Source organism: Neomonachus schauinslandi, chromosome 11 (assembly GCF_002201575.2).
Source record: "Neomonachus schauinslandi chromosome 11, ASM220157v2, whole genome shotgun sequence".
Taxonomy (NCBI): Eukaryota; Metazoa; Chordata; class Mammalia; order Carnivora; family Phocidae; genus Neomonachus; species Neomonachus schauinslandi.
This window is the reverse complement of record NC_058413.1, coordinates 11,443,091-11,513,252: the sequence shown is the minus strand read 5'-3', so window position 1 is coordinate 11,513,252 and position 70,162 is coordinate 11,443,091. Positions and strand designations below refer to the sequence as shown.

At 42.8% G+C, this 70,162-nt stretch overlaps 3 protein-coding genes and 1 non-coding gene across 4 annotated transcripts in view; 1 reads left to right on the top strand and 3 right to left on the bottom strand.

The window, feature by feature from the left end:
• LOC110576158 (oxysterol binding protein) overlaps nt 1-151 on the bottom strand; it is a 34,376-nt gene extending 34,225 nt beyond the window's left edge. The window contains 1 exon segment of the mRNA XM_021685232.1: nt 5-151. Within this exon segment, the coding sequence (XP_021540907.1) occupies nt 5-151 (147 nt within the window).
• An 18,013-nt stretch (nt 152-18,164) lies between these two features.
• Nucleotides 18,165-49,712, bottom strand: PATL1 (PAT1 homolog 1, processing body mRNA decay factor). The gene is made up of 19 exons (XM_021684879.2): nt 49,522-49,712; nt 47,522-47,633; nt 39,864-40,078; nt 39,483-39,563; nt 38,687-38,881; nt 37,646-37,747; nt 37,093-37,182; nt 36,656-36,876; nt 35,308-35,397; nt 32,066-32,243; nt 31,461-31,584; nt 30,917-31,014; nt 29,893-29,952; nt 28,715-28,863; nt 26,617-26,776; nt 22,545-22,700; nt 20,363-20,454; nt 20,114-20,263; nt 18,165-19,808 (listed from the first exon to the last, which is right to left on the bottom strand). Exons 1-19 carry the CDS (start codon nt 49,534-49,536, stop codon nt 19,787-19,789), a joined length of 2,310 nt encoding a protein of 769 aa, XP_021540554.1. The 5' UTR covers nt 49,537-49,712; the 3' UTR covers nt 18,165-19,786.
• LOC123326309 lies at nt 34,450-34,528 on the top strand. Its single transcript, XR_006541013.1, has one exon. It is a non-coding gene; the product is annotated as a small nucleolar RNA SNORD49 (small nucleolar RNA).
• Nucleotides 49,713-59,292: 9,580 nt separating the features above from the next.
• On the bottom strand, nt 59,293-60,231 carry LOC110576159 (olfactory receptor 10V1-like). The gene has a single exon (XM_021685233.1). The coding sequence runs from the start codon at nt 60,229-60,231 to the stop codon at nt 59,293-59,295; it is 939 nt and encodes a 312-aa protein (XP_021540908.1).
• Between the last annotated feature and the right edge of the window lie 9,931 nt (nt 60,232-70,162).

Below are 70,162 nucleotides of genomic sequence, written 5' to 3'. Positions count from 1 at the left end.
CCACCGTGCCAAGCGCGGCCCCGGAGCCTGGCCCCGAGTCTCCGCGGCCGCCGCCGCCTCCCACCACTGGGGGACCGGTGCCGCCGCCGCCCGGAGCTGCGATGGCCGCCGGGCCCGGCCCCACCACCCCTCTCAGCTCCGTCGCCGCCATGAGCCGCCGCCGCCCCGAGATACAGGACCGGAACCGCCTACGAGAGCCGCCGTCGCAGCCCGGAGCGCCCCACACGGCTAGCGCATCAGCCGCGGCCGCGCAGCGTCCCCGCCCCGCCAGGTCCGCCGCGGGAGGAGGGCTCGGCCGCCGGGAAGGAGGCAGTCGATTGGTGCCGCTGAGCGTCACTTGCGGAGGACCCCTAGGACATTGGCATTTCTCTCGGGCCTGTCATCCCACACCACCCAGTGAGAGTCCGGGGTGGGATGCGTCCTGCAGGCACGCCGCTGATTGGCTCAGGTGAAGGCCAATCAGACTCATGTACAAGCCCATTGGTGCTTTCCCGAAGTCTTCGGCGCTCAGGGAGGACTCGAGAATGCAGCGTGCCCGGCCAATTCGATCACCGATTGGCCAGGGTTTCCGCCACTCCTTTCAGTTTATGACCCCGTCACTGCCACGTCACCCCCTCCCATCTCTCTTCTCTTCGTCCCGGTTCCGCCCTTACGGATTGGTGGTTGGTGTCAGCTGCTCAGCCTTTTCTACCATTTGCTGAAGGAGATGAAGAACAAGGGAAGGAGTCTCGTTTTCACATCCTCACTTTCCTATCTTATTGGTTCGCGTGCGTGTCACTCACATGTTGGAGGCGAGACGGAATGGGGATTAGAGATGATTGGTTCCGGATATTGTCTGTGACAGCTGACGCTTGGCAGTGCTGACCAATAACAGAGACCTATTGAGAGAGGGGCTGACTGGAGGTAACCAATAAAATCATGGAAGCCCGCCTTGGGGGCGTGCCTGCTTGCTTCCAGCTTTTCGCGGTAGGCGAAGAGTCTTCTTCCCAAAAGCGTTTTTTCACAAAAGCGTTGGAGTCCCTCTTCCTGAGTTAAAAACATCCGTATGGTTTCCTGTTGGGAAGAGTGACTCTCAGCAGGTTGCCACTGCCTGTGAGAAGCCCCCTTTTAGGGCCTCCTCCTAGCGGCTGGCTCTGAGCTGGAGGCCCGGATTGCTGCGGAGTCCACAAACAGCTTCCCCAGTTCCTTCCTGGGTCCAAGATCCTCCCGATTCCCTTCCCCGGTTTGCTCGTCATCGCACCACACCCCGTAACCCTTGATTCCAGACTGTCGTATGCTCTTGTTAGAGTGGGCAGCTAGTTAGGCTTTAACAGAATACCTGGAGTCCAGAAACGGGGAAATCGCGGCCAGCGCAGTTGTAAGAAAGTCAGAGGCCTGTCCTGGCAGAACTCCCGAAACAAAGCCACGGGAAACCGGATCAAACCAGACCCGCCCAAGCTGGCTGACAAAGAAGGCTGGAAACCCCCGACAGAATAAGGAAGAAAAGGCGGGAAACCCTGCTTTCAAGAAATCCCCGCCTCAGGTAATAAATATTCCACCCCCTAGTTAACAACTGTCAATAAAAGGTAGAAACCCAAGCCCCCAGTGTGCAGCTCTCCCTCGAGCCGGCCTGCTCTCACATCTGCAGAGCGTACTTGCACTTTAATAAACTTTCCTGCTTGCACCGATCATCCACTGTGTCTGGTCTGTCTTTGAATTCTTTCTTTTGATGAGACCAAGAGCGTCCAGGGACATCCTTGAATGGGCTGAGCAGAGGCCAGGGGCCCGAGTCTCCCCAGTCCACGGGCAGCACCTTTTTGGCAAGCCAGCCAGAAGGAGGTAACAGCCGTTGAGCGACCCTCTCCACCACTGGTGAGTCTCCAACTCTCGCCTGTCTTTGTGCTGGAGAGTTGCTTAGTGAAGTCACCATTCCTCCTTTGCCCTACTCTCTCTGGTCTACCTGGGAACCGATGTCTGGTAGCATTTATGAGAGACTGATTTTCAGCTCCAAAGAGTAAAGGGACACTTGCGCCTTCCAGCTGAAAGGCACTCTTAGGTGACTAAGAGTTTTATGGAAGTGTCGGAGATTATTTCTCAGGATGTGCAGCAGTCCCATGGGGCTTTGCATCTCCCTCATAATTAAAACTTTGGCTCATCTGGGTTTGCACACATAGGACTGATCCTCCAGTGCTCCGAGCCCCTCTGGTTGTCTTAGACTTCTGGCGCGAGAAACCGAGACACGTAAGAGAGTGATCCATGGTCACTCGTGCAGGTGACACAGCAGCACACAGAGATCCTCTCCACCGGCCCCCAGGTGACTGTCTGAGATTCCCAGGCTGACTCTGTCTGCAGGAATCTGCCTCTTGGTCATGGGACACTGACCCACCTTGTCTGCCTTCAACTGCTTCTTCTCCTACCTGCTTCTGCACTCTCCTCTGTTGGTGGTGGGGCACGGAGACCTGCGAGACGTCCTGACCCCTATGGCAGAGGTCCGGCACAACTGCCAACTCAGACTGTGATCACCATAAAGTAGCTATAAACCATTCTACTCCTTGGCAAAGGACCCCACTCCTCGAGATCTCTCCCTGTGGGTATGCCTTATCCACCACTTAATTAGATGTGACTCAACCCAAATAATTCAGGGATGCAAAGAGAACTGGAAAATAGAGGTTAGTTTCACCAGAACTGACCACAAAGTGGGGGGAGATCAATAGGTCAGACGAGAAATATTTAGACCGTCAAAGGGACCCCTGTCCCTGGTGGCTGTTGTTTGCCACCAACTGTTAAGAGGCCTATCAGAACAAGGGAGGTGGGATATTCAGAGATCTTGAATCATGATGATGCCCGTTCCCAAGGGATTCATCCTGGGACATCAGGGTTAATTATCGGGCATTGTTTCTATCGGGTCTTCAGGAAGGCCATCACTCCTGGGACAGCAGGTGCCAGAAAAATGCTTGGGCCCTGGGATGCCAGTGCTGCTGGGTCATCACACGGCATGCTGGCCACAGCCGTGATTTCAGGGTGAATGGACAGCAGGCTCGGGACACCCACAGTCCACTCGCCATTGGAACTCTCTAGAAGAGTACCCAGTTGAGATCCTATCAGATTTCGGAGAGAGAGCTAACTCTCCTCAGGGAAATAGGGCTCCAGGCTTCTGGTAGTGGGAACCCTGGTTTAGTTGCTCCTTTTCTTTTTAAGGGAGTCAACTCTCTCCCTGAAGACAATGGGAAATTCCACCTCCATCCCCAAAGACTCCCCTCTGGGATGTATTTTGAGACACTGGGATCAGCTCCTATTAGAAAGCCTAAATAAGAAAATGCTTATTTTCTTTTGTAACATTGCTTGGCCACCATATAAGCTAGAGGGGAGGTCTGGTCAGAAAGTGATAGTCTTAACTATAAAACCATATTGCAAGTCAATTTCTTCCATACGATACAAGAAAAATGGGTAGAGATCCCTTCTGTCCAGGCCTTTATGGCCCTCAGGGATGCCCCTGACACATATAAAACATGCACAGTGGGAGGGAGTCATTTAGATTTTGGCCCCAAGAAAGGAATTCTTGCAGTAGCTCCCCTCGGAAACACCCCAACACTGTTGGCTCCAGCCTAAGCAACCAGTCCCCCACCCTAGCAACCAACCTACCCTCCTTGACCAGACTCAGGCCCAAAGAAAAAGTTCCTCTGCCCCCTCCAGGAGGTGGTCGGTGGACCTCAGGGGACCACAAAGACTCTCTGTCCCCTTTTTGATGTCAGATCTCAGGCAGTGCCATGAGTGTTAAGCCAGTTTTCTCAGGATCCCAGCAAATCTACTGAGGAATTCAGGAGCCTGACTCCAGTCTTTGGCTCTAACCTGGAAGGACCTTCTGGTCATTCTGTCCCATTGCTGCCATCCGGAGGAACGATTCCGCATCTGGGCAGAAGAGGAATACTTCATGCTACCCAGCCTAACAGATATCCTGGTTGGAATGACCTTCGTACCTCAGACAGACCCTAATTGGAATTATCAGCCTGGGCAGCAGGGACTAGCCCACATGGTACTATGCCTCTGGAGAGCATAAAGAGGTGTATCATCAAACTAGTAAACTATGATAAGGTGAGGGAGATCACCCAAGGACCCAATGGCAATCCCGCTCTTTTTCAGTCCCATCTAGTAGAAGGGCCACAAAAGTTCACCAATGTAGATCCAGATACCCCAGAGGGAAGGTTGGTCCTGGGAACTCATTTTATAAGTGAGGCAGGTCCAGATATTCATAGAAAGCTCCAAAAGATGGCTTTAGGGTTCCAAACTCCCAACATAGGCAACTTTACTCCTTCATGGGCCAATCCTCCAACAAAGGTCCCAATATACGAAAAGGGACATAAACTGAACTCAGCAGAAAGACTACCTACTCCATCCTGAGGGATGGTGGATGCAAGACCAAAAGGTGATGCTTCCCTAGGCATCCCAATGGAAAATCATCAAGGGACTACATGACTTTTCTCATTTGGGAAGAGACATATTAGCCTCCTTAGTTAATAGGGTCTTTTCAGGAATTATCCTGTCGTGGGAAGGAATCAAGGAAATCACCAGGGCTGGGACCTGTCACAGCCTGTCACAAGAACACCACTGGGGGAGGGCTTAAACCACCGCCACTTCTCTAGCCCATCCAAAGACAAGGCACATACCCTAGAAAGGACTGGCAGATGGACTTCACTCAGATGCCCCCATCTCAGGGACCTAAATACCTCCTGGTCTTTGGGGACACTTTCACTGGCTGGATAGAGGCTCATCCTGCTAGAACGGAAAAAGCTCAAGAGGTAGCAAAAGCTCTACTAAAGGAAATTATCCTGTGCTTTGGGCTTCCAAAGTCTCGGCAAAGTGATAACAGCCCATCCTTTATCCCAAGGGTGACTCAACAAGTGTCTTCTGCCTGGGAATTCATTACCACCTTCACGCTGCCTGGAGACCCCAATCCTTGGGAAAGGTCAAGAGCGCTAATCAAATCTTGGCCAAACTTTGTCAGGTAACCTTAGAATCCTGGATAAAACTCATGCCCATAGACCTCCTGAGAATGAGAATGGCCCCCAAAAGGAACCTCCAACTCAGCCCCTTTGAAATGCTGTATAAGAGGCCTTTCTTCACAGCATATCTGCTGTTTGATTCGGAAGCTCACGAATTTATAAAACATTTCATCAGTCTAAGACAGGTACAGCAGGCTATCATGGACTATGGCAATAAAAATTTACCTGTGCCCAAGAAAGAGCCTGTACCTGCCCAGATCAAGCTAGGGGACATGGTTTTATTAAAGACCTGGAAGGAGGGTTTACCTTCAGATCAATTAGATCCCAAATGGTAGAGACCCTACCAGGTTCTTCTTGGCACCCCAATGGCAGCTAAGCTCTAAGGTATAACTAGCTGGGTTCATTTGTCTAGAATAGACATACCCAGCTCCAGACTACGCATAGTTGAAGACTGAGACATTCCATCCTAATCCCTGTGAGCCAGTGGAAAATCTACGCTATATCTTCAAAAAGATAAGTGATTGACATCCTACTATGAGTATTTGCTTCGTACTTTTAGCTATTGCCTGGATTTTTTTTAAGGGTTGTTAATTTGAATTTTATTGGTTTTGTAGTTTTTTTCCTTGTATTTAGCTTTGTTTGTTTCAGCTTTATGGTTGTGTAAAAGCTGTAACATTAGGAGTTCTGGATTTTCTTTATACTGCTTCTCCTCCTTGCAAACCTCTGTCTACTTGGACCTCTGAGTTGTTTTTCTTGCTCTCCTCAAGCCACTCCCCTCCTTAAAACAAAACAAAACAAAAAACATCTTTCCTATTGGGTCTCACCCTCAGACATGGCCCTAAAAGTCTTATTTTTTCTCATTCTTATTACTGCTCTAGCCTAGGAAAATAAGTTTTCCAGCTGCTGGATTTGTCATTTACATCCCCCCAAAAGACCTTTCTTACCTCCTCTTTTATCCTGCTCATTCTCCTAATATAACTCTCCATCAAAAAAACTACCAGGCAAGTTTCCCTTCCGTAGAAGGGATTCTCATCGGCCCTAATTGGATCTGTGTTGACCTATCCCCTCCCACCACCCTGATATTTCAGGTGGTGGACCCCGCTTATTCCTAAGCTCCACGTGCAGATAACTCCAATAATTCAACCCATAAAAACAGACCTAAAAGATAGGTCAGCTGCCAGACAGCATCACCTCCGGGGGCAGTCTCTGGACCTCACTTTGCCAAAGAACCTTGGACCTTCAGACAAATTTCCAATGTCTCAATTCAGTATTCCAGGCACGGAATACGGCACGCCCGCATAGAAAATATAAATGACACAGATTGCAGTGCCACCCACTGGGTATGTGCCAATTCCACCCTTTCAAGTAAAACCCCAATACATCCACGTTTTGGATCATGGCCTAGCTGGACACTAGCATTAGTCAGCATTACTGTTCAATTTCTCCCTTCACAACCACACTTTCTAGTTCCCTAGGATACAGGAGGGCGGGACCCGATTCCCCAAATGCACACACAATAACTCTTCCCCGTGGGCCCAACAGCTCCAGGAGCTAGGAACAGCAAGTTTTCCCATAACCTTATGCGCTTCTCCCAACTATCTCCTTATCTGTGTATGTCCTTCTCACAATCTACAGGGGCCCATCTTTACTCAGCCCATATTGGCCCTAGGATTTCAGTGCGCTGATAACCTCAAACACTGGGGCAATTGCACGCTGGAGTCCACATCTATAATTCTGCCCACCCCGACACCAGAACCTGAGGAAGTGCATTAGCTCCTTGGGGGTTTGCATATCATGATACCACCCTGCGAAATCTGAAAGCAGCATTAGATGAACTAGCTTTTCCTCTCATTTCTCAGATCTCTCCCAAGTCCCATCTGTCTTTGGCCAATGTGGTTATAGACAACAGGCTGGCTTTAGATTATTTATTGGCGGAACAAGGTATGTGCTGTCATTAACAGAACATGTTGCACCTACATCAACACCACTGGACAGGTGAAAGAGAATATCCCAGAATTATATGCGCCAGCCTAATGGCTACATCCAATGGCCAAAGGGGCTGATCCTGCTAATAATATTTGGGATGCTGTATGTAAGACCCTTCCATCTGTAACCTGGTTCTTGCCCTTTTTAGGACCACTATATTGGTACTTTTGCTTTCTGGACCTTGTTTGTTTAATTTTCTTGTCAAATTTGTCTCTTGCAGACTCCCCACAATTTCATTTACAAATGATGGTGCACCAGGGATTCCAACCCATCCCCTGTGAAGATGAAACCTATCAACACCAAGCCCGTGATTTCCTTCTACTCCCCACTGTCCATCGAGTTGTCCTAAAATTTAGAGAGCAAGGACTTCTGGAATCCTCAGGCAGGGTCAACATCCCAGACCAATATGATGCACCATCACCCATTTTCCCTTCAAAGATTTTAAGGGCCCAGAGTCCTTGAGGGGAGAAATGCTAGCGGAGGCAGCTAGTTAGCTTCTAACAGAATAGCTGGAGACCAGAAAGGGGGAAGCGGTGACCAGTTCTGTTATCAGAAGGTCAGAGGCCTGTCCTGGCAGCACTCCCAAACCCACAAGAAACCAGATCAAACCAAACTGGCTGACAAAGAAGGCTGGAAACCCCTGACCAAATAAGGAAGAAAAGGTACAAAATCCTGCTTCCACGAAATCTCTGCCTCCAGTAACCTTCCTCCCCATAGCTAACAGTTGTCAGTAAAAGGTAGAAACCCAAACCCCAGCGTTCCAGAGCCGGCCTGCTGTCACATCTGCAGAGCGTACTTGCACTGTGATGAACTTTCCTGCTTGCACCGCTCACCTGCTGTGTCTGGTCTATCCTTGAATTCTTTCTTGTGATGAGACCAAGAGCCTCCAGGGACATCCTTGGGTTGGGCTGGGGGAGGCCTCAGGCCCAGGTCTCCCCAGTCCACTGGGCAACACTCCTCATTCTGTCCCCCGAGTTGCTGACCCCGCTGTGAGGAGAAAATTGACTCGAGAGGCCTCGCCTTTATGTGTGCTTCTATAGTTGGGTGTCTCTTCCAGACCTAAGGGCCCTGCCCTTGTCGGCTTTAGCATCGTTGACTTGGTTTACATGTTTGTAAAAGTCACAGGTTCAGTAGCTTATTGAATATGGAGATGTTGCGAACTATTGTTACAAACAGAGCTTTGGGGAATGCAGCACCTGTTACATTTTGCTAGTTTAAACCGGCAACAGAAAGCGTAAAACAAATTGCTTTTCCTTGGCATTGAGCTCTCTGGTATCAAGAAAGTAAGGAATACTCTTTTTTCAGAAAGTGTTGGTATAAAAGAGAGAAATGTTTATTGAATTCTGGAGAGAGGATACACTTTGAAAATCCCCAGTTAGATGTAGGCCATTTGTGATTTTTAAATTTTTCTCTTAAGATTTCATTTATTTATTTGACGGAGAGAGAGCACAACCAGGGGTAGGGGGAGAGGGAGAAGTGGGTTCCCCACTGAGCAGGGAGCCCGATGCGGGACTCGATCCCAGGACCCTGGGATCATGACCTGAGCCGAAGGCAGACGCTTAACCCACTGAGCCACCCAGGCGTCCTAATTGTGATTTAAAAAAAAAAAAAAAATTGAGTCAAAGTGAATCCCTTTATGCTTGGGTCCTGCCTTTGCTACTTACTGGTTCTGTGACTTTGGGAAAGTCATTCAAGCACTCTGAGCCTCAGTTTTTACTTCTGTTAAATGGGAATAAAACCTTACCGGATGCTGTTGTGATTAAATGCACTTGAACATGTTTGCTAAAACTAAATAGCTACAAAAATGTGACTTGGGTTGCCAAGCACATCCCCCAGATTACTTGCCAATCACAAAGGAGAATTAGATACTTCTACAGTAGGGAAATCTGGTTGTCCCCACTTTAACCCAGCTATCCAACTTAGTTAGCATCACTCACCCTGGGACAATCAATATTTTTAGGAGGTCCCTGGTGTGTTCCAGCATGAAGTATACAGCATGGCCTAATGAAGTTTTCTTGCCCTAAATGCTGAATCCTGAATGCAATCAAGCCTTCAAATCTAACCTTTGGTTTATAGGAGCTGGAGGAACTGGTTAAACAACACCCCCAAGGAAGACCATCAGATAAATCAAGAATGTGAGGCATTCTATAAGACAACTGGTTTTCTAGAAGACAAGACCTAAAGATTAAGGGAAACTGATGTCATAAAAAAGGGCCAGGGGGTGATGGTCCTAAATTTAAAAAACTTGAAAGACACAACCACATGCTTGATTAGATTCTGGTTCTGAAAAACAAAACAAAACAAAACAAAACAAAAACAGCTTTTTAGGGGCTAACTGGGGAAATTTGAAAATGGATTGGTATTAGATGATGTTAGGCAGTTACTATGTTTGTTCAGTGTGATATTGGTATGATGGCTATGAAGGAAAAGCACCTTTAATATTTGGAGAAATGACTGGGAGTGAAGAGTCATAATGTCTGTAATTCCCTTTGAAATGGAAAAGGAAAGAAAGGAAAGAAAGATTAAAAGAAAAAGAAAGAGTAAGCCAAGAAAAAGTATTACAGACTTTGAAATGCACACACACACACACATTTCTATCTATGTATCTATTCTATGTATCTGTATATCTCTATATAAAGCAATAGAGCCCAATGTTAATTGTTGGATGTTGGTGAGAAGTATATGGGGATTTATTGTACTATTATTTCTACTTTTATTGTATATCTGAAAAGAAATTTGTCTTAATGTTTTCAAAGGCTGGGTTGCATCATCGTCGGCCACCACTGCCTCCAGAATACAGCCCAGATTTCTTACCTGGCAAATCAGGTCCTTGACAATCTGGTGTCACTTCTTTCCCAGGCAGTCTCTTACTCTAATGTCTTGATGTATTCCATGCTCCAATTAAATTGGTCCACACGTCTCTTTCCACATTTGCCCTGCACTTTCCCATGTGGGTGCCTTTTCATATGCTCCCCCTTCTTTCCTTTTTTTCTTTTTTTAAAGATTTTATTTATTTATTTGACAGAGAGAGACACGAGAGAGGGAACACAAGCAGGGGGAGTGGGAGAGGCAGAAGCAGGCTCCCCACTGAGCAGGGAGCCCGATGCGGGGCTCGATCCCAGGACCCTGGGATCATGACCTGAGCTGAAGGCAGACGCTTGACGACTGAGCCACCGAGGTGCCCCACTCCGCCTTCTTTGAATGCATAATATTCTCCCCACACAGCATCTCCTCTGATACCCTGCCTAGAAGTAATGCTCCCTCCTCGGGACTCAGAATATGCTGTGACATTTGTTGTCTCGCCCTAAGTCATTTGTGTTCCCGACTTATGACAGCTACTACAGGGCGAGTTCCTCCAGCATGTGGTCTGTAGATCTGTATCTGTCATCTTCAGTTCCCACATGACAGTTAGCACACAGCCTAGCCTATTCACCCATGTGACAAATATTTATTGAGCATCTACTAGAACATCTCCAGTCTTGAGCCAAGTGTTGGGAACAGGGTAGTGAAGGTACAGGTGGGTTCTATTCCAAGTGCAATGGAAGCGATTAGGGATTAAAGTGACCCCAATTTTTGTTAAAAATGGTCACTGTGGAGTCACAAGAGGGGGGAAAGCCAGCAGCAGGGGAGCACTTGCAGCTTTCTCGAAGAGACGCCGGAGGCTGGATTGAATGTGGTGGCAGGTGGACACGTTCCAGAGGCTCACTGTGAATAGGTGCAGGAAATCGGGTCAGAGGGAGAAGCGGACCCGAGATGCACTCGGCTGTGACGAGAGCTGGAGCTGGGTGCCCCATCCCAGGCTTCCGCCCTTGAGACAAGGTGGCTGGGGGCGCTCGCTCCACGCACTAGTCAGTCATTGCTGCAGGCTGCGTCCAAGGAGGCGGCCCAGCCCAAGGCATTTCCTTGGGGTGAGGGCAATTCCCAGAGGGAGACAGGCTCAGCCGTGAGCCCAGAGCCACTGACATTGTCAGCAGCTGGGTTTGAGCACCTGCTCCTGAAGAGGGCATTTCCAGAGCACCACATTCTGTATCTATTTTGTAGACACTCCCACAGGGAATAATTGTGTACTTAAAAAACGGGACCTGCCTACTACCTGGGGAAATCTCTAACACCCTAGCAGGAGGCACCATTGGCTCACTGAGGCTTTATAGTCCAGTGATGAGTTATTCTGCCTCACGACCCTGATCACTGGGGTCCGTATTCTGCTTGTGTGAAGGGAATAGGATCTTGCGTGATTTACTTAACCTCTCACCAGTTTCCTTATGACCATGTGAATAGCATCTATTTCTCAATGTTTCGGGGGAAGGATTCAATGAAAATGCATGAATGACATCTGCCTGTCATATAGTAAATGATCAGTACATGCTAACTAATTATTAATTATGCAAGGCTATCTTTGAAGCACAGCAGAGCTAACCCAAGTGGGACCCAAGACTTCCTTGGGAGTATTAGACGTGCTATAGAGAAGCCTAGAAATATTGGGACTTTATAGGATGTAGGAGTGTGTTCATAAAGTGAAGCTTTATTAAAGTGAATCAGCTTTTACTGTTTTGTTTTTTTTTTTAAGATTTTATTTATTTGAGAGAGAGAGAGAGCACAAGCAGGGGTGGGGAGGGGCAGAGGGAGAGGGAGAAGCAGACCCCCTGCTGGGCAGGGAGCCTGACTCAGGACTTGACTCAGGACTCGACCCCAGGACCCTGAGATCATAACCTGAGGCGAAGGTAGATGCTTAACCCACTGAGCCACCCAGGTGCCCCACAGCTTTTACTGATTGTTAAGCACACTCACAAATATAATTGCATTTATTCTTTGTCACAATCCTGGTTGTTTTACTCCTCCTCTTACAGATGGGGAAACTGACTTAAACAAGTAGGTAACTTGTAAGGGCAAAGCCCTGAAGAGCCCCACAGCTAAGGCAGGCTGTCCTTTGTACCACAGGTACCATAAAATCTCTTCTCAATAACATAAACAACTCAGTTACAGCCGGTGTCATCAACACAACGACATGACATTTGGTTTCATTTTGATAACAGAAAATAAACATAATTTCTCTTATTTTTAAAAAGTATCACCAGCCTGCCCCTGCTGCTGTTACATCCGGGAAAGCTACCATTTTTGCCATCCCTCAAATTTATAATAAATTTTTAAAAGATTATTCAAAACTGCTTCCCCCCCACCCCGTAACACTTAACTCTAATACGAAACGACTGAAAACAATGTGCAAGTGACAGAGACTCCATTTCTGTCGGTTTAAACACATAAGAGTTTATTCTCACATATGAAAGAAATCCAGAGGTAGGCAGCTCAGGGTTGGTAGAGTAGCTCCCTGAAGTCTTCAGAGACACACACTTCCTTCTCTGCTGCTGTGCATTGTTTTTGACGTTGAGATTACTTTTCCCCTCAAGATGGCTGCTGGAGCTCCAGCCATCACAACTGCATTCTAGGCAGCAACAAGAGGAAAGGAAGGAAAAAAGGGTTTCCTTCCAAGGAACAATTTTTGGTTATCCCACACAACATGCCTGCTTACTTCTCTGTTAATGGAGAAGCACTGGGGAATGATTGTACATGTAATTCAGGTTTTCTTTCTCTGCTACTCAACTCACTGCAATCTTGGACAAGTCATGTCCATACTCTCTTTTCCTTCAAATACAAACCTATTATATTATGAAAGATATTAAAGGTTCAGAAATGTAAATACAGAAAATGAAAATCCCCCATAACCACACCTTTCAGAGATGACTGTTGTTAACATTTTGATATTCTTCCACTACCTTACGGGATTTTTTAAACAATTACAGTTTTTAAAGATGAAATATTTGACACCTCTACTTACTAGTTTTCCAGGGCTACTGTAACAAAGGACCACAGATTGGGGGGCTTGAACAATGGAAATTTATTTTCCTACAGTTCTGGAGGCTAGAAGTTTGAGATCAAGTGGCAGGTGTGGACAGGATTGGCTTCTGAAATCTCCCCTTCACTTTTAGATGGCCCTTTTCTCTGTGCCCGTGTCCTAATGTCTTCTTAAAAGGACAGTCCTATTGGGTTCTAGTGCACCCTAATGACCTCATTTTCACTTAACCTCTTTACTTTGAAGACACCATCTCCAAATACAGCCACATTAGGAGGCCCTGGGGGGTAGGACTCCAACATGTGAGTTGTGAGGGACACAATTTGGCCCCTAGCAGACACAGAATGCATATGATACACAAAAGCTGTGAAACACAATAGTAAAGCCCACCAACCTACCACCCAAAATAGCCAGTTGCCTACATCTTTATCTGAATGCCATTCCCCTAAACACTCCCAAAGGTAAGCACTGTCCTAAATCTAATTTAAAAAATGATTCTCTCAGTCACCTCGGCTTCTAATGGCTCAGTCTTCTGCAGACCAGGAATAGTGTTGTGAGGCCCGCTCTTAAGTGGTCCCTTCCACGCAGTGTGAAGATAGCCCGTTTCCACCTCCACACTGCAGTGATTTCTCAAAAGCATAAATCAGATCATATTTTGTTTTGTGCTTTCTCCTTAAACACTCTGCAAAGTCTTCCCACTGCAGTGAGAGCAAATCCCATCGGGGCCCTGTGTGGTCATTCTATCCCCACTTCATTCTAGCAACATCAGCCTTCTGTGGTCCTTGAGCTCCTTATTCTCCTCTCAGGGTCTTGGCGATCTTCCTTTTGCCTTGGGATGCTCTTTTGAGCCCTTTGCATGGCTGTCCTCTTGTCATTATTCATGCACCTACTCCCAGGGCTCCTGCTCATCAAAGCCTTTCCTGACCACTGTCTCAAGTACCCCCTCGTCCCATCTCTCGACTCCCTTACCCTTTGTTCTCTGAACACCCGCCTCTATCTGTAAGTATCCTCCTGAGACCTCAGGCTGCACAGGCGCAGGGCCTCCGTTTGTCTCTGTCACCACTGGGCCTGCAGCATTGCCAAGTGCTGGCCTGATGTATATTACCGAGTTGTTCCTGACCTCGGGCTTGTCGTGATAAAGCGAGTGACAATGTAGTTTGACAGGGGCATCGCACAAATTTAGTACACTAAAGGACCATACAGATGCCAGACAGCTGTAACTCTGATCTTTATATAATGCAGTTGGTACCGATAATGACCACCTCAATCGCCCCCTTTGACGTTACTGAGAGACAACTGCTTGATTTGCCTACTAAGAACGAAGGCGTTAAAATCCCATCAGAAGACTTTGCAGATGTGTCCTTAAATGCCTGGAGCTTTTCAGCTGCTCCTGTATAAAGCATGGAACAGGCACAGGAGCCTTCTAGAGGCCAGGACACTACGCATGCAGCCTAAAATGTAAGGTTATTTATTTATTTATTTATTTATTTATTTGACACTAGGCATGCAGCCTAAAACGTAAGGATTATTATTTATTTTATTTTATTTTATTTTTTTTTAATTTTTTTTAAGATTTTTTTTTTTTTTTTTTTTTTAATTTATTTGAGACAGAGAGAATGAGAGAGAGAGAACACATGAGAGGGGGGAGGGTCAGAGGCAGAAGCAGGCTCCCTGCCGAGCAGGGAGCCCGATGCGGGACTCGATCCAGGGACTCCAGGATCATGACCTGAGCCGAAGGCAGTTGCTTAACCAACTGAGCCACCCAGGCGCCCTATTTATTTTATTTTATTTGAGAGAGCGAGCAAACGAGCGCACAAGCCAAGGGGAAAGGCAGAGAGAGAAGCAGACTCCCCGCCAAGCCGGGAGCCCGATGGGGGACTCGATCCCGGGGTCGATCCCAGAACCCTGGGATCATGACCTGAGCTGAAGGCAGATGCTTAACCGACTGAGCCACCCAGGCGCCCTAAAATGTAAGGTTTAAATCCCAGTATCAGCCCTCACCAGCTGGACTGTCTTCTGAGCTACACAGTTTTGGCAGTGTACCCTTAGAGTGGCCCATCCTACTCCAAAAGGTTATAGAGAGGACTGACGAGAAGTATAGAGAGGACTGATGAGAAGATGAGGGTGAGTGTTCTTTGCACACTACAGAAGAGCTGTAAGGTGATCTTGTGGGTTTACCTTTGTGCACTGTTGGATGAACACTGACAAAAAGTATCTGAAGATCAAACCCTATTAATAGGGGAGCAGTTAAATAAATTATGTACAATGGCACGCAGTGGAACACTACACAGTTGTTAAAAAGATAGGGAGGCTCGGGGCACCCGGCTGGCTCAGTCGATGGAGCATGGGACTCTTGATCTCGGGATTGTGAGTCTGAGCCCCATGTTGGGTGTAAAGATTACTTAAAACCGTAAAATCTTAAAGAAAACAAAACAGGGGAGCTCTTATATAGTAAAATAGAAAGATGTCCATGATGTATTATGGGAAAAAAAGGTAAGAACATCTATAGTTCTAACTACGTATGTGTATGCATAGAGAAATCACTTGGAAGACGATATACTAAATTGTTAGCAGTATGTTTTCGGGGTGGGGGTTGAAATCTGGCACTTTCCCTGTGTGAGTTATATGCGGATTTCTCTCCGCTTCTTTAGACTGACTTAACATCTAAGTAATTTAAGACAGTGTATTCACAACCAGCCAAGTACACACATCACTGATTCCCTAGCTCCCTTCTAGAAGTTTCCCAGCCCTCAGGTCTGAGTGAGGGTAATACTGCCTCAGAGAACGAACTCGGCTAAGGTGGGAGCTTGCGGGAGTCACAGTCACAGAATAATAAAGACAAGCTCCTCCGAAGAGCCTTACATGCAACATTCGCAAAACAAAAAGCAAAGCGCCCCGAGGCTGTTAAGGCTGTTATGTTAGGAGACCTGCAAATGATTCACAGCTGGGCTTCTGCAGGAAGAAGGAAAAAAGGTCAAAACAATGCTATTAGGTGATTTTAAGATGCTGATTCCTCAGATCAAAGACTTGCTTCCTAAACACCCTCACAGTGGTCAAAGGTCAAAGGTCACAACATTAATATACGTAAAACACGGCCGGGCAGAGGAAAAGCAGAAGTTGCCTTCAACTCCCCGCTTTCACTTCTCACACAGTGGGCTTCCCTGCCCTCCAAAAGCAGATGGTAGGTGGCATCCAGTTCTCTGTATCAAATTTAGAAAGTCATGTCTCGGCTTTCCTAATGACGGACAGGGCAACTTCGGTGCAAGCCAGCTGGCTGACACCTGAGCTTTCTGGAGATGGAGCGGGGATCCTTCCTGATTCAAGTCAGTTTGGGAAAAAATGCAACTTAGAGGAAAGAGGAAGCTTGCTGGGAGCTACAGCCTGGACTTAGCGAAGTGGTTCTTCGACCCCCGCCCCGGTCGGTTGGCCATCTCCGTCACGGAGTTACGGAACACTGGACCACGGTTCTCGGGGTAACTGCCTTGCTCTCACATGACTTTCTCAGACCCCCTTGCACGTTCACCTGCTGCAAAGTCAAATGCTTTGGCTCTGAAGTCAAGCACAACTAGATCAGATGCGTTTGCCCTGCTGGAACTTACTTTCTCACTAGAAATAGAAGGCTCCTCCTATTTTTAGTTCTTGGAGAGGAATCGCCCTTTTGGTTATAATAGCAATACATGGTCACTGAAGACACTGGAAAATACAGAAAAGGCAACAATCACCCCCACACACGATCCCCTGTCACCTTCTCCTTAAAGGCTACCACTGCTTTGTCACCTTTTTCTCATTTTTTCCCCCTCCATGATTAAGTCACATGCATACATATATAGAACCTATCCTACACTTAACATTGTATTCTTAGTATTTTCCCACATTAACTGAACCCTTCAAAAGCAATTTTTCCTTTAAAATATTTCTCCCAAAGAATGCATTTTCTCTATGGAAAATTTGGAAAACACTGAAAAGCAAAAATTAGTTTCCCATATTCCTACCATCTGGAGACAGACATCAGTAACCATCAGGAACATACCCTCCCTCCCGATGTATTTTTTTCATTATATAAGTATCATGCCTGTGGAATCTTTCCTTAGATTTCTAAAACCCAATTATTAGTCAGAGGCTGTGAATACTTCTAAAGGTCTGCACATCACCAAAGCACTTCCAGAACTGTAATTTCTCCTACCAGTATGAATGGCAGTCTCACATTCTCACTAGCATTGTTTTTAAAGATTTTGTTAATTTGATAGGTTGAAAAAGTATCTTATTTGTTATTTCTCTAATATGGGTGAGGGTGAAATTCCTAATATTGCTCACTTGCATTTTCCTTTATAAAAATTATTATTTACACGTCTGTTGTTACCTACTTCTGTTATCTACTACTTAATAGGGTCTTCTTTTTCTTAGAGGATTATATTTGCTGAATTTTTTTTTAAGATTTATTTATGAGAGAAAAAGAGAAAGAGCGAGTGAGCAGGGGGAGGAGGGGCAGTGGGAGAGGGAGAGAGAGAGAATCTGAAGCAGGCTCCATGCTAAGCACGGAGCCTGCCTTGGGGCTCAGTCTCACAACCGGGAGATCACGACCTGAGCTGAAACTAAAAGTTGGATGCCCAACCAACTGCGCCACCCAGGTTCCCCTGGAAAGGAGCTTTTAGTACTAGTTTCCATCTGAACCCACTGAGGAATGGGACGATTCTGTTTTTGTTTTTTTGGCCAGAAATTGCTTGATCCTGAAAGTCTCATAAGAAGACCCGGCGAGGAAGAGTCAAGCGTACACATTACGATGACAGAGTGCGGGGAGAGAGCTCAGTCTCTTATCTGGAGCACGTTAGAGTAAAAATAACACCCATGTCTGAAATAACACAAAGTTACTATGAAGAATTATCAAAGCTTCCCCATCTCCAGTGAGGGGAAGAAGTGTGCGATGTGAGGCAGAGCTGGCCATGTCAGCAGCTTAGGCCAAACCGGGCTCTATGAAGTCTCTTAAAACCCATGTGCCTGGAGGTGGACCGGATGCAGATGAACTGCACCGTGTGTCCACCACAATTTACAATCTTGTTTTGTAGTTGAAGGGAGAGTGGGGGAGGAATGAAAGCACCTAGGTTTTTCAAGGAAAGTGACCGTGTCAACATAAGGTCTTCAATCTGTCTCCCTTATTACAACAGTACAAAAGTTAAAATCCTCAGAGGCCCAACACCAAGACGTTTGCCAGTCCATGGAAACAGGCTAGAAACACATTTGCAAATCATGTTCAGACAAGAAGTAACAAGAAGGAGAAATGCAGGCATGCAATTTTTCAAGTATACAATTTGTTTTTATTTACAATACCCTATAAAAATGTAAATTTAGAAACTTTAATTTTTATTAATTAGAACCAAACAAAAAAGATAAAGCACAGAAAGGAAGAAATAATAGTCAAGTATTCACTTGATCAGTTGTGAGGGGAAGGGAGGAAAGGCGCAGGGTGGAAAGAGTCAGCAGGTAAGGGTGGAGGGAAGCTAGGTCATGTCACCGGGAGCAGCTTGCGGGGCCGGGGCTCCGGAATGGGGAGAAACAGAGATGGAGAGCAAGGACAGCTGGTTACAACGGAGGACTTTACTGTTGTACAAGACATGTATGTGCAAAATGTTGATTCTCTTTAAATATCACAACCTGTCCCCTCACTAACATTCGAAAAGGTGAGAATAGCAAAAAGTGTATCAGGACAGTCGTGTGAAATGGACTCTGATTTAATTTTCCAGAGGGCTGTGATCTCTAGAGATCAAACCCCTCATCTTGCTTGGCTGCTGCCCAGGAGGGGGACGGGAGGGGGACAGGTGGAAAGGGCCATGGTGGGCTGTCCCTGCTGGGACCGGGAGCCAGGCCCCTGGCTGCCTGGGAGAGGGTCCTGGAGACGAAGGGGAAGGACAGCACTTCTGCCCATGGTGTGGAGGAGCCTGCAGAGCGAAGCAAGCCGAACTGAGCTTCCGTGGTTACCTCTGGAGGTTGCGACCCATGACACCAAATAAAAACGGGGAAGAGGGAAGTAAAAGCATGGCTTTATTGAAGTTGTCTCAGGAAGACAGAGCGAATGCGCAAACGCTACGCTGTGGAAGCAGGCTCTAAGTCCGGTTCATCTGGGGCAACCTTGCACGCCCTGGAGGGGACAGGCTCAAGTACACTGTAGCTGTAGCAGGATAAGGGCTTAACCGTGTGCCATTTCACTGAGGTGGACAGATACAAAGGAAATACGGCGGGGAGGAGAAACAGGACTTCTCAGCCTAGAGCTGGGTGTCAGCCAATTAAGAGTCCTGATTTTAACGTGCTGCATACCCTGTATTTATATTAAAACAAGTAGAACCCACCAAATTAATTACAAGATGGACTAGAAACAGATTAAAAATACATCAGCTGGTTTGTTTTTAGAGGAGGGACGTGTCAACTACATATTTCTCAATCTAAAACTCGTTCTTTAAAGATCCTCTGGAGATCACTTGAACGTATGTAGAGGGGAGTGTGTGCATATATATATATATATATATATGTATTGGTTTCTACTTAATTGGTTCTCCTATAGTCGTGTTAATATGGGGCAATGAAAGAAGACTTTAATAGGATGAGGGAAGGAATCCCTTGGCAGGCTACAATCTACTCTGACTGGAGTAGTGGGGGTAGGTAAGGGGAGAGATCATATTTGTGTCTCTAGGGCAAAGAAAATGCAAAACTGAGAAGAACTGAGGAAAAGCAGGACATGCAGAACTGTAACACAGAAGGTAAGAAGGAGCCAGCGGAAATATCGCCCAGCCAAATTTCACAGAGCAGTGGGGAAATACGGGGCATTGAGAGCCAAGCCCTGTGACAGGAACCGGTCCCACGAGACGCTCTGGGGAACAAGCTACCTTCCCTCCCTCATCAGAACACCCCGCTGTGACGGCGGCTGTGCGGGCGGCAGCCTAAAGGAGGCACAGGACACGCACAGGACACGCCTGGAGGTCTTTTATCGGGTCCCCTGAACTAGCCTGTGGGCAGAGAGAGAGAGAAAGGAAACTTGTGTGAGTTAAAACAGAAGGCAATCTTTTGCATTAAAGTTACACCCTTGTTAGAATTCTCTCGACAAAACACCTGAAATATCTCTACCCTTCCTTCCTGAACTCAGGGTGCTTCTGTAGCCTGCTCAGCACCTTCTATCTAGTAGATACTCACGTACTTGAGACAAGTCCTTAATGTCTTCCACTAAATTCAGTTTTATGCCCCTGATCTCCTCACCGTAACGTCTAAAGTGCCAACTTTAGTAAGATGTGGAACTCTCCTGTTTCAGACTTACTGCAGCTTTGTCTCCAGCAAGTTCAGTTTCTGTCGGTCAACATAGCGAGAGAAGAGGGACACCAGGTTTGTGGGTATAGAGATTGGCTTGGCCAGGGCTGCTTGGGGAATCCGCAGAAGTTCTCGGGTTGCCATGAACATCACCTCCGTCCTGAAAGAAAAACCGTTAACAACACGTAAGAACAATATGAGAAAAAGAATAAACAATGATCTAAAAGAACGTGAAAGAAAAAACACAGCCCGGACTGACCACTGGTTGTTCTGTGTTGATTCTGTAGCAGGGTCTGAACTCTGTAGGTCTTCCCCACGGCTCAGGACGACGAGGAGCAGTGACAGGCCAAACTACAAGAGGAGACAGAGGGACTCCAACTCACCTCTGCACCCGCTCCTCCAGCACCGCTGAGGGGATCCCAGCACTAGATCGCAATGAGCCCGCCGCTTCGCTCTGCCGACGGCAAACATCCGGCGACCATGAGCTGGGGGCTGGGCCTTTCTCCTGGCTTTGCTCAGGCAGGCAGCAACAGCATCACCAACGAAAAGGGGAAGCCCACGGCCAAGCGTCCTCTCTGCTCCCCCACCCCAAAGTGAGAAGAAAAGATAATTTCTTCCCTGTCACAGATAAGGTGGGGTTTAGTTTTACTTGTATTTACTAAAACAGAAATGGATTAAAAAAAAGTCAAAGACAAACTTTGATCAGAAAATTAAAGTTCACAGAAAAAGTAAGAAAAAACATTAAGTAGATTGGTATTTTGAATTAAGAACAAAGATGTGAAGACCGGTGGGAAAACGTACAAAGAAAGGTCACTGAAATGATCAGCATATGAAGAGACTTCCTTGAATCTCCTGAAAAAGTTTTCTTAACAAAGGACACACCCCTAGTGGACATATAAAGGTTGAGATAAGATATTCAAAGCAGAGAAGGGATACACAGATTTAATACTCTTACTAAGACTATTAAAATTTAAGCAACCTGCTTTAGAAGTTAAAGATTTGTTTTATTCAGTGGGCAGTACCAGCAGGAAACATGTGGTCTAAAGGGGCACAGAACAGAATACAAATAGGGACAAGCAGCATGAGATGAAATGTATGAATCACAGCAACAGTGGATATGAAGGGAATCCATGTTTCTGAGTTCAACTCACAGAGGAGAACCCTCGTGTCACTATCAGAAAAAACAACACTGGGCTACACATACAATCTCTCATCTGACCTCGTGGTTTTCTATTTATCAACACTAAACTCAGAGCCCAAGTAACACAGAAGGCCCACAGCCTGTCACTCCAGAACCCCAGCTCTGTCACCTCTCAACCGCCCTTGAGTCCTGCTTTGGCAGGTTTTCAGGTGCCAGGGGGGAAGGGGCCTTGACTTTTTCACTGTGCTCGCACATGTGCCCACTGAGGAAGGGCATTACACTGAACTGTCACAGCGGTGGGCTCATCTGAGTAACAGGACAGCTCTGAAATCGCCCGTCACCTCCCCTTACAGGTCAGGCAAGTGGCTCAACAAAGTGAAATAATGTGTTCACCATCACAAACCTAGAGACTGGCAGGCAAGGAATGAAAAGCTGCTCTGAAAGCCAATGTTCTCTCTTCTATGTTACACGTCCCCTGCGAGTCTCTGGATCGTCAACCTGATGTAGATGAAACATGGAATGGGATGTTCTCCTATTTACAGTCTTACGAGCAAGAGTGAGGACTACCTGTTTTCTTCCTCACGTCAGAACTTGGATTTTATCTCAGACTACAATGGTGTGAACTCAAAGATGTTTTCCAGCCTTCTCAGCAGTGATGTGTGGCATGTGAGGAAAACCTGGCCACTGAGATTAAGTAGAAGTTGTTGGTTACAACTCTTGGAAAAGGTCCCAACAAGGCAGACAGCAAATCCGCACCTTTTGGCCCCTCTGCAAGCACCTCTCTTCCCGATGGAGTGGAGCCTGAGAGGCCATGAGTGTGGCAGCCACCGCTAAGGCTGCAGAGAAGGCAGGCTGAAGGAGCCTACAGCCCTGACAACGATGTGGACAGGATGCCAGAACTATTCCACTGAGAGACAGAAAATCCTATTTTGTTGAAAACACTTATTTCTAGCCTCTGACACTAGGAGCTTAACATAACTCCTGGCTGAAAGATGCCTTTTTAAAAAAATATTTTTTTATTTTAGAGACAGAGAGGCCTCACATGGGCGCACACGCACATGGGGAGGGAGGGGCCGAGGGAGAGAGAAACTTAAGTAGACCGCGCACTGAGCGCAGAGCCTGATGTGGGGCTCAATCTCATGACCCTGAGATCCTGACCTGAGCAGAAATCAAGAGTTAGACGCTTCACCCACTGAGCCCCCCGGGCGCGCCTGAAAGTTGCCACATAAGCCAATGTTTGTATCTGTAACTCAAATCTAGACAGCTGGCCAAGTTCAGGGACCTAAGAGGGTGCGAGCACCTTGTTCTGGAGCACAGCAGCGAGGTGAGGGTTGGAGGGTGCTGGTGCAGCTGTGCTCTGAGGTAGGTTCATGAGCTGTTGCAGAAGGCTGGTGACAGTCACTGATGGAAGGTGATAGAGGAGCAGAGAGAAGGGACTCAGTAAGCATGGCAGCACCTACAAAAAATAAAGAAAAGCATTACATCCTGGCAACTGTGACTTCAGTCAGCCTGCGTCAGTGGGCATGGACAGGAGGATGCTCAGCTGCACACTCAAATGGCCTCAGGCAAGATTTAACACGAAGGGCTGACAAGTCCAGCAGGTACTACTAGGGTCTTCTCAACAATGGGTTGGTTCTGAGGTGTCTACTGAGAAATTTTAAAGCTCAATTTGCACAGGAAACATGACTTGTGTGAACCAAGGGTGTAAAATCACTTCTCAAATAGACAGCAAGATTCACGATAAGATATCATTTCTGAATTCATCCCACAAATATTTCAACGCCTACAGTGTGTCAGGCACTGTGGGCTACAATGAAATGGTAAACAGGTCAGACCTGCAGGAATCTAAAGTTGAGTGGGGAGTCATGAGTAAACTGGCAATTTCGATATACCATGAGAAGGACTCTGAGACAGGTAAATCCTGAGTGCTGCGGAACTACCCAGAAGTATTTTTAGACCTAACTGGATCTTTTTTTTTTTTAAAGATTTTATTTATTTGACAGAGACACAGCAAGAGAGGGAACACAAGCAGGGGGAGTGGGAGAGAGAGAAGCAGGCTTCCCACTGAGCAGGGAGCCTGATGTGGGGCTCAATCCCAGGACCCTGGGACCACGACCTGAGCCAAAGGCAGACACTTAATTAATGACTGAGCCACCCAGGCGCCCCCAGACTTAACTGGATCTTGTCTGATCTTTATACAAGCTCAATGAGGAAGCTGAGAAATGATAGACTTTACAGATTATTAGACAAGCTAAGCGAGCAGAAGTTCAGCATTCAGAGTTCCATAGCTAATAGTGAGAACCAGAATCCAAGGCTGTTGAATTCTGGCCTGCAAGTCATTCAGTCCTTTTAGCCATGAGGCCCAGACTGGAAAGTTAAAATACAGTGCTACTAATATAACTAGGTTCTAACACAGGAAAGGAAATCAAGGGTGCTTCCAGCACTCAGTGCCCATGGTATAAAAAATGATAGCTGATTTTACTTCAGATGGCATTCAAAGATGGAAAGTAGACTTTTAGGCATCTACTACTCTAAATAAACAAAGCTTTAACAACAAAAGCGTTTTAATCATACAGAAAAGTATAAAGAGTATAATGAAGTCTGTGTACCCATCACCCAGCCTCAATAATTAAATCAACATTCTACCAATCTTATTAAATCTATGTCCCTCCTATATATCCTATCCTTTCATCCATAAATACTTCAGCTTGCATCTCTAACAAAATCTCTCACAGTATTCTTGCACCTAACAAAATTAACAGCCATTCCTCAATCTCACCTAATATCTCCGCCAAATTCAAATTTCTCTAGTTGTCTCAAAAACATCTTTTAGCAATTGACTTATTCTAATCATGATTCCAATGGGACCCACACATTGCATCTGGCTGGTAAGGCTTTTAAAATCTGTGAATTAGTCCTTTGCCCGCTACCCATCTTCTTTTCTCATGCTATTTAGTTGCTGACGATGTCCCACGGTTTGGATTTGGCTAACTGCACCTATGTGCTGTCACTTAACAGGTTCTACTATCCTCTGTCTTTCCAATAAAAACTGATGGTTAGAATTAGAGGTCTGGTAAGATTTAAGTTCATCGGGGGAAGGCAAGGGTAAGAAAACTTCATGGATAGAGCTGTGTGCTTTTTCCTGCATCATGTCAAGAAGCACACGGTGTCTGGTTGTCCCACTCTTAGACAGTGATCACTTGTTTGCTGCCCCAACCACCATAAATTTCCCCATCCACCTTTTACCCAATGCTTTTTGCACCAGTAAGGATTGCTGTCCAGACTGACTGATTGCTTTTCCATTAGGGACTGTAAATTGGAGATTTTCTAATTTTATCATTTCTTTTGCATTTATTAGCTGAAAAAAAAATTTTTTTTTAAAGATTTTATTTATTTGACAGAGACACGGCGAGAGAGGGAACACAAGCAGGGGGAGTGGGAGAGGAAGAAGCAGGTCTCCCGCCGAGCAGGGAGCCCGATGTGGGGCTCGATCCCAGGACCCTGGGATCAGGACCTGAGCTGAAGGCAGATGCTTGACGACTGAGCCACCCAGGCGCCCCTTAGCTGAAATTCTTCTAGGAAGAACTTTCTATTATCAACTTTCTGGTTACCATGATATTTGGTTGTAATAAAAAGGCAGGATAAATGTTTTGAGTCTTTTCCTTATTTACCCATTTTCAGAGTAATTATGAGTTGATGGCCTAGCAATCTCGGAAGGTGATTAATATATTTTTTGGTATCACTGTGAACTCATTAAATTAAAAATATTTGATATATTTCAATCCACTTCTGTAATTTTTCTTTCTGATGCAAAGTATCCCATTTTTGGCCAACAGGAGTCCCTTCAGCTTTGTCTGTGCATCTTTCACGTGGGACACCCTAGTAATCTTTTAGCTTCCTTACTTTCTGGCATAAGATAGTCCCCGATTACCTTGTATATTTTATGCCTCAGACCTGCAACTAGTTATTGCTTCAAGAAATGGTATTCAGAGATGTGGTCTATTACTCTTTAACACAAGGAGGTATAAACTCTGCCCCTATAATTAACCAAATTTTTCTCACTAGCAGACACCTCCACTAAGGCAAGCATCTCTGAATTCGTAGTTCCTAGCTCTGTGAGATGTATTTCTAAGACCTAAAATAGTGCCTGGTACGTAGACGTGTAATAAATATTTAATAAATATTTACTGAATAAATAAATACTTACTGAATGAATAAAGCTCTCCCAAACTTGTTTCCACTGAGGAGTTCCTCTAGGACTGTGAGTGTCCACCCCATGGCCTACAATAATCTATATGCTGTAAGGGAGTTGCTGCTTTTTGTCTGGCTTCCGTTTTCTAGGATAAACCTCAAATCCTTAAACTTTCCTCCAACCCATTTTTCCTTCTTAAAATCTTTAAAAAACGTATTTGTCTCATCCCACTTCACTTTTCCTGATGATAACGCCTCAACTTTGCATTAATTTCTTCTGCACGTGCTACAATTTTAAGGACTTTTTCAACTCATTATGATTTCAGAAGGAGTTAATTTTCAACTCTTTCATGCCATACCACCTAACAAGGTATCCTGGCATCATGTTTTCTGTGGATCATCACCAGCTGGTTATTGATCAAGCATCATCTAATGTGAGAGGCTTACTCTTATAAGTTCTAACATTCTGAACCTCACACTTAGTAATAACTGCCCTACCCTTAACAATTTCTTGCTCTGAACTTCTAAAATGATTCTAAATAGTGCTAATTTTTCAAGTGTTAGGATAAGTAGAGAGCAGGTCTTACCAAAAGTTTACTTATAAACTTGAAAATCAGGTTGCTAAGTCCAGCCTAGTTTACATCATGATAAACGTTATTTACGAGCACAGCGGGCACTGGCTTGATTCCTCTGTGACACCAATCAACGGAGTCTGCAGCTGAATGTTAAGCTCCTGACAACAGCCCAGTGCGTGATACTTTATATCCAGCAAAGTAACCAAGACCATATGTTTGTAAATTTTCGTGAGCATCAGATTCAGCTGGATTCTGTTAGAGATACAGAAGGCCTGGCCTTTCCTCTGTAAATTCTGATTCAACATGTTTGGAGTAGGGCTGAATTATCTGCTGCCCAAGAAATTCTGATACACAACACAGCTTCACGACTATGTCAAATACGATGCGATTATTGCATTCCTCAGTTTAGGAACTTGGCCTGTTGGGCCAAAAATGGGATTAAAAGTATAGTCCTGGAGTAGACTTTTGCTTTAAATAATCAAATCCTACTACTGAAGGTTAGACAAAACAACAGAAATAGGAAGAGGGGAAGATAAGAAATTTGGATTCTAGAAACCTTATCAACTATGAAGACCCAAAGGAAAGAAGTCCCACATGGGGGATCACCTCATCTTGTGCATCCTTCTTGATAAGAAAAGGGAGATTCCTGGCTGTTGTCATGAGAATGTCAGCTGCTTGCTCTGTGGAGAGGAAAGGAAGAATACGGGCAACCATTCTCTTCCCTTTTCGGATACACATGATCTGTACAAAGTGGTCATCACTTGGCCTGCAGGGGAAGGAAATACTCACTTAGGTCAGCAAGAACAATTTAACACATCCTTTATCTCCTCTTACATGTTAGTGAATGAACTTGCTGTGCTCATTTTCACGCTACGATGACCTTTGCTACAAAATAGTGGGAATTACTTCTCCAACTCTCAACCAAATAATAACAAGTCATTTTTCAAGTTTTGCAAATGTAGAAAATCGTCCTTTCACAAACGTATGTTAAATAGACTTGTTCAAACTACAGGTGTTCATTTCCTTTAAGTTTTATGTAACTAGACAAATAACATGGTTGATACAGCAAAATCCGAAAACATACATAAGCAAAAAGGATATAAAAACAATCATTTCAGAATTAACTTTATATTGTTATTTTTTTAAAAATTTATTTGACAGAGAGCGAGCAAGAGAGCACAGCAGGGGGAGCGGCAGAGGGAGAGGGAGAAGCAGGCTCTCCACTGAGCAGGGAGCCTGATGAGGGACTCGATCCCAGGACCCTGGGATCCTGACCTGAGCCGAAGGCAGACGCTTAACCTACTGAGCCACCCAGGCGCCCCTACTGTACCATTTTTAAGAACCTTTGTGCTGTATATTTTTTCATTAAAGAAAATTAAAAAAAAAAAAGAGTCCAGAGAATCCATACGGCTTTGTTACTTGGCTTTCTTCACCCAACAACTTCTTGTGACAATTTTCCACCTCAATAGATACACTTTAACTACGTCGATTTGATGGCCCCATAACATTCCCAACTATGGACAAGCCCACATTTATTCAACCAGTTGCCTGTCAACCTGACTCCAGAAAAGGTGTGTTAAAAAGAAGGGGTTTATTTTTATGTTCTGGTTTGTGAGTGTCCTGGCTTAGAAGAATCCCCAATTCTCTTGAAAGGGCAAAGGAAAGGGAGTTTTCAGGACAGAGTCCTCTTGTATTCATCAAATAAATACTTGAGGTTTATTTTACTTTATTTTTTTAAAGATTTTTAAATTTATTTTATTTGACAGAAAGAGAGAGAGAGTGAGAGAAGGAACACAAGCAGAGGGAGTGGGAGAGGGAGAAGCAGGCTTCCTGCTGAGCAGGGAGCCCGATGCGGGGCTCGATCCCAGAACCCTGGGATCATGACCTGAGCCGAAGGCAGACGCTTAATGACTGAGCCACCCAGGTGCCCCAACACTTGGGGTTTATAGAACATTTACTGTCAGCAAGATCCTGGGTGGGAGAGATGACAGATACAGATAAAAGGATACATTAAGGGGGCGCCTGGGTGGCTCAGTTGGTTAAGCAACTGCCTTCGGCTCAGGTCATGATCCTGGAGTCCCGGGATCAAGTCCCGCATCGGGCTCCCTGCTCAGCGGGGAGCCTGCTTCTCCCTCTGACCCTCCTCCCTCTCCTGCTCTCTGTCTCTCATTCTCTCTCTCTCAAATAAATAAATAAAATCTTTAAAAAAAAAAAAAAAAGGATACATTAAGGAGCTTAGTCCTCACTGGAACACTGATTGGCTGCCATAGCGTATGAGTATTCTATGGAAATCCCAAGAAAGTATAAATATCTACGCTTTCCATCTTAGTAGAAAAGACTACATGAAGATTCCAAGGTTGAACATGCTAGAATAAAGCATAAAGCAAGTACAATCTGTAGGCTCAAACACAGAAACCAAATCATGTTCCCCACTGTGTCTCCAGTACCCAGCATAGTTCCTAGCAGATAGTGAATAGGTAGGTGTCGAATAAATGAATCCAGAATAAAGAGATTTTTTTCCTGGCTGGGAAGGATTATGAAATGCTTTATATGATGCAGCATTTGAGTTAGGCCGGAAGGATAGACTCTGAGCTTCCTCAGATGGTAAGGAAGATATCCCAAAGACAGAAATGTGGAAAGCTCAGGTCAGCCGAGTAAGGAGTCCAGCTGGTCTCACGTGTCCCTCCAAGTGTACAATTCTTACCTCTCTTGTCCAGGCAATTTCCCCCTTAAGTTGTCATACATGCTACAAATTTTGTGCTTTCTTTCATCCGCCAGGGCAGGTCGCTCTTCTTCTAGACTTAGGAGATACCGCCTTTCATAATCCTCTACGTCCAGGAGTAAACTATACGTCTAAGTGAGACACAAAGCAGGCCACAGCATGCTAGGTCAGGATCAGAGTATTTGATAAACAATTTCACAGTTTAAGACCACCAGGTAAAGACAAAAGAGCGAAAACGAATTGTAGTAAGCCTGAGAGGAAAAAAGTGCTCTTCTGAATCCAGAAAAACATAGTGAAAGAACTTAAAGAATTCCTCCGTTTGTTGTCCCTCCTGACCACTAACCCAGGAGATGACAGTGAATGATTACACCCCTTGCAAACTTTCCAGCAGCAAGAATAGCACTGTTAACATAAATGATCTGTATCACTGCTTCAAGTGATGCGTTCTATTTATAAACACAGCAATAATTTTACTCCCGGGTGCCAGGCACTGTTCAAGGCACTTTGCATGTACTCATTCACCAGACACTCTCCATAACCCAGCCAGAAAGAGACTATATTATCACCTCCACTGTTGCAGATGAAGAAAATGAGGACAGCACAGAAACGTTAAGTAGCCTGCCTCAAGTCACAGACTCAGAAATGGAGAAGACGTGATTTGCAGCCTGGTTCCACACTCCGTGCTCTTCCTTGCTACGCCTATGGCTTTGCTACATGGTATTTACACTTTACAAATGAATCGCCTACAGAGTACCAAATTTTTCTTAGTACCCAGCACAGTGCCTAGCTTCCAAGGGGCTATCCAGTAAATACCTGTGAACTGACTTAATTAACTCAATTAATTCACAGGTGGAACAATGTAATTTTTACTCTCATTTTCTTAGAAAGGTGACCTGCTCCCAAGCACTTAGCAATTAACTGAACAAGCTTGGACAAAGACCCAGGACACTGTAACTGCAGTGTTCTTTCCACGGGGTCATAGGTGAGGCACAGCACATTCTTTTCTAGTGCGCTCTGATATACAACAGCCATGTAGGAAGAATATATTCATTAATTAAAATCGCAGAACACTGACTGCTTACTTTTCCACTTCTTGCATACACATACATGTGACAGTTCCTTATTTGCAACTAACTACAGCAAGAAATTCTAAAACTTACTTTTTCAATGATGACAAGGGTTTTTCGTCTCTTGTCCCGAACCTGCTTTTCTTTTGTCTCCTAAAAAAAAGAAAAGACTATTCAGTGTGAATTCTTTGCCTCTGTTAAAAATAATTTTCTAAGCGTGCACATGTAGTTCCATTTGTAACAATACTGTAAAAGAATCTTAACTCTTTGTAAGTTAATAATCTTGGGCGCCTGGGTGGCTCAGTTGGTTAAGTGACGGCCTTCGGCTCAGGTCATGATCCTGGAGTCCCTGGATCAAGTCCTGCATCGGGCTCCCTGCTCAGCAGGGAGTCTGCTTCTCCCTCTGACCCTCCCCCCTCTCATGCTCTCTTCTCTTTCATTCTCTCTCAAATAAAGAAATAAAATCTTAAAAAAAAAAAAGAAAGTTAATAATCTAAAACAACGCTAACTGGACAAAGGTCATAGAACAGACTGAACTAACCCACACAGACTACTGAACTGAATTTACAGACAGGCAAAAGGTAGTTATAGAATGCAGTAAAGATGCAGATAATCACAGGAAAATCTTAAAACACATAGAAAAACGGTAATTTCTGAAACTGGAATAAACAACCAATGCTGTTTGCAGCCAGTTACCCAGTTTAAAGACTCCTGCCACCCCAAGTCTAGCCTGGTTGCCTTGGAGTGGAAGGTGTTGTTAGCACCTCAGCCCACCTGCAGGAAACCAGAACACCAAGACACGCCGGGGGGAGCTCCGAGTTCGACAACACACAACTCCGTTGTGTCTGATTCCCTCCCACAATGACCCCCAGGCAGCAGTGACGACCCAGAGTTTCTTTTTTTTTTTTTTTTTAAGATTTTTTTTATTTATTCATGAGAGAGAGAGAGAGACAGAGGCAGAGGGAGAAGCAGGCTCCTCGCTGAGGAGGGAGCCCGATGCGGGACTCGATCCCAGGACCCTGGGATCACGACCCGAGCCGAAGGCAGACGCCCAACCGACTGAGCCACCCAGGCGTCCCCCAGAGTTTCTTAAACACACAATTCTGCTGACACTTACATCATCCTCACTCCGCGATGTCACCACGGCATCGATCATTTTTCGGGGGTTATTCACACTAGAGACAGTAAGCTTTCCCAAAGAGCCCTCGAACTGCACTGCAAGGACAAAGCATTTCCAACAAATAACTCAGCAATGCAGGCAAGGCAGTTTCAAAGACCTTTATAGTCTCTATTCTTTCACAGCCTAACAGTTCAGTACAAAAATCTATGTATCTAATGTGATCTCTTACCCAAATCTATCTTTTCCCATTTTGTGGTTGCAATGATAATAAAAATCTGAAGTATTTCCCCTTTATTATAGGGATACTAGAAATTAGAACACATTTCAAAAAGTTAAGGAATCTCAAGCACTAAAGGATCTATAAGTCTATCTGCTAAACCACTCATTCCATGGAATAAAGGCAGGCCTCTGCATTTAAGGACAATAGTCCTTATAAATGAGCTTTGAACATCTCTATATCCAGTCATCTATACAGTTCTATTTATCATATTGGCAGCTCATTGAATTTCTTTTATTGTGGGCCCAGGGATAAGGACCTTACCTGGCTTATAGGCGTGCTCCAGTTTGGCCACCTGAGGGGTAATGAGCTTGGTGCGCTCCTTTTTCGGGCCTTCGCCTTGTACTTCTTCAGCAGCTGACAGTTTCTCCAGTTTTTCAAAGTAATTCTACCACGTGAAGATGATTTCAGTTGCAACACAAGCCCAGAGTATGGCTGCTCTTTATCATACATGATTAGACTGGTGGCAGCAACAACTTGGGACTCTATAAATGTATCGATCTTTAATTTTTGCTAGACTGCCAGATATTTACTTCTCAAAAAATCCCAGCCTACGGAAAAGCCCAACCTCAATGGAAATATCTTCAAAGTTAGACTGCCAATATTTTTAACTGAGAGAACCAGATTATTGATGCCAAAGAGATTTCAAAACATTGGCCCGGGAGCCTGTGTGTGTAAGGAATAAAAGGCATGTACAGAAACCTTCTAGTGAATAGTGAGAGGCTCTCCAGCTTCAGAAGAGGACAGAATTTGCTTAGTCAATTCTGACCTAATTGAATACCACCTCAAAAGAAGATTCTGTCAGTATTTAAGTCTACCGATATTTCCCTGAGTGGCTCATCAGAGTAAGGGACTGGATGACCACCTACCTGGTAATAGAAATCGTCCAGGTAGGGATCAGTGCTCTGCAGCTGCATCATCTGGATTTTAGAGACCCAATCCTTCTCTCGCTGCAGCATGAGGTTGGCATAGGGGTCCTTGCGGAGATGGTCCTGACTGCTCCGGTGACTCCCTCTGTCTCCGGCGCCATTGAGACTGCGATGCTGACTGAAAACACACACGGACACAGGGGCGCAATCGCTCCACGTCAGGGCACTCGTTAGGCCCTGTACCAATTCAGGAACAAGCCGGGCCAGTTAAAAAAGATTCCACTTTGCTTTTGTTAACAAAGGAGGGAAAAGAACTGAATCTAATGGCAGCGTCGGAGAAGAGCTATGCATACACAAAGAAACAAAACTGAGACGGGAGTGCCTCATCACGTGTTGAGCACTGTCACCCACGCACTTCTGTTTAAGCCCCACAATAACCCTAAGAGGTAGGTGGCTTTATGTTCTCCACCGAAGACAATAAACCGAGGCCAAAGAGGTGTGAACACAGGCCAGTATGATTCACCATCTATACACTTTTTTTAACTTGCTGAAAAATCACGAAATACTTCAAATATAGAGAAAAGCCCACATTAAACATTCATTTATCCACCACCCAGACCTAGTGGGAAAAAAAAAATTTATTTGCCTCAATTTGCCTCAGAGTTTTAAACAGTAGTATTAAAGCAACATACTGTTGCACCCGTCTGGATCCTGGTTTCCTGCCTCCCTTCCTTCTCAGAGGAGTTTGTATGCACTCCCCCTGAAAAAAAATTTTTTTAAAGATTTTATTTATTTATTTGACAGAGAGAGAGAGACAGCGTGAGAGGGAACACAAGCAGGGGGAGTGGGAGAGGGAGAAGCAGGCCTCCCACTGAGCAGGGAGCCCGATGCGGGGCTCGATCCCAGGACCCTGGGATCACGACCTGAGCCGAAGGCAGACGCTTGACGACTGAGCCACCCAGGCGCCCCTGAAACGTTTTTTTTAAAAAAAAGATTTTATTTGAGAGAGAGCGCGCTCCTGCACACATGTGCGTGCGGGGGCAGGGGCAGAGGGAGAGAGAGAGAAACTCAAGCAGACTCCACACTGAGCGTGGAGCCTGATGTGGGGCTCGATCTCACAACTGGGAGACCATGACCTGAGCTGAAACCAAGAGGTGGATGCTTAACCGACTGAGCCACTCAGGCGCCTCTCCCTGCAATGTTTTTAAGACTCATGACTCCCGTATCCATCTTTAAATATTATACAGTATTATTCTGTGTGCCTTTAACTTTTACATAAATGGTACCAGAGATGTAAGTCTGCTCCTTGCTTCTTACTCAACATTATGCTTTTCATATTTATCTGTGTTGATAGCATACCCAAGTATATACCCAAAAGAACTGCTAGCATGTGGTGTATCCACGTTTTCAACCTTATTATTTACTGCCAAATTCTCTCACAAGAGGCTGAGAGAGGCTGAGGCTAACCAATATTCTTGCCAATGACGACAGTGTTGAGACATTTCAAATTTTACTTATCTGATGATGTAAAATTGTTATCTGATCTTAATCTGTATTTTCCTGACTATAAGCAAGCTTGAAATCTTTTTTTTTTTTTTTGAGTTTTAGATGTACAATATAATGCTTCAATCGTTTTAAATGTTACTGTACTCTTAATCCCATCACCTATTTCACCCACCCCCCACTCTCTTCCCCTCTGGTCACCATCTGTTTTTCTATAGTTAAAAGAGTTTTTGTCTCTTTTTCCTTTGTTCTTTTGTTTTGTTTCTTAAATTCCACATATGAGCACACTCTTATCAGCTTTACTGAGGTATAACTGACATACAAAGAACTGTGCATATTTAATGTGTACAATTTTAAAAGTTTGGACACGCAAACACTCGTTATACCATCACCACACATGAGATACTAGATATATTCAACACTCACTAGAGTTTCTGTATCTCCCATTGTTTTTTTTTTGGTGGCAATAACACTTTACATGAATGAGAACCACACTCTTTATAAATTCTCAAATACATAAAACCATATTGTTAACTTCAGGCACTAGAAGTTTCATATTTTAACACAGTCAAATGTATTAATCTTTTCCTTTATGGTTTGCACTTTTTGTGTCTTATTTTAAGAGCCTATTTTTCCCCTCCAAAAAATATTCTAGAGCTTCTTTGAAAGTAAGAAGGAATTACACACACAGAACCTTAAATTGAAGGTTAAAGAAACCTCAAAGTTATGTTTAATTTTCTTATTTTCTGTATATGAATGATTATAGAATGTCAACCCCAGGAAGGCAGGACTTTGACATATCTCGTTCTTCTTTCAGTCCCCAAAACCTACCACAGGGCCTGATATACAGGCAGGGCTACACATATAAATACATATTTATATTTGTTGATGATACTAGGATTAGGAAGTGCCATCAGAAGCGAAAAAAGATTAGATTACAGGCAAAAAGAGTGGCTGTTGGCTTTATATTAAGACTGAAATATAAGGCTAGCCATTATATTTCAAAGTTACCTCTGAGCTGAGATCATAAACAAAGGTAGTTAAGAGTATGGTTAAGAACTTGGTAAGGAGTATAAAATGACTTAAAAAAATCAGATCTAAATTATATTTCTGATGTATGATAAAGAGATTTATAGAATCTTAGAAATCAGTTGATAAAAGTCTTGTCATTTAAACCAAGTGTATCAGGGCACCTGGGTGGCTCAGTTGGTTAAGTGTTTGACTCTTGATTTCGGCTCAAGTCATGATCTCAGGGTTGTGAGATCAAGCCCCGTGTCGGGCTCTGTCCTGTGGAGCCTGCTTCAGATTCTCTCCCCTCCCCCACAACCCACTCTCTCTCAAAAAATGAAAAAAAAATTAAAAGCTAGTGTATCAAAAACATAAAATGACAGCATATATGATCTTCTTTACCAGTAACATAAACTTAATACTAATTAAATTTACTTAAAAAGTAAACTAAATTAGTAGCACCTTGTTACACTGTCAAAATTAAAAGCTGAATTAAAGAACCACCAAGGAGCTGGATGAGTACTTAATTTTTTTTTAAAGATTTTATTTCTTTGACAGAGAGAGCGACAGAGAGAGAGGGAACACAAGCAAGTGGAGTGGGAGAGGGAGAAGCAGGCTTCCCGCCGAGCAGGGAGCCCGATGTGGAGCTCGATCCCAGGACCCTGGGATCATGACCTGAGCTGAAGGCAGACATTTAACGAGTGAGCCACCCAGGTGCCCCGAGTACTTACTTTCTGTTCTGTTGCTGTCTCTGATGCAAGAGCCGACGGTGCTGTGGATGGAGGTGAGTTGTGTCTGGTCTAAACATTGGGGCCTGAGATCTGAGAAAAAAGGGAAAGGTTTTTAATTCTGCTGTCCTGTGATCTGAAGTTTTAGAGAATGTTGTCAGTATAGGATAACTTCACACAAGTGCACTCAAGGGAATGTTCAAGTCTATTCTCAGGAGATCTTTCAGAAGGAAAAGACTGATATATTTTTACATGTCCTCTACAAAGACTAATTAATTCTCAACTCCTAAGAAGAGGATCATAAAATTTGAGTGCATTAGCAGTGGAGCAGTAGAACTATTCTTCCTAACTGTAAACAGAAGTCTCGTAAAAGATTTAATGTAGTTAAGTTTTAAGATTTAAGATTTAATGTATTTTAGTTTCAACTATTTGGGAAATCATATTGAAAATGTATGTGTCATGGTCAATTTATGTCAACTTGGCCATAGGCTATGGTGCCCAGTTGTTTGGTCAAACACTAGTCTAGATGTTGCTGTGAAGGTATTTTGTAGATGTCATTAAGAATTAAGAAAAAAGAGGACCTTTGAAAATGTGGGTGGGCTTCACCCAACCAGTTGAAGGCACTAAGAGCAAAAACTGGTATTTCCCAGACAAGAAGGAAGTCTGCCTCAAGCCTGAAACACAGACGTGCTGCCTGAGTTTCTAACCTGCCAGCCTGCCCTACAAATTTCAGACTCAAGACTGCAAATTCAACTCTTATCTGAATTTCCACTTTGCTGGCCTGCTTTATTCATTCCTTAAAGTAAATCTTTTTGTTATATAAAGTTTTATGTATGTGCATACATACATACATATGTGTGTGTATACATATATTTCATTGGTTCTCTCTGAGGAATCCTGATACGATTATGACATGTAATAAAATACAATTTCACTAGAAGCAGGAACCTGAACCCGTTATAAAACCAGATTAGAAGTGTGCAACTTAGCTAGCACCAAGATGAGCTGACTACTTAGCATCTACATCTCTGGTCCTTAGCATGCAGTAATTCTTGTTAAGTGATAAGCACTTTGTGCACCTGTGTGTTTGTAAAATGGATATAAAGTGAGACCTAAGAAATGTCAGAAGAAATAAAAGGTGATTAACTAACAATATGCAAATTACACAGGAAGCACGTGCCTTCAGTGAAATGTTAATTCGTAAGAATGCCTGGAGACTGTCAAACGTCTTTGTGTTTGATGAGTAGATTATCGAGTAACATCTCAAAACACACCCCTTGCAGACATGGAGGCCTCACTGACAAAGAGCCTTGGGCGACTGATGGGTCAACAGTGGCATTAGTTTGCACACCTTAGGTTTTGCAGGTGCGGCCCTGGGCCAGGGGAGTGCTGGGGCGGAGGCGGCGCAGCGGCAGGGGGCGCAGCACTAAAGAAGGCACGGAAGCCAGGTGCTGGGGGAAGCACCTGCCCTACTCGCCCTTGCAGCAACTTGGGATTCATGGCAGCAAGCGGACTACCAACAAATCCAGGGACCCGTGCAAACTGGCTGGGAGACATCCGTCCAGGCGGTAGCTAGAAAGAGGGACAAGATCTCAGATTTAGTGAATCAGCAAGGCCTCTTGCTTTTATCCACAGAAAAGTGAACACTGTTTCCATCAATAACTTTGTTTGGAAAAGTGAAGGAAAAAATCAGAGGCAGTAGAGCCTGATTAACAGCAGAGAGAGATCACCTATGAATGTTAGGAAAGCAAGAGAGCTCTTCACGGGTTCGGCTCCTCACAGGCTTACCTGTGCTCCTCCAAGAAGCTGTGCTCTCTGGAGAGGGCTGAGAACAGGAGGAACGCTAGGAGGGAAAGGGTGACCGAGTAGGGAAGAATTCTAGGGAAAAAAGAGAAAAAGACAAAGCATTATACACAGTCTGTGAGACAGGTAAATCGATACAATAAAGGAATTTAGTAGGAATGCAGCATAAACTTGGATATAAAAATGCTCAAACTGTATCGTCAAGCTGGCTATGGAAGGAATATGAAAGAGAGCAATGCTAGAAATCAGGGAGCACTATGATCATGTAACCTGAAGGAGGAGGCGGTAGGATGAGGGGATGAAATAGCAGGAAGCCAGACGACCATGCTGGGTGTAAATTTTTGAAGATAAAAAAACCCAACTCAGGTATGAAACAACTGAACATGATGAACCATGCCTTCTGACCTGGGGACCGTAAGATCCAGAAATTCAAGTATGGAGACTATAAAAAGCACACCTAATTTAGGAGATGTCTATATACTGGTAGCGATCAGGAACCATAGGCTGCACGTTTTCATCAGGTTGTGAAGGGACATACCGGGACACTGCAGAGCTGGTTTGGAGACACTCTCTCACCATAGGGAGCAGGATAACGCGGTGGCATCGGGGGTCGGACATGGACAGGCTTCGGACACAGGATCTATCAGGACAAATATATACACAACTACACTCAATGAAGTCAGTTTTTCCTCCACCTACACTCCCTCCCCTCAAGTACTGGTAGAGACACAGAACTCAATGCAAAGCCCTACTTCTAAGCAAATCGCTACAGCTATGGGTTCACGTAAGAACCTTTGGTCACTTCCTCTCGTAAACACCAAGCACCGTGCCACTTGTAACTGAGGAAGATTTAGCTAATTCTCCAGTTATCCCCACCCTTCCATGCTATCTGAGGGAGGTACCAACAGATATTCTGACTTGCAAATTCTCTGCAAGAGGATATTATTTTGGTAGCAGTGAGGGAGAAGGAATGATAAGAAAGCTGGAGGATTAACTAAGTCCTATTCTGAAGCCCCTGTGATATGGCCGCCATGCTCAGCTCTTTTGTGATACATTGTGACTCCACCGTTTCATAGAATACTGAGCCTAACTAGGCCATACCAACACCACCCTCCCCCCATACCTTCCAAATTGGCCTTCCTTTTCAGCTGCTGGTTTCAGGTGGAGGAAAGTCTATGGAACAGGACTGCACAGGCTCTAGGGAAAGCAGGGATATCTTAAAGGTAAAAAGGGATGTGGACAATGCTGTGTGTCCCCACTCCCCCCCGGCTGTCAGTTACCTCTCTGCCAATGTTGTGGGCAGCCAGCAAAACACTTGGAAAAGGATATATACACTACATGTGGCTAACTACCCTTTTTCTCCCCCAGTTAAAAGGCAGCAGCAACAGGAGCAGCACCAGCAAAGGGCATTAGGGAATGTGTGGCTTATTTGTACTACCTTCTCCTCTAATTGGCTATTTCTCTTTCTCATCTAATGCCTACCCAAAACTTCCACCCTCCTCCCAGCATTGCCAACTTCCCAAATAATTTTGCCCAGATTCCCAATATCCTGGGCTGAGTGCCTGTTAATGAGAGGTACCTGTTGGTTGAAGCTGGGTACAGCCATCTGCTTAGGTGGGGTGCCTATGGGGACAGCTCTAACAGGAGGACTCCCAATGATAGGTGAAGTTGACCGCCGTGGTAATGCGCGCTCAGAAAGGTCTCGATCATCTTCTGGACCCTGTGGGGGCCTCTGAGGCAGGGCATATTCTAATACAGACACCGTAGGCATTTCCTAATTGAAGAAATAGTTAAAAAAAAAAGAGAGAGAGAGAGAAAATTAGCCCATAGCCACCTTAAATTGTTTTAGTAATCTGTACAGATGCCAAAATCATCTTGAGAAATTATTTTTAAATTTTATTTCACATCCAGTAACATTCCCTCTCTTCGGTGTACACTCCTCTGAATTTTGATAAATACACAGATTCATGGATCTACTGCCATGATCAAGAACAGAGCAGTTTGGTTACTCCCCAAACTCCTACTGTAGTGTCCCTTAGCAGTCAAGCCCTCCCACCACCTCCAACCATTGGTAGATACTGATCTCGTCTCCATTCCTGTGGTTTTGCCTAGAAACACTTAAGAAATTTGAATTATAAGCTAACAAATCTGAATTCTAATGGTTCCCTTTCAGCCTTTCAAAATAAAGCACAGTCAAGTGAGCATTGCCTGGAGGCTGAGTAAGTGTACAATCAACCAGTACAGCTATGAGCACTGGGTTAAGTAATCAACGTAACGGCAAATGATATACATCTATACATTGTTTCAGTAAGGAAAGGATCAAGACAGGAGTTTTTGGATACTAGGAATTTGCATAAAGAGAAAATGCTTAATACCTGAGCAATCAGTGGCCCTCGGATTCGTCTCAGAACTTCAGATCCATCCCAGATGCTGGAATTGAGACTTCCTGGTTGGGGCTAACAAAAAAGGAAAACACATACACAAAGTCTGGAATAGTGAGAGCTTTCTGGACAATTTACCTGCTTTCGGTGAACAAGGCTCCCAGAGAGTCTCAACTGCTTGAGAAGACGAAATTACAGTGTTCCAGAAGATACATTATTCCCTACCTTCAACTGCTGTGATCAGGAATTATATTAACAGTTTTCTATGGTATATGCAAGTTTCTCAGGGTAGCAGATGAAACAAAATGGCACAGCTCAATACTTTACCTTAATTACTAGTTTGTGATAGTTCTCAAATCAGAGTAACTTACTCACTTGCAGAACTGGCCTGGTCTGCACTGCCCTCATGATAGCTGGATCTTCTAGCTCATTTTCAATCACCATCTTACTGAGCCTTTCTGCCAGATTCTCCTCATGGTCACCCAACAAGTCCATCTCATCCCTTTCTCCATTGCCTGTTTGTTCATTAACTGCTGGCAGCTTCTCTTCCAATTCAGCCAGGCGCTCATGTGCTTCCTGCCAATCATCATCTGTAAGGAAATCATAAGAAATATAGTTCATACTGAGACTAGAAGTTTTATGAAATTCTTCTGTTAACCAAATAAACGATTCTAACTTCAGAAGATAGTAAATTTCCACTTAGAGACATGAAATAAGAGTTAAACTAAGGGGCATAGGAAAGTGGGCTTTTCACTATTAAGGACTAATAACATCATACCAGGAGGAATATAACTCAAGCACTTAGAGTGATAAAGCTTAACAGGTTACCAGTGGCATCCAAACTGTATTCTGAAAATAATTTCTAAACTGGTGATAGGTATGTACACAACAACCCGTTGGTTTTGAGATTCTTTTTTTTTTTTTTCCTGAAGATTTTATTTATCTGTCAGAGAGAGTGTGTGCGAGCGCACAAGCAGGGGGAGCGGCAGGCAGAGGAAGAAGCAGGCTCCCCACTGAGCAAGGAGCCCGATGAGGGACTTGATCCCAGGATCCTAGGATCATGACCTGAGCCGAAGGCAGATGCTTAACTAATGAGTCACCCAGGCATCCCTGGTTTTGAGAGTCTATGACATATCAGGGAAAAAGTTAAAACTCACTGTATTAGCATACACGTTCTTTTAGATTACACCTGCCATCTTTTTTACAAGCTCTCCAATCCATTTATCTCATTCAATTAATATGTGTTGAGCACCTATTATGTGTTAACGTTTTAGGGACATGGGATAGATCAGTGTACAAAAGACACAGAGATCCCTGGCCTCCGGGGCGCCTGGGTGGCTCAGTCGTTGGGCGTCTGCCTTCGGCTCGGGTCGTGGTCCCAGGGTCCTGGGATCGAGCCCCGCATCAGGCTCCCTGCTTCGCAGGCTACCTGCTTCGCGGGAGGCCTGCTTCTCCCTCTCCGACTCCCCCTGCTTGTGTTCCTTCTCTCGCTGTGTCTGTCAAATAAATAAATAAAATCTTTGGGGAAAAAAAAAAAAAGATCCCTGGCCTCCTACAACTTTCCTTCAAGCAGGGAAGAGACAGAGAATAGACAATAAATTTAACAAATAAGTAAATTAGATACTACATCAGGAAATGAAATGCTATAGGCATATGGAGGAAAAGCAGGTTGAAAACCTTAAATGGGATCGTCAGAGGTACACCTCATTGTGAGGGTGACATCTGAGCAAAGATTCAAGGGTAAGATAGTTAGCCATGTGGATTATCTGGGAGAAAAGTGTTCCACACAGAGGGACAGTCTGTAGAAAGGACTTAAAGACGAGTGACGATCTTGAGAGATAGCAAGGACTGTGTCTGGACTGGAATGATCAAGGAAGAAGAGCAGGAAAAAAATGAGGCCAAGTAGGCAGTAGGAGGGAGCTCCTTTTGGGCCTTTTGGGTCACTCTGACTGAAATGGGGGGCCACTAGAGGTTTTGATATGGCTTGACTTTTTGACAGAAACAGTCTGGTTGCTTTATTGAGAACAGATTCGGGATGTGGGGGATGAGCGGGGAAAGGAGCAGAAACACTGGAAGCATGGAGGCCTGCCGGGCAGCTACTGCAGCAACGCTGGGGCGAAGGTGATGGTGACCCGGACCTGGGTCCGGTCCTCTTCCACGTTAACAACACCCTGGCTATCCCTGTACACTCCTATATAGTCTGTAGCACTGGCACTCGCTTGTTTTCTCACTTTGTATGCCGATGCAGCTTTAGTTTTGAGTCCTGCTCAGCACAGGTAAAAATCTTCACAGCCCTCCATCAGCTTCTCAAAACTAGACCTTATTTCCATCACTCTGTCATTCCAGTACTCCTCCATCTCATCGCTCCCTTCTGCTTCCACTAGAAAAGCTCTACGCACTATTTTGCTCCTTTTGGCATTCAAATTCAGATTATCTTTCCCTCCTCATGGAAGCTTTCCCTAAATAATCTTTTCATTTTAATGCTATCTTCACCTCATCTAAACATGCAAGACTTTCAAACTCACAAAAACCCCATGTATTCCTATATACTTTATTCTTAGTTTCGTTCTTTATGCCCTATAAAATTCAACAGAAAGGGATAACAGATCATTCTCTTTTTAAGATTTTATTTGTCAGAGAGAGAGAGAGAGAGAGTGCATAAGCAGGGGCAGAGGCAGAGGGAGAAGCAGACTCCCTGTTGAGCAGGGAGCCCCACGCAGGACTGGACCCGGGGATCATGACCTGAGCCAAAGGCAGACACTTAAGTGACTGCGCCACCCAGGCACCCCCATGATTCTCTTTATAACTAACATAAAAACACAGAATTCTTTCTGCAAGTGTCCTCAGTGGCAATCCTTCTCACATAATTTCTCTATATACCTCATTAAAAAAAAGGGGAAAGAAGAACTGGAAGCACCATAACAAGAAAAGAAAAAGGTGCCTGGTATACACGAAGGGTATAATAAATGGTAGCCACTTAAAAAAAAGAAAAAAGATTTAGATTTATTGACAATTTTCTGAGGGGCTCATGTACAACTTGTTAAAATTATCTTTTTTCCTGCTTACAAAGAAAATACACATTAATTAAAAATGTAAACATCACAAAAATATGTAGCTTAGAAAGTTCCCCAGAATTCTACAGGTTGTTAAGTTTTTCAAAATGCATACTATAAAGTTTAACTTGTTTCTTTTTATTTAAGCAATACATCTTGGACACTTTTCATGTACATACACTTGCATGTAACTATTGATAACATTATCTCATTCTTTTTAATGCTGTTTAAGATTCTATTCTATTGATATACTAATTTAACTTATCTCTTACTGATGGAAATTTGGATTATTTGCAAATTTTGAATGTAATGATTAATACCGTAGTATTATATATATCTTAACATCTTATTCAAATATTTATTAAGTAGGCTAAGTAAGTCCCTTAAATCCTTAAAATTCATTATTTTTATTTCATAACAATGTATCACATAACACTAGTGATCCAAAAAGCAAGTGAAGGGAGACTTCCAGATGTATAATTTGGTATGATGAGAACCACTGTCTAGTCTTTGGGCACTGTGGTATATCTGAATGTACTATTTGTGGTAAAGAAAAAAACTCACTTTAGATGAAAACTACAGTATTAATTTAAATTATCAGTTATCTGGAAAAATATTCTTAAAGATTCGTGTTATTAAAAATCATTTGTACTGGGTGTTATATGCAACTAATGAATCACTGAACACTACATCAAAAACTAATGATGTACTGTATGTCGGCTAATTGAATTTAAATTAAAAAATAAATCAATTGTGACATTAATATTTGTGTCATCTTTGCTAAGGAAGAGTAAGCTGAGCACGTTTTTAAAGGATAGATTGTTTGTTGCAATTTTACTAACTCAGTGATGCCAAAAAAAATGGGGACTCTATAATCCTGAATGAGGGGATTTTTTTTTTTTTACATTTCCCCAATTTAAGAAGTTAATTTGTTAGTGGTTTGCTCTAATGCAGAAGAGTTCTTAAATTTGCGTTGTCTTCATTCACCACGTCCCATACTCGTGCTTACTAAGTTTATCAGATCCTACCAAAGATGAATAGTTTGTCCTTAATTTAAAAACACTGGTTAAATAGCCATATTCTGTGAGTACGGCTCTGTTGTGAATTGACTGTTACTGTTTCAAACATGTAAGCAAAGGAATCTATGCCACAGAATCCCATCATTATCATTTTAGGTTTTCCTTGCTCTTGTGAAAACTCATGTGAAGCAATATGCCAAGAGATCACACATCTTTACCATTAGAGGATACTTCACTCGTATCTTTTTCAAATGACCTAAAAATAAAGTTACTTAGATATGCCAACGCTTGACCTCAATCCACAATGGTCAGAATGATAAAGGGTAGGCAAAGGAATACCAGAGAAATGAAGAAAAAGTAGTATTTGTTTTCCTTCAACTAATTAATTTATATCCTGATGTGACAGGTTACTGAATCCACCCACACACCCCCTCCCCCACCAGCTGCTGTCTATCTCAGGAATATTTCTGAATACACACAACATGAAAAGGAAGTACAGGTGATTTAATTTTAAGGCAACCGAAGTCCCTAAAGATTATAGCAGCTATCAATAAAACAGAAGTGGAAAGAATGGGGACCCCTTCCAAGCAGAGGCAGGAGATTCCCAGAGATTCCTCAAGGACTTTTGTTTAAACATAACTGGTAGTTTACCCTGATTGTATTTATAATTACTTCACCTCTCTCATACTTTCCTTCCTCATTTGTTAAAATGAGGAAGATAATAGTACCTACCTCACCAGGTTCTTGTGAGGATTAATAATAAATATAAAACACTTAGAATGGTGCATAGCAGATAATAAGCACTGTGTAAGTGTAAACTTTTATTTTTAGAGAATGAATTGAGATTACTGTGACCATTTACTGCTCTAAGATGATGTAAACATTTTTCCATGGAGAAGACAAGGACTAGTTTTTTTTTTTTTTTTAAGATTTTATTTATTTATTTCAGAGAGAATGAGAGAGAGAGCACGTGAGAGGGGGGAGGGTCAGAGGGAGAAGGAGACTCCCTGATGAGCAGGGAGCCCGATGCAGGACTCGATCCTGGGACTCCAGGATCATGACCTGAGCCGAAGGCAGTCGCTTAACCAACTGAGCCACCCAGGCGCCCAAGGACTAGTTTCTTAAGGAAAGATGACATCAGAGCATTAGTAGCCAGTGACTTAAAATAACTACTAACAAGTATCATTCAAAACATCCACTCTTTGAGTTAAAAACTATCAAACCATAACATATGTCAAAGGCCTGACATTTTACCTCCTGGTTTAAATTCTTTACACCAGCTGTCTATCTACCTGTACGGTGCATTAAACAAATCACAGGTTGACTTAGCAATTTTTTTTAGTAAATAAATCTGTGCAATATTTATATCAAGATATTATGAAGAGTTAAGTTTTTTTTAAAAAAAGATTTTACTTATTTATTTGAGAGAGAGAGAGCTCGCGCACATGCACAAGTGTGGAGAGCATGAGTGCGGGGGGGGGGGGGGGGCGGAGTGGGGGGGGGGTAGAGGAAGAGGGACAAGCAGACCAAGCAGACTCTCCACTGAACAAGGAGCCAGCCACGGGACTTGGTTCCAGGACCCTGAGATCAGGACCTGTGCCGAAATCAGACACTCAACCGACTGAGCCACCCAGGCGCCCCTGAAGAATTAAGATTTTAACTTTAGGGGCACTTGGATGGCTCAGTCAGTTAAATGTCCAACTCTTGATTTTGGCTCAGGGTCCTGAGATCGAGCCCTGCATTGGGCTCCGCACTGAGCATGGAGCCTGTTTAAGATTCTCTCTCTCCCTTTACCCCCCAACTCGTGTGCATATGCAGACTCTCTCTCTCTCCCCCAAGAAAGATTTTAACTTTATAATTCGTATATATTAGAAGGATTCATATTTGGAAATCTTTTCTCCATTATAAACTTTGTTGACCAAGAAAAGTCTTTCTTAATCACTTACTTAATCACTTTCTTAACCATATGCTACTTCACTGCCTTTACTTCTTACTACCTGTTCTTTTACCATGTAACCCTAGGGGCTTTTTCAACGTGTGTGAACTTTTCTTTTTCCTACCATATCACATACAGTTTTGTACACTCTAATGTCCTTTTAAGGCAGTATTTTCCCCAACTTGTGAGGAACACAGAAGCAGAAAAAGATTGTCCATAGCATGCTGGAAGTCAATGAGAAGAGATGAGACTATTTCTCTTCTGTCCAGGTTCAAAACTGAGGACATCTTAGTATGCCACCTCATTTTTATTATTATTATTATTTTTTTAAAGATTTTATTTATTTATTTGAGAGAGAGAGAGTGAGAGAGAGCAAGCACATGAGAGGGGGTAGGGTCAGAGGGAGAAGCAGACTCCCCGCCGAGCAGGGAGCCCGATGTGGGACTCGATCCCGGGACTCCAGGATCATGACCTGAGCCGAAGGCAGTCGCCTAACCAACTGAGCCACCCAGGCGCCCTCATTTTAATATAATATCTCTAGATCAATTCCATCAACTTTATTTAATCCTGAGGAATTTGCTAAAAAAACAATAACATTCAGTACAATACTTTAAAAGAAAAGGAGCTCTAGAAACAAGCACACAATGTTTGTAACTTCTATTGTATCCTACAGGTTATTACTAAACTAACTTCCAAAAACAATTTGCAATTCGCATCAGTTCCTTGCATTTGCAATGCTATTCTGCATCTCTTTCCCAGTGATCTCCATGGAGAGAGAACAGCATCTTAGATCATGTCATCCTCTTGGAGGCTCTCATCTCCTAAACTATGGCTATGATCCAAAAGGTCTTTGGTTTCCTTCTGTAATCAGTCTCGCTTCTACCTTAAGTGCTTCTCTTGCTGCTCCTGATAGTGGCAGTTTTAATCTCTACTGAATTTTGTAAACCTTGACTAACAATACTATGCTTTCTCATTTTTTCCAGTTAATTCAGCTCAGTCTAAGTTTTAATAAATTCAAGCTACTCACATCATTGCAAAATGAGTAACCATTATCACACCTTTAAGACCTTTTATTTGTTTTTGATATTCAACATCTTAAGATCAGTCACTATTGTGGAATTTCCTCTTGCTACTTAACTTTGAATATTTGCTGCATAGACAGAAATGCTGATTCCAAAGAAATCACACATATTTACACATCCCAGCAGAAACAGTTATTGCTACTTTTCAACACCAATGGTTAAAGCAAAAATATTTGCATTAACTCTTACCTACTTCTTTTTTGAAAACACATTTTATTAGTATATTTGCTCTAGGAGCTCTAATTCTCAAACTTTATCATACAAAATTGTTGCCTAAGTTTCCCATTTTAGATTATTATAACTCTGAGCCATGTTAAGTTTAGTCTGGCTCTTTAATTTTTTTACCCTTTAACAACTCCTAAAATATTTATCTACATCTTGGGATGAGAAAATTTCATCTGTGCACAACACTTTTCTAACTTAAGAAGACTTCCTATACCACAATTCTTTGAATAAAATTCTTTTTATTTTATTGATGATACTATGTAAGGCAATAGTGGGGTCATGCAATACATCAATGGTTAGCTGAGTTTTAAAACATACACACCCAAGTCCAAGTTTTCTTTTAGTCTACGAGTTTTCCAAAAGTTACATGTTCCACAAATTAAAATTTCCTTCTTCTAGGATTATTTTAAATCTTTATAAGATGTCTACTTGTCTAACCATTTGCATGCCTTATAGCATCAGCCTAGAGCCATAGATAATAGAGCTGGAAGGCACAGGGCTCAGAGAACATCTGGGTTTTATACATATATGAGGCAAAAAAGGGGCCCAGGGGATTGAGATAGATGCTTCCAGTGAAGACTGAACTATTCTGAAACCAAGAATAGAATATTTTGCTAAATTTGTGAATGCAGTTACTCCTAAGACAAAGCACTTACAAAAAAGAACATTTGAAGAGCAAGAGACCAAGATGACATTATAAGAGAAAGATGTCACTTACCAACGGCACCTGACCCAAATGTATCATCATTGAATTGATCAATCTCTTCATCTTCTTCTCCCAAGCCCTGAAATGCATCTTCATCTTCATCCAAAGGACAATCCTCTAAAGACTAAAAAAAAGAGAAAAGAGATTATCTATTCATGAAGTTCACACTTTCATTTAAAAAATGTTCATTTTATCTTCCCAATGATCAGAATAGCTTATGACCTCTTATAAAGACAGCATTTTTTCTACCCCCAATTTTACTGACATTGGAAAATGGCAGTATCTTCTTTCAGTTTCTCTTTTCCCAAACACTCCATTTCTCTATCAAGAATCTAATAGTAGTATTTCTTCACGCAACCAAGGAATTAGGCCCCCAACTTTCTTGACATCACTGGTTAGAATAGTAATGACAACTCAAAATGCACACTTTATCATTATTTTGAGTTTTATGTATACTTTTCAACAAAAGTATCATGTTCCTCATTTTCATGTCAAAATTTCAACTATTATGTCCTTTTAAAGCTTTCTCTTCATTTCCCCCCCGTTCTGTTTTCTGTAGGCCCAAACTCTGGTGATGAAACAGAAAGCTAAATTTTCAACCCCAATTAAGTGAACTCTGGAAAAGCTGTGATATGGTGAGTTCAAGTTTTGGCCCCATTCTTACAAGTGGTGCAAACTTGATTAAGTCATATTCTGGTTAACTCATTAAATACCTCTTAAGTACCTACTGTGTCTCCAGCTCTGTGTTAGGCTCTGAGTGGTAACAAAGGGATGATACCTTAGAGAGTTGTGAGGATTAAATGAGGCAAAGATTTGGCAAAGATTATAGATTGCTAAACAATGCTAGTTATCACCGCAATAATTTAGGTCTGTTCTATTTTAAATATTACCCCGCTCCACTTCAGTTTTCAACTAATTTCTTATTTTCCAAGTTCTCTTTTCTTTTGGCAACTCTGCCCACTGCACCTCATCATCTCCATGTTTACATCAAGTCAGTTTGGTCTTGAACCATTCCTATGAAGTACATGTGTCCCCAGTTTGCAAAGACTCAGAATCACAATACCACATATCAACAGGCAGGTCTGTGATACACCTTGCCAGGCAACCTCCTTAAATAGGCTTTCCCAAAAGCAAGGTTAGGCCGAATGGCCATTCTACCCGTCTTAAGCCCTTCCAAACTTCCACAAAGCAGGCATACAACTGCCTCCACATCAGAGGCAACTTCTAGCTACACTCCTTTCCAAATCACAAAGATCTACTTAACCAAATCACTGCTTTTTTAAATTATAAAGACCCTTAGGGATCACCCAGAGCAGTCCTCTCAGTCTACAAATCTAGAAACTTTATAGCCGGAGACTAAGAGTAGCTCAAGGTCATACAGTGAGTTAGTGGCAGGTCAGGACTCTCGACTATTGCTACATTCCCGGGATGGTCACCAAACCCACGTCTCCTCCACTCGCCCAGAACTTCCGCGGGACACGCCCCCTCCCAACTCGGAGCCCTCTTTGGTAAACAGTCTCGGGCCTCAGTAAAGGGCAAGTCCAGCGCCCCCCGCCCCCCCCCCCCCACGCTGGGTGCCCGTGCGGACGGGTGTGTGTGTAACTGGAGGGGAGCTGGTTCCGGGTCCAAGGCGGGAAACGTGTCTCTAGGCTTTCCTTGGAGACTCTCCCTCAAGAAGAACCACGGGGTGGGTGCAACGCTCTCCCCTCCGCGGCTCCTCCCGGGGTGGGGGCAGGGGATGGTCTGGTTACAGCACTTAACGGACGCTCCCCACCCCAAAACAGAGGCCAACTCTCCCCAGCGGCCACTGATAGGACAGTCCCGCCCCTTGGAGCCGGCTCACCGCCTTCGGATTAAACCCGCGACCCCAGGCCCCACGCGTTCTACTCGGCCCCCGGGGTCCCGCTGCCAGCCCCTCCTTCCCCAGGGGCGCGGGACGGACGCGCGGGGGGTGAGAGAGGAAAGGGGGCGCGGGAGGGAGGGAGGAGTCACTTCCGGTCGCAAGAGCTCACCTCGTAGCGGAACATTCTTGGGGAGGGGGGAGGGAGCGGGGAGGGGAGTGGGGGAGGGAGGGAAGAAGCGCTGACTCCCCGGTCCTCCGCGCGCGGGTCCTCCACCGGCTCGCGACCCCTGGCCGCCGCCGTACGCCGGAGCGTGCGTGGGAACGTGCAGAGGCGCGCCTCGGGGAGGGCGGCCGCCCCGGTCGGCGCCCTGCGCGGCGGCTGCGCGGGGACAGATTTCGCGTCCCGCTTCCTAGTGTCAGCGGCGGGAAGGAGGTCCCGTGAAGAGAGACTGCGCACGCGCCGCCCGTCGGGGGCTTCCTCGCGAGCCGGACTCGCAGCTCCGCCCCTGGCTTCTTTGCGCCTGCCCCGCGCTCAGGCCCGAGTCACGAGTTTTCCGTCACCGACGGGGCGGAGAAAACCCCTGTGATTGTCACAGGATGTGGCTTTGGAGAGACCCAGGCTGAGCCCGGGCTGGGAGAAATGGAGGTTCCTGGGCTGTTTTTCCAGCGACCAGCACGGTCATCGGGGGGCTCGGCTGTCCTCGCGATACACCCTGTGCGCGGAGTAGAGGGGGAAAAGCCCGGCAGGTGCAGGTCATCGAAAGGGGCTGAATTCGTCGCCACTTTGAGCGGCACGTCACCCGCTGAATCCACAGCAGGTCGGGGCTGTGATTTATGTGTCTCGAGGTGATGACGGCGCCCGGTTTTTATAAAAAGCGGAGGCTTGTTACGGGAGGTTCAACCAGGGTGATATTTTTAGGCGCCAGGCGCTCCGGGCACGTGGCGCGGGGGAGCCAGCAAGGGCAGCGCGGCCGTGGGCAGCAAGGTCATCGAGGCCGCGGAGCGCCACCCCGGCTGCGGGACACCACCTCCCGAGCGGACCGCGCCCAGGAAAGAGTTTGTCCTGGTTATAAGCCTCCGCACCCTGGTTCCGGGAGTCTGAGGGTTCGCGACCTGTGCTGGCACCGCCCAGGCCCTTTCGGGCCCGTTGCGCTCACGGCACTCTCTCTTTTCCCGTAAGGACTAAACTTCAACCGCGAAGAATGAATTCCTGTGCATTTCGCAACTCCTTTCTCCGCGTGTCTGAAAATGCAGCCTGGCCTAGGAATGGCATACAGTAGATTCCTCACGTGCTAATCAGAGTCTGAGTCTGGACACTTTGGATTTGGAAATAGAAGTTCTGGGTGGGAATCGGTGCTTTGTCACTGGCCATCAGATTTTGGGCAAGTTATCTAAACATCTCTGAGCCGTAATTTCTTTGTAAAATGGGTTTAATGGTACCTGCCTCACAGAGTAGTGGTTCAATGGCATGATGATGTTACTGTTACTAATAATGGTTGAAATCTGCCTGGCATTCTGCTATGTGCTGTATATGGATTATCTCATTAAATCCTTCCTTATGCCAACCCCGCGAGGTAGGTACTATTATTTTCTCTATTTTGTAAGTGAGGAACCAGAGGATTAGAGATGTTAAGTAATTTGCCCCAAACAACCCAATGGCAAGTAGCAAAGCTGGCAACTGGGGCCTCTTTGAGTCCAAAAACCTAGTATCTGAAGCACTGTGACAATTTAACAAAAGCAAGTGCTTACGTGGACCAGGCCTGAACCTTAAAGAAGAGTAGCAGGCAGAGGATAAGATGATTGTTGGGTTTCAGGCATGCACTGAACATTACAAAACAGTATTAGGTAACAGCAAGTCTTAATAATGACCAAAGAATCTGTACTATATAGACCAGGGGTTGGAAACTATGACTTTTGGCTGAATCAGGCCCGTTGCCTGCCTTTTTAAGTAAAGTTTTGTTGGAATAGTCACTCTCATTTATTTATAAATTGTCTTTGGTTGCTTTAGGGCAATGAAGGCAGAGATTAGTACTTAGAGTGGAGACCATTAAGCAAGCAAAGCCTAAAATATTTACTAACTGGCTCTTTATGGAAAATGTTTGCTAATCCTTGATACAAATCATGTTTCTCATCACTGTGTTAGAAATCAGACGTTATGGGCGCCTGGGTGGCTCAGTTGGTTAAGCGGCTGCCTTCGGCTCAGGTCATGATCCTGGAGTCCCAGGATGAGTCCCACATCGGGCTCCCTGCTCGGCAGGGAGTCTGCTTCTCCCTCTGACCCTCCCCCCTCTCATGTGCTCGCTCTCTCTCTCATTCTCTCTCTTTCAAATAAATAAATAATAAAATCTTTAAAAAAAAAAAAGAAATCAGACGTTAAAAAGAAACATCTCTAATTCATGGACTACTTAAGAAAATATAATGGCAAGCAGAAAATGTTTAGAACTGAATGATAAAACATATTAAGACTTTCAGGATATAGCTAAAGCAGTTTATAAAGGAAAATAGGAAAGTCTGAATATAAATGAAGTGGGTAAACTCGAGAAAGAAAGAAATAATACGCAGTATTTAAAGAAACAAGTCACGGTGTCATAGAGAGGATTAACAAAATTATCCATTTTTTCTCACCTAACACCTGTTTGTGAGGGAGATTGAGAGTTCCTTTAAGAGAATAACGCATTTGTGTGTGTGTGTGTGTGTAATAGATCCTTTAATAAGATGGGGTGGGTACAAGTTCTCTCACAAGTGATTCTTTCGAAATAAGGTATGATGCCTCTGGAGAGTGTCCTTTTGGGTGGGTGAAAGAAAAGTCTCTCTTGCATGCCAGGTAGGTAGAAGAGGCTTTGACAGATGAGAGAGGGCATCAGTTAGACAAAGCCACTGAGTTTTCTTTAGCACCGTCTGTCCTTTCTCCAAAAGCTGCAAATAATCCCTTGTGGTATTTATAGGCTCTATACATTCTTTTAAAAAAATTGAGGTAAAACAATCCATTTTCTTGTGAGACTCTTTTAGATGGCATTGATTTTCATTAAGTAATGTGCAACTCTAAATCAGTGGTTCTCTGCCTCATCAAGAATGCTAAGTAAAACACTGCTGGGCCTCATCCCCAAAGTTTCTGATTCAGTAGGTCTGAAGTAGGACCTGAGAATTAATTGCATTTATAACAAATTCCAGGTGATGCTGATGCCACTGGTTCTACTTTGAGAATCATTGCTTTAAGACATTAAACGTGAATGCAAAGTGTTATAGAGAAGGAGAAAGAGTGATGGACTGCCCAGAAGGTGATTTTTCATGAAGCCAGCAAAGTTACAGTACTGTGTTCCTCCTGGAGGTTCTAAGAGAGAATCTGTTTCCTTACCTGTTCTTAGCTTCTAGAGGTTGCTTGCATTCCTTGGCTTATAGCCCCATCCTCCCATTTTCAAAGCCAGCAGCCAAGCATCTTTCAAACTCTTCCTCTCATCCTCTCCTTCTGTTACGACATTTTTCTGTCCCACCCTCCTGCTTCCCTCTTATAAAGACTGTGATAACAGTAGGGACATCTGGATAATCCAGGATAATCTCCCCATCTCAAAATCCTCAATCCCATCTGCAAAATCCCCTGTACCGTATAAAGTAACATATTATGGGTTCTGGGGATTAGGCTATGGACATTTTAGGGGGAGGGGGCATTTTACAGTTTACCACATGTCACTCAGTTGTTTAAGCGTCTGACTTGATTTTGGCTCAGATCATGATCTCAGGATCTTTTTTTTTAAAGATTTTTATGTATTTATTTGACAGACGCAGCAAGAGAGGGAACACAAGCAGGGGGAGAGGGAGAGGGAGAAGCCGGCTTCCCGAGGAGCAGGGAGCCCGACGCGGGGCTCTATCCCAGGACCCTGGGATCATGACCTGAGCCGAAGGCAGACGCTTCACGACTGAGCCACCCAGGCGCCCCATGATCTCAGGATCTTGAAATCAAGCTCTGCTTTGGGCTCTGCGGTCAGCGGGGAGTCTGCTTGAGATTCTCTCTCTTTCCTCCCTTTGTTCCGCCCCCCCCCCGCCCCCCATGCTCCTGTACTCTCTCTCAAATAAAAAAATCTTCAAAAAAATAAAATGATTTTTGGTAGTATAATGAGAAAATGTTTTAAAATTTAAGTATTTCGTATACTACTTAAAGGTGAAAAATAGAAGGTTTCACTAGGTGAAAGCATGAAGGATCATTAAAAGGAGAGTCAAGAATGAGTGAGAAGGAGCTGGCCCACCCTCCTGCTATGGATCCCAGGGGGGCAACTTAGTGCTGACCAAGCCTTGACACTAATGCGTCGGGGAGACATCTGTCTTGTATTAGTAGTAGTATTGATTGGCTGCCATGTAGAGGTGGGGAAATACGGTCGTTTTCCGGGGTAGATCATGGCATTGGAAAATAAAAGCAGAAAGCCAGCTTCTTCGTACATTTTTCTGTTACTGAACTGTGGTAAGAGTTGGGGGGAGCTTATAGTTGCTTCCATTATTTCCTTTGGCTTTTTTGAGCATTGCAGGGCAGGGATGGGGGCACAGGGAACGATTCCCCTTGTCATTTATCTACACATCCCAGGAAAGGATGATGATTCCCTCCTTCCTGGGCCCTTCTCAGAATAAGTGATGGAAGGCAGAAACTATATATTTTGCATTCAGCATTTTATTCTTATCACATCATTTACTTCAGCACTGAATAGTAATTGTTTGAACATTTTTGAGTTCTTTCAATCATAAACCAATATGTAGAGAAGAATTGGCAAAATAAAAAATGGATTCTACCTCCTGGTTCATAGGAGAGGTCTTCACATGCTATACCTTGAAGGCCCAGGTCTTCAAGTACCTTTAAGTATCTCTTTGCCTTGGTTTCTTACAGTTCCCGTAGAATCACGAGAACAGGGTCGGGTGGCAGCATACCATTCAGAATATATCATTGCCCATTTACTGGCAACAGCTGGGGCTAAGGAAATGGGGGCAGGGTAGAAGAGGACTAAGAAGGGTAGGGAGTAAGGGAGGAAATCCTATGAAAGCTTAAAAAGCCTAATTCCCCATCCAACACCTTGGTGTTCCCTGTGCCTCGGGCTCACTGGTAGTCAGTTTTGGGCATTAGCTGGACTTCTGTATTTCCCCCTGTCTAAGTGAGAGAAGGTAGGTAACCTTCTAGTTTCTGGCCCTTTCTTGAGACAGTTGGGGAAAGAGATCCGGGCTGTTCCCTGAGACTGATATACTGGAGGGAACTTGGCTGTATCTCTTCCTTTGGGCAAACCTTGCAAGAGAAAGAGGTTCGCTCAAAAACGTATGAAAATTAGTCAAATTCCATGAACACCATTCTCCAAAAGCTACCTTCTTGAGGCATTCTATTACACAGAAACCTGATGTAAAATACAATGATTCAGGCACACATGCTTCCCTTACCTATTAGCTAACACTTAGGGCAATTTTGATTGAAGAGATGCTTGCATTCTGGTATTCTTTTTTTCCTATTGGTGAGATAGGATATTTATACTGTAAAACACATGACATTTTGGACTTTGATGGTTAACTTGGGATGTTGTAGTTATTCGATATGCATAACAGACCATCCAGATTTAGTGGTTAAAACAATAACGATTTATTTCGCTAATGAATCTGCAGTTTGGCCAGGACACAATTGGAACAGCTCATCTCTGCTCCAGGTGGCATCATGTGGTACTGTAGCTTGAAGCTGGGACTGACTCCGTGGTGGTTGCTAGAACCATCTGAAGTTTTACTGCCTGGCAGTTGGTGCTGTCAGCTGAGACCTCGGTGGGGTTTTCAGCACTTACATATGGACTTTCTATGTGGTTTCTTACTTTTTTCACAGCATGGTGGCTGGGTTTTAAGAACAAGTGTCCCATAAGGGCCAGTTGGAAGCATATCCCCTGTCAGGACCTAGTCTCGAAAGTGACATAGTGTCACTTCTGCTGTAGTGATCAGCCCACCTAGATTCAAGGGCAAGAAAGATGGACCCCACCTCTGGACGGAAAGAGTGTCAGCATCACAGTGGGAGGAGAGCATGTGGGAAGGGATATGTCATTGTGGTCATTTTGGAAAATTGGAGCTAAGAAGTAGGAGACAAAGCTTTTTAGATAAGAGAGGCCAGGAGACCTCTTGAAACAAAAGTCAAATCAAGGTAAGTATTTTTCTTCCCTTAAAAAGTCATCATCACCACCACCACTACCTGGGTTTATATGATGGTGTGTGAAGATGGGACAAAATTAAAGGACACCTGGGAAATTTTTGCAGTTTTGGAGCTTATAAAATCTTTGGTAAGGACATTCCCTGATTTCCATGGTGGAATGTAGGCCATGTGCGTGCAAAATCCCCATAAAATGCAGCTTGTCAGTCATTGCTGTGTTCATTCCAATAATGGGGGCTATGTTATCTATTGCTGAACAAAAAATTACTCCAAAACATAGCCGCTGAAAACTAAAGTCACTTACTATCTTACAAGGCTTTGGAGGGTCAGGATTCCAGGAGGAGCAGCTTAGCAGGGTGGTTCTGGCTTGTAGTGTTTCAGGAAGTGCAGTCAAAACGTGAGCTAGGGCTCCCGTCATCTGAAGGTGGGTCCGTGCACTCATATGGCTGTTGGCAAGAGGCCTCAGTTTCTCTCCACATGGACCTCTCCTTGGAGTTTCTTGGCTGTTCTCAGAACATGGCAATTTCTCCCAGAGTAATCAGGGAGAGGCTGTAGCCACAGTTGCTTCTATGACCCGGTCTGAGAAGTCATAGGGATCACTTCTGCCACATTCTATTTGCTAGAAATAAGTTAACTAAGTATAGCCCACACTCAAAGGGGAGGGGGATTAGGCTCGACCTTGTAAAGGGAGGAATAGCAAAGGATTTTTTGAAACCACCACAACCTGTCTGAAGGCAAACTCCAAACCTTTTAACTGTGGCAAATTTCTGGAAAGATAGATTCTAATATGATATGATCATAAAATATCAGTGGTACAAATAAGGTGGTGTTGGTGCAGGAATATACGGACTGATTTATGGACCAGAGTAAGCACCCAAGAAATAGAACTTGACAGAAATGTGTATTTACTATGTGAAAAAGATGGTATCTCAATTCAATGGATAAAGGAAACATGATTTGAAAATTATACTGAAGCATTTGGTTATTTATTTTGAGGTAAAAGTTAAAGCCTTATAGCACAGCATACAACACAATAAATTCCAGAATGATAAAAAAGTTCCATGTAAAATTTTAAACATAAAGCAGCAAGAAGAAAATATGGATGAATATTTGTATGATTTCAGGATAAATTTTCAGAATTTATTTACTATAAAAATGGAAAAATCACAAAGCAAAAATTTGAATACTGAATTCTATAATAACCTATATAGTATATATATAAATAGTATATATAACATGTAATATATGTATAAAATAAACTTTCAAAATATCTTCAACACATAAAGTATTGAATAAAGTACAAAGACTTAAAAATAGATCTTAAAATTCTTTAAGCATCTAAGAAAAACCCACAAAAAATTTTTTTTTTAAATTTTATGTTAATCACCATACATTACATCATTAGTTTTTGATGTAGTGTTCCATGATTCATTGTTTGCGTATAACACCCAGGGCTCCATTCAATACATGCCCTCTTTAATATCCATCACCAGGCTAACCCAAACTTCCACTCCCTCCCCTCTAGAACCTTCAGTTTGTTTCTGAGTCCATAGTCTCATGGTTCATCTCCCCCTCCGATTTCCCCCCCTTCATTTTTCCCTTCCTACTATCTTTTTTTTTTTTTTTTTTAACATATAATGTATTAACGTACCCTATCACCCAGCAATTGCACTACTGGGTATTTACCCCAAAGATACAAATGTAGGGATCTGAAGGCGTATGTGTACCCCAATGTTTATAGCAGCAATGTCTACAGTAGCCAAACTCTGGAAAGAGCCAAGATGTCCTTCGACAGAAAAAAAAAATTTTTTTAAGATTTTATTTATTTATTTGGGACAGAGAGAGAGCACAAGCGGGAGAAGGATCAGAGGGAGAGGGAGAAGCAGGCTCCCCACTGAGCAGGGAGCCCGATGCTGGGCTCCATCCCAGGACTCTGGGATCATGACCTGAGCTGAAGGCAGACACTTAACTGACTGAGCCACCCAGGCGCCCCAACCCACAAAGTTTTTAAATAGCTATAAAATATATAAAAAGGCCAATTTATTTAAATGTAAACAAGATTAACAGTTGCCATTGTAAAACCACCAAATTGACAAATAAGGAAAAACCAAAGAAAGAAAAAGGAAGGAAGAAAGAAGGAAGAAGGGAGAGAGTGAAGGAGGGAAGAATGGAAGGAAGGAGGAAAGGAAGGAAGCCAGCCCAGTGTTGACCATGAAATTATAAGGCAAATACTTTTGTAAATAGTTTTTGGGAGTATAAATTTGTAGTCTTCAGGAATGCAATTTGGCAATGTGTGTATAAATAGAGGTTTCAAATATTTTAATCCTAATTAGAGTTAACACACAATGAATCATATTTAAAGATGTTTATCACAGTGATACTTGTAATAATGAAAGACTGGTAACCATTTAAACGCCAATAAGGATAAACGGAAATGTTATGACAATCATATTTTAGAAGGCTACTTCAGCAAGGCAGATGTTTATATTACAAGTTAGAGAATGAAGCAGGATACCAAAGTTCAAAATATAATACTCATAATGTATAAAGTACCCAAATATTATCTGAGGTTTATTTTAATTGGTGGGGTTAGAAATGATTTTTAACTTTTTTCTGTCTACTTTTATATGTTTCCCAATTTTTCTAAAATCAATGTGTATTATATTTAAAAATGGAAAAATGTTAACTTTATGTTTTTTAAAGATTTTATTTCAGAGAGAGAAAGAGAACATGAGGGGAGAGGGTTAGAGGGAGAAGCAGACTCCCCGCTGAGCAGGGAGCCCAGTGTGGGACTCAATCCTGGGACTCCCAAGATCATGACCAGAGCTGAAGGCAGACGCTTAACCAACTGAGCCACCCAGACGCCCAGGAAAAATGTTATTTTAAAAGTAGAACCATAATAAGACAGATTGGCAGGAACAGAGAAAAGAAGTTCTTATACCAGTTCTGCCAAATAACCATTAGTCCCTTGACCCCTTCTTGAAATTTCCCATTCTGAATGGGGTGAAGATACTGTTTATAATTTTGAAACATCACAAATTACACTTTTGAAATGACAACACGTTCCAGATATTTATTACATTCCAGATATTATTTTTATAACTTTTCAACACTAATGGGTATCACAATAAACATTTCCCAAGACTCAGTCAATAGAAAGGAGAAAAATAAGGCTTTATGAGTGGAAACTTAAAGAATTATTAGTGCTCTTAGAGGGAACCTCTTGTAATTATTCTATGAGTATATAGGAATGCTAACAGCATGTCTCAGTATATAACCTTGTGAGGAGATAACAAATAAGAATGTCCTTTGACATCACTTGAAGGAATTCATCAATTCAATAAGTATGTACTGACTATCTGCTTTAGCCATTTTAGGCACTGGGGGTGGATCAGTGAACAAAACAAACAAAATACATACCCATTAAGAATTTTCTCTTATTTGTTAAGCGCCTGCCTTCGGCTCAGGTCGTGATCCCAGGGTCCTGGGATCGAGCCCCGCATCGGGCTCCCTGCTCCGCAGGAGGGCTGCTTCTCCCTCTCCCTCTGCCCCTCCCCCCACTTGTGCACGCACGCTCTCTCAAATAAATAAAATAAATAAACTTTAAAAAAAAAAGAATTTTCTCTTATTTTAAATGTTAATACCTAACTTTCAGGAGCTTGCTCTATACTTGGGAGCTAGAAATAGGAACTGGGGCCCGAGGAAGTAGTAAATCAGTTCCCCTGAGTTGATCATTTTCTGAAGAATTCTTTTGTGCCATTTACATGAGCCCAGAAACCCCCACATTGCCTAGCGCAGCAAATGTCTTTTCATTACCTTATTTAGTGCATCTTTCAGTTCCTTGTTCCTCATACTGTAGATCAAGGGGTTCAAGACGGGGGTGACAAAGGTGTAGACAACAGACACCACACGGCCCATTTCTGGGTTGTAGCTAGAGCTAGGGCGTAAATAGATAAGGCTACAGCAGCCATACTGGAGGAGAACCACGGTCAGATGAGAAGAGCAGGTAGAGAAGGCCTTGCGCTGCCCCTCTGTGGAGCGGATCTTCAAAATGGCACCCACAATGAAGATGTATGAGATGGAGATCAGGGAAAAGGGAATAGTAAGGATGATGACACTGACAATGAAGATCATGGCTTCTTGCATTCGGGTATCTCCACAGGCCAACCGCAAGATCGGGAGTACGTCACAGTAGAAGTGAGTGATTCTGTTTTGGCCACAAAATGGCAGGTGGAAAATCAGAGCCGTTAGTTGTAAGGCTAGAATGAAACCAAGGACCAGGGCTCCTGTAGCCAGCTGGGCACACAGCTGCCATCTCATGATGAGGGTGTAACGCAGGGGATCCCGAATAGCTACAAACCGATCATAAGCCATGATCCCCAAGAGGATACAGTCAGCACTGCCCAGAAAGACAAAGAAGAACATCTGTGTGCCACAGCCAGTGAAAGAGATGGGTATTCTCCCCATGGTCAGGAGGTTGACCAAAGCGAGAGGGGCCACAGTGGAAGAGTAAAAGATCTCCAGAACTGCCAGGTTGGCCAGGAAGAAGTACATGGGAGTGTGGAGTGAACACTCTGCCCAGACAGTGAGAAAGATTGTGGCATTACCAATGAGACTGCCAATATACATTAGCAGGAAAGCCACAAAAATAAGTATTTGTATCTCCAGGATGGGTGAAAATGGGTGAAAGTGGAACTGGATGTCTATGGTTTGGTTTTCATCCCCCATAAAGGTGACACATCAGGTTTTCTAGGACAAAAGAAAAAGTATGTTAGGAAAGAAAGTGCTTTGAGCTTTAGGATGAAGGTGATGATACTGTGTTAGCACCTCTAGCTTTAATAATCTTGAAGATGAGTTTATACTGGGCAGGTCACTCTCTATTCTTGCTTGTGTTTGCCGGCTCACATTTTCAAGAGAGTTGGCTCAGGTTAACTATAAAGCCTGTCACTTTGAGTAAGAGCCAAGTTAATTTGCCCCATGTGGCAACTGAGCTCAGGACTTTGACTTCACTTTTGTTTTGCAAGAACCAGCTAAACTAATAACCCCTGAATTTCTAAACATACGCATTGCCTAGCAATAATATACTGGCTGTCAAATATGAAGTCGTAATGATCTTGAGTCCAAGTCCTATAATATACATTGGGATCATATTGTCCCATATAAAGGGTGCTCCATTGTTCTCTGAAGGGTTATCTTCCTAGACAGAAAAAGAGGTCAACTTGGGCCAGTGCAGCAGCATTGAGCATGATGGCTCCATTACTGGTTTGTGATTGCAGAAAAAACTCTGAGCCTTCTAGTATTTTGGCCCTTAACTGTAGGCACCCCATACCGTTTACAAACTTTCTCTGTGTTTTTTTTTTTTTTTTAAGATTTTATTTATTTATTTGACAGAGAGAGACGCAGCAAGAGAGGGAACACAAGCAGGGGGAGTGGGAGAGGGAGAAGCAGGCTTCCCGCTGAGCAGGGAGCCCGATGCGGGGCTTGATCCCAGGACCCTGGGATCATGACCTGAGCCGAAGGCAGATGCTTAATGACTGAGCCACCCAGGCGCCCCTTTCTCTGTATTTTTAACCAAAAGTCAAGAGAAGTACAGCAGTTTTAGAAACAGCATCAGTATAGACATCTAGCTTTGGAAAGTTTATGAAAATTCTTCCCCCTCTGACAATTGGACAATGCCCACATTCTTGCATATGGCAGAGAAAGTATCAAATATGATATACACCCTTCTAAAACAAACTTTTAATTTTTTTCTTTTATTTTTTGTGATAATTTAAGTATGTTTTATTTATCATAGATACATGATCTTTTGCAGGATAAGGACTACATCTTATTCCTCCCCCTCTAATGCCTAGTATGGTGACCAATAAATATTTGTTGAATGAATAAATAAATGAATAAGTTTTCACAACCTGGGTAGATTTTCTTTTCTTTCTTTTTTTTTTTAAAGATGTTATTTATTCAATTGAGACAGATACAGAGAGAGAGCATGAGCAGGGGGAGAGGCAGAGGGAGAGGGAGAAGCAGACTCCCCACTGAGCAGGGAGCCCGATGCGGGGTTCCATCCCAGGACCCTGAGATCATGACCTGAGCCAAAAGCAGATGCTTAACGACTGAGCCACCCAGGCGCCCTGTTTATTTATTTTTTATTTATTTTTATTTTGTTTTTTAAAAGATTTTATTCATTTGATGGGCAGATTTTCATTTAGGCAGAGCATATAGTCTTGTAAAGTGTGACTTAAGGGTTCATGGAAGGAAAACATTCCTCTTACAAGCTGGCTGCAGCTTACTTAGTTCCTTTGTGTTTAGGAAACATTGTCACTGAAAATCTGCCCATCTTATTAGTACTTATTAGTTTGACTTCAGTTAATTCAGTGCTCAAAACTCACACTGTTTTCCTGTATGAGGAAAATAATCCTCTCTCTCCATCTCCCTGAATCTCTGTTTGAAGATTAGGCTGATGTGCATTTCTGGTCTGGGCATTGCCCTGCTCTGGGCCTCACCACTGAATGGGACCAAGCACCGAATGTAGAGTTTCCTCTAGACGACTATAGGGAGTAGATTGGGCTAGAATAAACTTCAAAATGAGACTAGAGCATTTAAGACAGCTAGGGCCTTGTTTCACCTTCTTTTGTAGTTACTGTCACACCCATAAACACACCCTCTACCCAATAGTCATCCCATAGGAAGTCATCCAAACTCCTATAGGTTTGTTAATTACTGCTTGGATCTGGGTCAGGCTCATCCCTCCAGGAAGGAAGGCTAGACATTTACCAAAGGGATAAGAGTTGAAGGGCCTTGTAAAGACTTTCATTCATAAAATTATTTTTTTTCTGGTAAAATGAAAAATTTACCCAGCTAAAATGAAAACGTGAGCTAAGATGCATGGGGGTGGGAGTGTAAATGAAGAGGGTCAGTTATAATACCGTTTTACCTGTCAATAGCACCTTACCTGATTTTGCCAGAATCAACTCAACTTCTCTTTCAGTCCCTGTAAAGGGGAAACACTTAATTTTTTTATTTTATTAAAAAAATTTTTTTTGAGTAGGCTCTGTGCCCAGAATGGAGCCCAACACAGGGCTTGAACTTACAGGTCCTGAGATCAGGACCTGAGCTGAGATCAATAGTCAGACTCTTAACTGCCTGAGCCACCCAGGCACCCTGAAAGGGGGAATGTTTTAGAGCACTATGCATATGGGAGGAAAAAGTGACATAACCTGGATATAAACCTTGAAGAACAACTGGATGTCTTTATAGCAACTTAGGGGCAATTTGTTATAGACCACTCTATGCTTTTTCAATGTATTTATGTTCACTATCTCATTTAATTGCCTTAAAATGTTCAGTAGGTAGGAATGTAGCTATTAAGACCTCCATCTTGAGGCTGAAGCACAGGAAGGATAATTAACTGACCCATTATCCTTCAGTGATTTAGAGGTAGAAGAGAGACTAGCATTTAGATCTCCTTGTACTTATCAATGATTACATAAATCTTAGATTGATTCTTGTTGCAGGACCATGAACCAGCTGTGATCTTCTCACTGACACTCCCAGTGAACTCAGAACAAACCAGCAAATGGCTTTTCTCAGGGTAAGGCTCTTAGATATATAGAAGAATGACTTTAATGATGCTAGAGGAAAAGATAAAGAGAATTCTATTCAGAACTTGTAGCCAATTCCATGAACTACAAGGTTTGTATGCTAAAAACGCTGCTAATTCAAATAAAACTTGGTGAGACTTGGCTTCGCCTCTAAGGAGGTCAGATTATTTTAGGATTAAAGCTGTGCTTACAGGCACCAAAAGCATCAATCTCTGGTTCCTAAAAACACAGGCATACCAATTGGTCTGCAGAACTGGCAGTAAAGCCTTGCAGAGCTAAGAATTTGAGTACTGGAGTTGAGAAGACCTGGGACCATCCCCTGTCTCTGCTATTTACCATCTGTGTGACCCTGAACAGCTTCTCTCTGTGCACTTCACTTTCTTCATCTTCGAAATGCAAATAATATCAACATCTATCCCATAAAGTTGTTGTAAAGATTAAATGAGGGAATGACTATAAAGTGATTTGTACAGTATCTGGTGGTGGTGTCATTCCAGGCTAGCTATTGCCATAATTGATTTTTGAAATGCTGTACTAATGGCCCTGTGTGAGTCTTGCCATAGATAACATGAGTTCTTATTCTGTTATAATAGTATATCAAATCTTTGATGATCATGTTTTCCTGCTTTTCATTCCCTATGTACAATTACATGTCTTTACCTCCACAGGACAAGGTGTAAGTATGTGGGTGTGGCATTGTTATTACTCCAATTTGAACCAGGACAATCTAGTCCCATGAGGGAATCCAGTGACTATAAAGGTATTTCCATTTTCATCTGAATTTTCCAGTGTATCTTGACCTTTCTGAATTTTAATTACTATCATTGATGACTTAGGCTATTTATATTATATTTTCTCTTATTTCACATTCTCCAAGAAGGAGGGGCTCATGGCTCTCATATCTCATGCATACCATTGTACACCCAGCACCTATCATTGTACCAGAATACAGGAAGCAATATAAGACTGAATGCATACATGAATGAACGAAGGATTTTTTTGCTTGTATATACGAGGGAAAGAGAGAACATATAGCTTTGTCTGGGATAGTTTGATGTTCTAGTAAGGAGTAGTTCAATCCTCATAAGAGATGAAAAATAGTAGGGAACTTATCCAGAATATTTTGAATCTTGGAGCCAGAGCCAAAAGAATTTCCACCTGATTCCTTAGGACCATACAGATTTGTGTTAAATAATGGCATGTTAAGGCGTTAGCCTATTTACCCACGAAATGGCCATTGCCATTCTTGTGACTAGATGCATAGTTCCCAGTTCTGTTCATTTTGAAGTTGTCAGATGTTTTTCTGCTCTGAACCCAAACTGGATATTGTTCAATGCATAGTGAAACTGTTTTGATTCTTTTCGTCTGTCTTCACTTGGACTAAATTGTAAGAACAAGGACCCATGATAAATGGCAGGTCTATAAGTTACTGATTACCTGGAAAGAAAGTCAAAACACACATCAGAATTTTCCTTGTGGAGCCAGTCTTCCAGACTTTTACAGATGTTACAAAAACCAAAGACAAAGACAGAATATTTATTATTCTAAGGGATAATTAGAATCATCTTATTATCAAGAACTCTGGTGGTGTATCTCCTTAGCTATAATCTTCAGAGTTGGCTCTTAAGCACGTAGGTAGGGAATCTGATGCCCTACAAGGCAGCTAAGAGAGATGCTGGAATTGGCTGAGAACTTACCTTCCTCTGGAAGGAGGAATGATCTTCTAATCCAAGTGTTATTTCTAAAGGTTTCCCTCAATCCTCAAGCCTTTATAACTTCTGCAGGGATCTTTGGGACCAATCTCCCCCGGGTGTCCCCAGATCCCTGTCCACAAACAAGTGCCAGGTGGTGGAACAGACTTGTCATTGTTCCTCCTTCCCAGAAGCCAAACTCACCGTCAGCGGTTTCTGTCAAGCACAGTGTCTCTTCAGCAATCTTGCATCTTGCTGTGTTTTAGTTCAAGTGAGGCATTTATCCCTTGGAACCTGGTGTTTTAGGAGGGTTTCACAGTCTACCAGTCAAGTTTCACCTCCAACAGTGGTTAATAGCCCTTAGAAATTCAAAGCAAGAGAAACAAACAACCTTTATCATCCACTGTTTAGTAGATTTTAAAGAGTTGACTTACATTTCATTGGTAGTTTGCCTTGATGAAGTCACCCCCTTTCTCAATTGTTTTAAAAATAGTGCTTGGCTGTTATTTTCTGTGATAATGTCATTAAGCCAAAAACCAACAACCAGAATAGTCTTTCTTCTGGAGTAAATCACTGGTGTCATTTTCATAAAGAAACAACATAATAAATAGTGTATCTAATCACCTAGATAAAGGTTGAGAAGTTGAGTCAGACATCTGATTATTATTATTTTGTATTGAAGTATATTTAACAATGTTATATTAGTTTCAGATGTACAACATATTGATTGGACAATTCTGTACGTTACTCAGTGCTCACCACCGTATGTGTACCCACCATTTGTCACCATGCAACATTATTACAACATTTTTTTTTATATTTATTCATTAGAGAGAGAGAGAGTACACAAGCAGGGGGAGAGGCAGAGGGAGAGGGAGAAGCAGACTCCTCACTGAGCTGGGAGCCTGATGTGGGGCTTGATCCCAGGACCTGGAGATCACGACCTGAGACGAAGGCAGTTGCTTAACCATCTGAGCCACCCAGGTGCCCCAACATTATTACAGTATTATTGACTATATTCCCTATGATGCACTTTTTATCTCTGGAACACTTGATTGTTTTGAGGCAAGCCCCATGACATTTTGTAGGATGAAGGCAAAATTTTGCATTAACAGCATGCTTCATTGCTGTTCATATATTCTGATGTTCGGTAGACATATCTTTAGGTTATGTCTTTAAACTTTTAAAATCATTATTATTTCTTCTCTCAAAAAGTGATTTGGTATCACTACCACCACAGGGGAATATCACCATTATTTTCAAGAGACTTAAAACTTTTCTTTATTAAAGAAGGAGGTACCCCTGAAATTAATAATATACTATATATTAACTAATTTGAATTCAAATTTAAAAAAAAAGGAGGGGGAAGTTGGAGAAAAAGAGGTGAACAGATTTTTGTGGATTTAAAAATATGCTCGTTTAAAAATAATGTAAAGTATGTGTGAAGTGTGCACATATAATATATAATGTTTTCTAAGTGCTTTTACATTACTCTTTTATTCTCACACTATCTTATGAGGTTGAAATGATCATTTCCATTTTACAGATGGGTCAGTAGAAGCTCACCTAGGCTAAGAAAAGGATAGTGCTCGAGCCAGGGCTGAAATTCAGATTTCATAACCTAAAGTCCTTTTTTATTATATTAAGCTGGCTTTAGTCTGTATTACTGTGGCTATAATAATTATTACTGCTTGTTATTAATTAAGCTTTTTGGTTTAATTTTATTAAAACTTCTTTCTAGTAACCTTTTTGCATTCCACCCTTTGTCTTTCTGATTCTATATTTCTCTTGATCATATAACCTTTAGAAGAGGATAATTTTCATGGTCCCTTGGCTTATAAAGCTTCCTTGAAGTAGAAAAAAATGATTCAAGTTAAAAAGTTAAGCTGAGCACATTGTTTTTCAGTCACAATTAAAACAAACATGATTTCTGTATGAAGTATACAGATCAAATTATTGAACTTAAACAATAGAAAAATTGAATTTTTAACTACAATAAATATGTCCTGGATATAACAATTTTATAATTGTTATTTTAATTTTTAATTGAAGTGTAGGTGACATATTGGTTTCAATTGTATGACATAATGATTCGATAGTTCTATATCTTACAAAATGCTCATCATGATAAGTGTAGTCACTCTCTGTCACCACACAAAGTTATTGCAATATTTTTTTCTCCTTGATTTTATTTATTTATTTGAGAGAGAGAGAGAGACAGCATGAGAAAGAGAGAGAAAGAGAGAGAGAGAGAGTTGTGAGCATGAGCAGCGGGGAGAGAGGAGGGAGAAGCAGACTCTCTGCTGAGCAGGGAGCCCAACATGGGGCTCGATCCCAGGACCGTGGGATCATGACTTGAGCTGAAGGCAGATGTTTAACTGACTGAGCCACCCAGGTGCCCCCAAAGTTATTACAATTTTGACTGTATTTCCTATGTTGTACTTTTTATCCCTGTGACTTATTTATTTTATAACTGGAAGTTTCTACCTTAGTCCCCTTGACCTATTTTGTTCATCCCCGATCTCCGCTCTACTCTGGCAACCACCAGTTTGCTCTCTGTATTTATGAGTCTGTTTCTCTTTTGTTGTTGTTGTTTGTTTGTTTGTTCATTTGTTTTGTTTTTTAGATTCTATATATAAGTGAAATCATATGGAATTTGTCTTAATAATTTCTTACAAAATATTTATACCTCTTGCTTCCATGGAAACAAACTTTTTCTGAGTATTTCAGTGCTTACCAGTTCTAATATCTGGTTTATAGAAGCCATCACTAGATTTACAGTCATCTTTCTTTGCCATTTAGACCTCAAGTTTTTTTAAAATTTTTAAAAATTATTAACATATAATGTATTATTTGTTTCAGGGGTACAGGTCTGTGATTCATCAGTCTTACACAATACACAGCACTCACCATAGCACATACCCTCCCTGATGTACATCACCCACCCACCCCATCCCCCCCACTCCCCTCCACTCCAGCAACCCTCAGTTTGTTTCCTGAGATTAAGAGTCTCTTATGGTTTGTCTCCCTCTCTGGTTTCATCTTGTTTCATTTTTTCCTCTCTTCCCGTATGATCCTCTGCCTTGTTTCTCAAATTCCACATATCAGTGAGATCATCTGATAATTGTCTTTCTGTAGACCTTAAATTTTAATAAATATTAAATTTGGGAAGCTATGTTCTCCACTAGCAACTGATATTGGCAAATTTAAAAATGAGAGTTAAAAAATCCCGAGACCCAGATAGTATTTAAAAATGTGCCTAGTAAATTATTACTGTAAATACATTGCACTACTAAAACAGGAATCTCATACTAGAGCTTAGAAAACTAAGATTTTTAATTCCGCATACACTGAGTTCATATTAACAGCACATTCCTTACTGTGCTCACTCAATTTCAAAGATAAAGTTTTACAGATGACTACAGTAGCTCACTTTCTTCATAATTCATTAAATTACACATGTCAACGTGGATACTGAAAATTCTCTTAGGAGTATAAACCTTTCTTTGCAAGATAATATTGGTGTTTTCAATAGAGAAAAACAATAAATTGATTTGAAATTGATGAGCTGATTGTGAGATTCTCAATTCACAGTTGAAATGCATGTTGCTCCTGTTTTTTTTTGTTTTGTTTTGTTTTTTCTTTTCATTTTCTGGGTTGGAGAAGTTGCCACCACATTCAGAGACTCTGAAAAATTTACTTGGAATCAATATATATATATAGTGGTTGCTTTTTTTTTTTTGAAACCATTTATTGTTCTCTTTCATTGCTTCTAAGGGCATTATGTACAATGAATTTTGGTGCCTGCATTATATTACTTAAAATATTAATTTACATAAAATATTATGCCAAATTATAACTTGGAAAAGTGAATTTAAAAGTAGATATCTTCTAAAGTATGTCTTTGCCTTGCATTCTAGAAACTATATCCTTATTTATATCATCAGCAATTTTCTGAAGAGCATTATATACTGTGTTTTTTAGAGGCATGATAGCAAACTCAATTTTTCTTTTTTTTTTATTTTTTAAAGATTTTATTTATTTATTCACGAGAGACAGAGGCAGAGGGAGAAGCAGGCTCCCCGCGGAGCAGAGAGCCTGATGCGGGACTCGATCCCAGGACCCTGGGATCATGACCTGAGCCGAAGGCAGACGCTTAACCGACTGAGCCACCCAGGTGTCCTGCAAACTCAATTTTTCTATTATATATTTGACAATAGCTCCAAATTTATTTGGTAAATATAACTTGGATTTGTTCTAGCGTTTTTGTTGGGATTGAAAAATCATTGTATATCTCTTGGATGATATAAAAGTTCACTGGCATCAAAAGTGAATTTTGCTACTTTGTTCACGAAAGAATGGTCTAGAATGTTTTAGAGGATCTTATGTTTCAATATATTATGTATTCCATACAAATTTGTACCATTGTCATATGTCTCATTCACTCAAATTATTTGTATCTGGATTAAGCTCTTTTTGGCAGACAAAAAAAAAAAAGCTAATGTCCACTTAATGCATACAACACAATATCTATTATATAGTAGGTCCTCACAAAATAGTATCTCTAAATTGTCCAAATATGAAATATCTCCATATTGTGATTTATTATATATTAAAATTGTTCATGTTATTTTTCTGCTCTGTGGCGCACTGTTACACTATTGTTTAAAAACAAAATGATACTTACCATTCAAGACCTTCTCTATAAATTTTTTGCTTCTTAAATTCCATTAGATTTTCAGCAGAATCTCAGTTTTACTCTGTATTCTAATCAGGCCATTTCCTAAATAGGTTCTATACTTTCCCACCTACATGCTTTTGCTCATCTCATGCCATTATACTAGATATATCCTAGGGTCTCTTGCCGTCAAACTCCAACCTATCCTAAAATTCTTACGTAAAGAGGTACTTTCTCCATAAAGTCTATCCTAATAGTGTATGTAGGAATAGGCTCTTTAAACTTTCATAGTTCTTTATATAAACCTTGTCTATGATATTATCTTAGAGGTAATTGTGTACTTAAAAAATTATTAGACTACATATCTGATTAAGGGCAAAAACAATGGTAAATTTATTTTTTAATAGTTCTACACATATAGTTACTCAGTAGATACTTGTTAACTTAAATCAATCTTCTTGGCCACAGAAATGGTGAGACAGCAAAGACTTGGCGATGTGAGAAGAACAACTTTAGACTAGAAAGCTGTGCTCATTCAATGGGACTCACAGTAGATTTTTGTTCAACAAATATTTATTTTGAGTGTTCTCTTTGTGCTAGTTGATGTATTAGCATTTTAAGTGTGCAACTGACCTGAGAGGAGGAGACAATAAACAGGAACCTACAGGAACTGTCCCACAAAGATGCAGAAC

Coding starts and splice junctions, on each gene's coding strand:
- PATL1 (XM_021684879.2), bottom strand. Junction 29,953..30,916: donor CATCGCGGAGTGAGGATGAT/GTAAGTGTCAGC, acceptor TCTTTTTTTTAG/GAGACAAAAGAAAAGCAGGT. Junction 20,455..22,544: donor CTGCTGTGCTCCAGAACAAG/GTGCTCGCACCC, acceptor CTCCTCTTGTAG/TTTGGCCTGTCACTGCTCCT.
- LOC110576159 (XM_021685233.1), bottom strand. CDS start 60,231: ATGGGGGATGAAAACCAAACCATAGACATCCAGTTCCACTTTCACCCA.